General features: G+C 57.4%; 2 protein-coding genes across 3 annotated transcripts; both read left to right on the plus strand.

Annotated features, from left to right (window-relative positions):
- The first annotated feature begins 8,514 nt into the window (after positions 1–8,514).
- PER2 (period circadian regulator 2) lies at positions 8,515–52,375 on the plus strand. The gene is made up of 23 exons (XM_066280790.1): positions 8,515–8,628; positions 17,777–18,020; positions 18,458–18,520; positions 20,068–20,222; positions 23,737–23,858; positions 25,084–25,285; positions 27,092–27,143; positions 28,046–28,188; positions 29,686–29,764; positions 32,176–32,282; positions 33,057–33,210; positions 33,414–33,519; positions 35,355–35,480; positions 35,895–35,979; positions 38,467–38,623; positions 38,711–38,835; positions 39,569–39,733; positions 40,641–40,895; positions 43,725–44,581; positions 46,551–46,737; positions 47,694–47,886; positions 48,770–48,920; positions 49,814–52,375. The coding sequence occupies exons 2-23, from the start codon at positions 17,791–17,793 to the stop codon at positions 49,961–49,963; spliced, it is 3,864 nt and encodes a 1,287-aa protein (XP_066136887.1). The 5' UTR covers positions 8,515–8,628; positions 17,777–17,790; the 3' UTR covers positions 49,964–52,375.
- A 4,812-nt stretch (positions 52,376–57,187) lies between these two features.
- HES6 (hes family bHLH transcription factor 6) lies at positions 57,188–59,362 on the plus strand. Of its 2 annotated transcripts, none has more exons than XM_066279625.1 (4): positions 57,188–57,355; positions 57,430–57,516; positions 57,644–57,725; positions 57,974–59,362. In XM_066279625.1, exons 1-4 carry the CDS (start codon positions 57,275–57,277, stop codon positions 58,396–58,398), a joined length of 675 nt encoding a protein of 224 aa, XP_066135722.1. In that variant the 5' UTR covers positions 57,188–57,274; the 3' UTR covers positions 58,399–59,362. The 2 variants fall into 2 exon arrangements, with proteins under 2 accessions (XP_066135722.1, XP_066135723.1); XM_066279626.1 differs by having other exon boundaries at positions 57,644–57,685; positions 57,974–58,243.
- Positions 59,363–60,948: the final 1,586 nt, after the last annotated feature.

The raw sequence follows: 60,948 nt of genomic DNA on the forward strand, positions 1-60,948 counted from the left end.
CTCGGGCACTGGGGATGGCTCTGTGACCTCTGTCTCAGGCGCTAGAATGGCTCTGGTTGCAACAGAGCGATGCCCCAGATGGGCAGAGCATCGCCCCCTGGTGGGCATGTCAGGTGGATCCCCGTCGGGTGCATGCAGGAGTCTGTCGGTCAGCCTCCCCATTTCTCACTTCAGAAAAATACCAAAAAAAAAGAAAAAAGAAAAAGAAAAAAAAACCACTGAGTTCTAAAATCACAGGCGAGTGACTCATGCCCACGAACGCTTCCCTAGCCCCCAATCTGGCCTTACCATCACCACTGCCACACTCACAGGACAGGCGTGAGAACGAACGCTTTTTCTGGAGGTGCAGTCCCAGGGCTGCGAGCATGAAGGAAAAGGGGGAGAGAACGCCAGGTGAGGAGGCCTTTCCTCGCTGGCCACTGCCTCCCGATGAGCTGCAGGAATCAAGCCAGACATTCGGCTGGCCGGCCGATTCACATACTCAGCGCCTGGGACTTCTCTGGACGGGCTACTTGCAAAACCAGCCCTTGGACTTCGCCCACCAGATGGTAAACAGTGAGGTTTCTGTCAGCTGGCTGGCTGGCTCTCCCCTGTCACCTGCCTCCCACTGGTTAAGTAAAAGTCTGCCTGCTCCGTGCCAAGAGGGAGTAAGGGAAGAACCCAATGTGCATGACAGTTACAGCCACCTGGGCTCCCCAGTCCAGCCCGGGACTGTCTGGGATCCCTCCCTGTTCAGTCTATGTGAACTGGAGCACACCGTATCCCGGGGGCCGGCTGGCTTCATCTCCCGAGTCCTTCAGGGGGACAAGAAGCAGGGCAGGGTGGTCCACCGAGGTGACAGCGACAGGCTGTGATCTCTCAGGGAGCCCTGGTCCCAGCCTTCTGCTCGTCCCCCCTCGTTTTCACAGTCTTCTGTCCCGATCCAGAGCCATCCACTTTCGTTAGAGCCGGCCCCTACCTACTGTTGCCATGGGTCCTTGGCCACGCTTCTGGTCCACCAGCCCGCACGGCTTAGGTGACCTGTCCCCTTTTCCTTCTCGAAGCCCCTTGCTCCCAAGCCATGGCCACACAGTGTGGGAGGGACGCACGGTTTCCCTGTCCTTCTGCCCCTTCTCCTGTCTCAGGCAGAGGTTTGGGGGGACGGTGCCACCCTCAGGGGTGCCTCCAGCCTGGAGCCAAGCCAAGGACGTCGCCTCGCGGACGTGACATCAGTCGCCGTTTTCTGAGTTCAGAGCATGCTCAGGGGTCTCTCCGGGTTCCCACGAGCTCCTCTCAGGGCGCCCTGAGCCTCAGCGGGGTGTCCGGTTCCCACTCAAGGTCTCAGGGAACTCCCCCCAGGGAAGGTACGCCGAATTCCCTCGAGCACCCATCTCACGAAGCAGGTGGGAACAGCAACCAGTCCGGATCACTGAGCTTGCAGTCGGGGTCCTGGGTTGCCCCCCACCATTTGCTCTGCTCAGCAGGGCGGACGCTGACTTTCATGGTGCGGACAAACCATCAGGTTTTCTGGGGGCCTGGGGGCGGCAACACCAGGGGAAGCCCACCTCTCCTCCAAGCACTGCTTCTCTCCCGCTGACCAGCGGTCCCTCCTGTGACAGGGGCACCGGCAGCTTCCTAGCGCCCTGGGGTGCTCTCTCTCTTATGTTCCTTCCTCTTCCCCCGTGGGACTCGATCTGTGGAGGAGCTGGGGTGGGGGAAGATATGGGCATGCAGCAGCCTTTCTCCCCAAGTCTCTCTCACACGGGGACCCCCACGTGCCCCCAGGCCACGCAGGCCACGGTAACCTCGGCTCCTGACTTCACAACTCAGCCTGGTGACCGTTCCCCACTCCCCAGAGCGATTGCCTCCCACCCAACAAAGGATCAGTCAAACCCCTTTGCTGCTTCCAGAAAGCTTGGGTCTGGAGACAAGGGCGTTCCTCCCACTTTGGGCTCCCCGGAGAAGCCAGGGCAAGGACACGCGCGGCAGGTGACACGTGGTGAGGCGCAGTGCAGAGTATGCTGGAGGGAGAACACAGAGGGAGGGACTGAGCAGACCGCGGGAAGCCCTGCGCCCCGGGAGAGGCGCTGTGAGCCACAGGGGCTGTAGGCACGAGTGCTGGGTGGTCCACGGCCGCGACTGCACCCCAGCCGCCCTCACCCGTGAGCCCTTGTGAGTTAGGAGGGTGCAGGGAGCACCTGGCCGGCCCCTCATGTCACCGAGGGAGACTTTCGGTGTGGGAAGGGGAATGTTCTAGGAGCAAGGTGTACTTTGGAGTTCGGACGTTGGTCACCCATTCCCAGGCTCTGCAGGGGCGTGGCGGTGAGAGCGGTCATGAGATCACTCCGCAGACAAAGGTCGTCTCTCCTCAGTGGCGTAGGCACCGTCCCACATGATTCCTTACCGCACTGTGACATCAAGGGTGTCTTTTACAAAGGGGTGCGGGCCGTGCAGAGTGGTGAGGGGTGTATAAGAGAGCTCACGTCAAGTGCCGAGCTGGATGCCACGTATGCACGTGCTAAATCCTAGCTTGTCTGCAGGGCAAAGGGCACCCTGGGGTCCAGGCCCACTCATGAAGCCCGGCCTCCTGAAGGATCAGACACCCTGACCGGGAGGGGACTTGTGGGTCCCCAGTTCCTGAGACTGCCCCAGGACACTCAGGGGTTAGGGGTGCCTGCTGGACCACCCTCTAAGCACCAACCCCAGCAGTGCTGGCGAACAAAGCTGAGATGACAGCCTTGGGGACACTGGGGACACACACCAGGCAGAACGAGACAGGGCCTGCCAGACCTGGTCCCCGGCCTCAAAGACGAGCTAGGTGACACCAGCTGATGACCTCTGAAAAAAGAGTCACCCTGGATACGGGGGTCACCTTGGACATCGAGCGCCTCAAACATGAAATTTTACCTCAACATGAGGGTCTCCTTGAACACGGGTGCCACTTCAGATAGGGGACAGCACCTCAGAGGTACGTGGGTATTATCTCGGACCTGGAATATCACCTCAGACATGGAGTGTCGCCTTGGACATGCAGCATCACCTCGGACATGGGGCGGGGGTGGGCCTTGTTGGGAAGCTGCCCTTCCTCGGCCCATCAGGAAAAGTCAGGGGATGGTGGCCCCAGGAACTCGGGGAAGGGGCTGCAACCTCCAGAGGCCAGACAAGCTGACCCATTCATCGTCCCTCAAGTCCCGGGGCCAAGATCTGACCCTAACTCAACCTCCGACCACAGTCCCCCCTCCCTCACCAGGGGCACACTCTCTTCTCAGTTAAATCCTGGGTTTCTCATTTGATGGCCCCGTGACCAAGAAGTTTGAAGTTTAATCCTTTCTTAGGTGACACAATAGCAAATGGTCTTTGGCTCCAGTTAAAGTCATGCCTTTTATTTGGAAAACTGATAATAAGAGAAGTGAGTTGGTTACACATTAAATCACTGGACTCCCACAGCAGTAAAGAGGAAATGACAGCATATAAAATTCAGAGACTTGGTTACTAGCTGTTTCATTCCTTTTTTTTAAGATACAGTGACGAAGTAAGCAAGTCTATACACAGAGTGCTACATGGCATCATCAAAGCTATGTGATTCACATTATTGGCAGATCTGCCAAAAATAGATTAGATTTATTTGGGGGGAAATGTTTTAAAATAATGGTTGCCAAGGATTCAAAGCCTATTGCACAAATGTGTATGATTTGATTAAAGAGGCTCTCAGCAAACTGTCACAGAAAGAAACCCCTATATGACAGCCTGACCAGGTGGTGGCGCAGTGGACAGAGTGTCAAACTGGGACATGGAGGACCCAGGTTCGAGACCCCGAGGTTGCCAGCTTGAGCGCGGGCTCACTAGCTTGAGCATGGGGCCGCTGGTTTGAGCATGGGACCATAGACATGACCCCATGGTCACTGGTTTGAGCCCAAAGGTCACTGGCTTGAAGCCCAAGCTTGCTGGCTTGATCAAGGGGTTATTTTGCTTTGCTATGCCCCCCCTCCCCCAGTTAAGGCACATATGAGAAAGCAATCAATGAACAGCTAAGAAGCTGCAATGAAGGATTGATGCTTCTCATCTCTCTTCCTTCCTGTCTGTCTGTCCTTCTCTCTGTCTCTCTTTCTGTCTCTGTCTCTGTCTCTCTCTCTCTCTCTCTCTCTCTCACACACACACACACACACACCTCTTCCCAATAGGTGGCTCCCTTCCCAGCAGGTGGCTGGCACCCAGTAAAGATGCCTTCTCTACACTGGTCCACAGACCACCTCACTACAGACGCGCCAGGCCTCTGGGCATTGCCTGGGTTAGGGCCTTCCTGACCACAAGGGACAAGGTGGCCTATCTCACCAGTTCTTCAGTCCCTAGACATACATGCTTGTGCACCCACCCACCTGAAGGTGTCCCTGCCAAGAGCTGCCACCGTCCCCAGACTACAGCAGGTGAATTGAGCAGCTGTGCACCAGTACCAGGCGTGAGGGAGGCTGAGAGTGAGGATCAGGTCAGGGATTCTTATTGACAATGTCCCTGGACCAAGGAAGGGGGACTCTGGGGCTGCAGGACCAGAACAATGGACAGTGCCCCCTTAGCGAGGATAGGCTGGTCTGTCCCTGTTGAAAGGTGTAATTCTCTCCTCAGGCCCTGTCCTTTGCCTGCCCTGCCTGTGCCTCTGCTTGCTGACCCACAGACCACCTGATTGCAAGAAGAAAAAGTAGTGGCCAGCACCATGCCTGTCATACAGTAGATGCCCAGTAAAAGCTGGCTAACTGCATGAACGAAAGAGAGAGCCAGTGAGTGGCCTGGCAAGGGCATGGAGACCCAGCTGCTGAGGGGCCCTGCAGGCAGGCCTCAGGCCTAGGTGGGCAGGGCCGACGGAGGCCAGGCCCACTGGAGGAAATAGGGTGGCAGGAATGGACCGGGATTGGAGCACCGTGGCCTTTGCCCCGGAGGCAGGATGAAGGCTGAGATCAGACGCTGGCTCCTTCCAGGACAGCATTCCTCAGGCAGTTGGGGACTTGGCTTACCACCCCAAACCCAGGCTTTCTTCTTGCCAGCCTGCTTCCCCTGGTGCCAACAGCAATTTGTCTGGTCAAGAGCTCTGTGCTGGAGTAGACAGCTAATCCCAACACATTCCCAGGTCAGTGTAGGCAGGCAAGGGTTCACTGAACCCGCCAACCTGAATGCCCAAACACACTCAAACACTCACACACATACACACTCACACACTCACACTCACACTCTGACTCACACTCACACACACTCACACACACACACTCACACACACTCATACTCACACACACTCACACGCACACTCACACACACACTCACACTCACACTCACACACACTCATACTCACACACACACTCACACACACACTCACACACACTCATACTCACACACATGCTCACACACACTCACACGCACACTCACACACATTTGTGCGCACTCACACTCACACACACACTCATACACACTCACACACACTCACACTCACACACACACACACACACACTCACACACACACTCACAAAACCACCTTGCTTCAAAGGGGACAGTATCCATGGACTTGGCCTGGGCCTGGGGGTTGGCACCGCTTTGTGTTCTTCTGTTGGAGCTGGGTGGAGGCTTCTGCCAGGGTCTGTCCTGTTTTCCCAGGATTTACACCCATTCGAAATAAAACTACCTCTAAGCCAGCCTCATCACTCACTCCTGACAAGCAAAGGATCCAATCAGATGCCTGTTTGTATCATCCCCCCTCCTCAATGCCCAGGTACCAACAAATGTCTGTGCAGCGAACGAAAATTTCCAACAGCCTGACCTGTGCTGGTGCAGAGCACAAAGCATCGACCTGGAATGCTGAGGTCACTGTTTGAAACCCTGGGCTTATCTGGCTAAGGCACATATGGGAGTTGATGCTCCCTGCTCCTCTCCCCTTTTCTTCCTCCCTCTCTCCTCTCTAAAATGAATAAATAATTTAAAAAAAAAAAATGGGCCCTAGCTGGTTGGCTCAGTGTTAAAACGTCAGCCTGGCGTGTAGAAGTCCTGGGTTCGATTCCCCATCAGGACACACAGCAGAAATGACCATTTGCTCCCCCCCATGTTTCTCTCTCTCTTCTCCTCCTGCAGCCGTGGCTTGAATGGTGAAAGCAAAGTTAGCCCCAGGGGCAGAAGACGGCTTCGTGGCCTCTGCCTCAGGCACTAAAATGGCTCTGTTGCCAAGCAACAGAACTGTGGCCCAGGGGGGGCATAGCATTGCCTGGTAGGGGTTTGCTGGGTGGATCCTGGTCGGGCACAGGCAAGAGTCTGTCTTTATGCCTCCCTGCCTCTCACTTAATTAAAAAACAAAACAAACAAACAAAAAAAACACCTGACCTGTGGTGGCACATTGGATAAAGCACTGACCTGGAATGCTGTGGTCACCAGATCGAAACCCTGGGCTTGCCTGGTCAAGGCTTATATGGGAGTTGATGCTTCCTGCTCCTCCCCACCTTCTTTCTCTATCTATCTCTCTCTCTCTCTCTCCCCTTCCTCGTTAAAATGAATAAATTAAAAAATCTTAAAATCTAAAAAAATAAAAGAAAAATTTTCAGTAACAAGAATGAAGAAACTTGGCTGTGCAACACTGATCATAGATTAGGTCTGAAGAGTCCTAGAAGCCCATAACATTTAATTTCTAAAGTAGTTGATTTCAACATTTTTAATATCAAAATAGGAAAGGATAAATTTAGGGAAGAAATTTGACATTAAAACTGCAGGACAAATATGGAGCAAGACCAAGGAAAGTTGAGCAGCAGGAGAATCTCCCGCGTGGATGACCTGTCTGTTTACACTGGTTTCCAGAACAATGGAGCTCGCCTTTGACGTCAATGTACAGGAGGAAACAAAAGGGCCTGTGGGTGTGTCACTGTAGCTGGGCCTGGATTTGTTTGGGATGTGTGTGTGTGTGTGTGTGTGTGTTAGGGAGTGGGGCAGGGAGTGTGTCTAGGTGTCAATGTCGGGGAAATATGACAAGGGGACAGTCTCACAGTGGAGTGTGAGCCACAAAGCAGGCCTCCCAGGGCCTACGTGGAAGGTTTGTCCTGATGAACTTGGCGTCTGCCCTAGTTTGCCTCTGTGTCTGACCAAGTTGCACATGCACCTTTTCAAGGAGAGGGAAAGAAGTGGTAGGAATTACTGAATGTGGGTTTGGCTTCAGGCTACCCACCAGGATCTTCCTTCCGTTCCATCCCTGGTCCCCAGGAGAGCCCCCCCCCTCCCCGAAGGAGAATGGGACACATGGAGGGAGATGCTACAGGCCTCAGCTTTTTGGACAGCTTGTGTCCCCTCAGCCCTTAGAAGCCCTGACAGTGTCCCCTCTCCCACCCCACCCTGCATCTCAGAGCCTGCTGCAGCCCAGCTGCCTTGGAGTCTGCATGCTGTGTCCTGTCCTACAAGCACATCTCGGACCTCCACTGGGTCATTCTCCAGACACTAGACAGAAAGCTTCAGGTGCCTGAAACAGTGTTGACGGAAAGAGCAAACAGCCTCAGCTAAAGTGTCCCAGGGCCTAGCACCCGCAGTGTGTCTGTGGCTTTCGTCTTGTGAAAGTCTTCCTTTCCCTTCCTTTCTCACTCACTGCAGGTGCCGCCTCCATGGTGAAGCCTCTGGGGGTCATCCTGGCTCTGGTTCATTTAAGAACCACAACGCCCAATTCAGTATTTGATTAAGTTCCCTCTACATAAGACGGTCCTTTCTCCCTAATGACGTGGTTGGGGGCAGAGACCATATCATTCATTTTCCTTTGTACCTCTCATAGTAAAAATGATCCTATTTTCCTGAATCCAAAACTGAGAAAACATGGTCTAAAAAATAAGAAAGGCTTTTTTTTTTTTTTTTTCTTGGCAGCTGACGGACCTGGAAGATCTGGGGCAAATGTCACCACCCTTGGTGGCCTGGGTGGGCGTGCCCCGCAGTGTCGGTCCCTCGAGGCAGCTTCAGCGCCTAGCGGACGAATGAATGAGAGCGAGAGTAAATGAATGAGAAAATGTGAATGAAAGATGTGATCAGGGAGAATCCCACGGGCCGTGGCCCCCGCGGACGCGCCTCAGGCCTGTCCACGAAGGTGGCCGCCTCCCGGGGCCCGGGCTTCCGTGGGAGTCGGTCCGCCAGGACAGCGGGGCCGCGGGGCCCAGGAGCCAGTGCCCGTCCTCCGCTCCCCGCCCCGCGGTGGTACGCGCCACTCCGCGCTCTCCCGGAGCCGGCAGACGCCACTGTCTTGAATGGAAGGCGCCCAGGCCGGAAGTGGAAGGGACCACTCGGGAGGACGAGGAGGGGGGCACCCGCGCGCCGCGTCTTTCATTGAAGAACCGGGGACTAGGAACATGGAGTTCCATGTGAGTCTTATGTAAAGAGAGCGACGGGCATCTCAGCCAATGAACGCGCAGCACTGGATGGCCCGGCCCCCATGGTATGCAAACGAAGCTGCACGGCGACCAATGGAGGGCTCCGGGGGCGGGCGCAGCGGGCGCGGTCACGTTTTCCACTATGTGACAGCGGCTATTCCGTGGCGGCGGCGGCGGCGGAGGTGGGTTGCGCTCTGTGCGGACTACGCGCAGCTCTCCGCGGCGGTGACAGCTGGGCGCAAGGTCGGCGGACAGACCGGCGGACAGGCGAGGACGCGACTCCGCGGTGAGTGCGTGGCGGGGAGGACCGGAGTCCAGGCTGCGGCGCCGGCAGCCATCCGGCCGCCCGCCCGCCTGCCCGCCGGATCGCTGGTTACGTAACCGCCTCCCGGCCGGCGCGGCCACTCCGCCAGCTCGTGGAGGGGCCACCCCAGTGCTTCCTGGGGCCGTCTGACCCCTTCTCGGCTTTAAAACCTCCCTGGGGAGGGGGGGAGGAGTGGGGTGGTGCTCTGATCCCCGTTTTGCACTGATATCAGCACAGGGAGGTTCAGAGAGGTTAGGCAACTTGTCTAAGGTCACGGAGCTGCTGTGACCACCACGCTGCCCGGCCCTTCTCTCCCTGATTTGCTTTTATAGACCCTCCCTCCCGCGCACGGGGGAGGGCTGGGAAAGGCCAAGGCAACCCAAGGGTCAGTGCCACTGTCCCTAGGGAACAGGGAGTGAACCCTCCTTGGGGAACTGGCTTCTTGTTCTGAGACCGGAGAGAGCCAAGTCCCCAGCTGGGGAAGGACTAGCGGGGCTCTGGCCTGAGAACCCTGTCTGGACAGTCCATGGGTCCCCTGGCCTGGGTGAGCGGAGGGCAGGAAGGTCCCAGGACATGTGTGTCCCCCTCTTCCACCCTGGACGTTTCTGTTTTTATTCTCTCTCCCGGGTTGGATAGAAGGGGGGGGGGAGGTCTCACTTTGTGATAAAGCACTCACGTCATCTTTCCAGGGAGGGGGGTGTTCCTTGGCTGCTGAGTCCTGGATGTGGACCAGGGGGCAGGTGGCAGTCTGCTAAACTCTCCAGGAAAGCCAGGGGAAGGGACGACTACTCAGTTGCCATGGTTTCTGAAATCTACGCAAAGAAACCAGTTGGGGAAGCTGATTCATACTCAAAGAACAGTGGAGCCAGGAGGTACCCTGAAAATCATCCAGAGTCACCCCTTGGCTTGACAGATGACAGACACTGAGGCCCAGACACCTGCTGGGCACCCATCATGTGAGGGCCGTACTGGAGCTCGGGGTGTCTGCAGGGTCTTCCCATCATCATGAGGGTTTTGATCCAGGTCAGGATGAGCTTCTAAGGTTCTGTGAAAGCCTAAAGTTGGGTGCTGACTCCTGAGTGGGCTGGAATTTGGGGGAGGCGGGGCCTCATGTTCCCCAAATATTAAGAACTCTAGCAGCATGGCCGAAGTCCCCACAGGTATCTGCCACCTCTCCGTCAGACACAGAAGGGCCACTGACTTCTCCCTGGCTGCAAAGGGGAGATGCCCCTACTCTGCCACCCAGGGTTTCTGGTCCCCTGCTGGCTTTGACTGAAAAAGGAACAGGACTCCACTTGAGGCTTTAATTGGCCATCGAGTTTTTAAATATAAGGCTAATCACTCTGTATAAGGAGCTTGGGTAAAATGGGAAATGGAGTCCTTTTTAAGGTGGAAGCCCCGTGATCTGCCAACACAAGCCTGGCACCGTGGGCGTTTGCAGTTATCTGTGCCTGTCATCTTGGTGTGATTCACTGGTGCAGGGCTCATGCAGCCCCGACTTTCTCTGGAGGCTGGTTGCTGAGTGGGGGAGGGGGCACTGATGGGGGAGGGGAGCCCTGCCCGCTGGCCAGCAACTGCTGCTGGGCAACTCAGCTCCTCTGGGCCTCAGTTTCCCTCTCTGTCAGAGGGGCTCAAGTTATGCCATCTTTGAGGTCTGTTTCAATTCCTAGGTTTTTGGGTTCCTGTCCCAATAGGCATGACTTTCCCCAGGCACCTGCACAGATTTCTGACACGCTCTTGCCTTCAGGTCACATGAGGGTACTCTGTGGGGCACGTCCCCTGAGGGGCACGTCCCCTGTGGGGCACGTCTGCCCGCTCAGAAGGAAATAGGGGTGGTTCCTTTCATTTGTACAGTTTCTCACGGACACACTTGACTTGCAGAAAAATCCTGGCAGCAAAACTCTGTTTTTAAAAGATGATGTAACTTCAGTGGCCTCAGCAAACCACAGGCTGTGCCGTGCCATTAAGTGGCTGGCAGGACCTCTCAGCATTTAGTCAAAAGCAAGGGTGACGCTGAAAACTGCATCTTCGGCAAGACCCATTGGAAACGCATAACCACAGAGCTACGCAGCTGCTCTGTGCCCCTCCCTTGCGGGAAGCTGGTCCACCTGCAGACCCAGTGGGGGCCTCTGCCAACTCCATGCTTGTAGCATGTACATCTGTAACCGGTGCTACTGTATTCCCCAGTCGAGTGCAAATCAGAAGCAGCAAGTGAGCCCCTGAGCAGTCACCGGTCATGGGCTGGGGTCCAGGCCACTGGCAGTTCTGAAGGCTGGCGGGTTCCAGCCCTTGAAGGCAGGGGGGTTCCTAGCGCTCTTCCCAGGGTGTGCCCCTTGGGGTCTGAGGCGTCAGCAGAGCTGAGAGTGTGGGCGGGGCCCCAGGAGGCGGGGACCGCCTCTCCCCAGCCTCCTCCCCTTCGTGTTTGGAGGGCCTGGCTGCCGTCACATATTCCAGTTACCCAGCCGTTGCCATGGAGAGCGCCGTGTTTGTTTAGCAAGACAAACATTTTCTTCGGATTACAGCAGGCTGGCCTCAGGGACTTGGCTCCTACCAGGAAGAAGCGAGCGGGCTATAAATCTGGGCTGTAAAACACTGCCAGCTTGCGGACACCGTGTACATGCTGTAACGTCAGGTCCTGTTACATAAAGTGTGAGGAGAAGCAGGGCCAGGCCGGCTGTGAGAAGTCATCAGGCTGGTGGTGACCAGGGCTGGGCGGTGGCTCAGAGGGTCACCGGTGGCCTCTGGGGGACTAGGGGCTGGGGACATGGGCGCTCATTTTGTGGGCATGCCTCAAGCCATGACCTTATGGTTTGGGACCTTTCTGCATGTATTTATAGTTCCATTTCCAAAAGCTGCCCTAAGTGATTGAACCGATGTCCGATTTCCTCAGGGAAATGAACTTGCCCCGTAAGCTGAAGGCTATTGAACGAGAGTAGCCTTTACCTGTCCTGGGGTGGCCATGCTATGCTTTCGTTCCCAATCTGTTTTTAATCTGTTTATTATGGAAACTCTGAATACATGTGACAGTACAGCAAACAGTGTGATGAACCCGTAGGCTGGCTCTTAGGAATTTCAGCTCTTGGCTCCTCCCCCCCCCCTTATTATTGTGTGGCCCGTCCCCTACGATCTCAGCGGGAACTGCACTTCCTCAGCAGTCCTCTGAGCCCCAGGCAGCCTTGCTTGCTATCAGAGGTATGGTCGAGTGACCCAAGCCAGGGACCCAAGCTTAGCTCCTCTCCTTGCATCTGACTGTCCTGCAGGGACAGACCCAGTGTGTGGGTCTGCGAAGGGGCAGCAGAGGGACCTCGAGGGGCTGGCGTGCAGGCTTATGCCTAGAGGTGTCCCCAGCTTTCCTGGAAGGACCTTTCCGCCTGACCCTCCTTTCCTTCCCAGGCCCCTGGCACCCTGGACCCTGAGCTTCACCCCCCGGGGGGAGACCCGAGTTTCCCGGGGCTCCCTGGGGCCCAGGCATGTTGAAATGAGCAGGTGCTCCATAAACATTTGTGGAAGGCAGGAGACAAAGTCTGCTTGGATGGGCAAGTGGATTGTGCCAACTTGACATATGAGGTCGGTCCAATATTGCTGTCAATGCCGGGCACATGTTTTCTGGAATAATGAAGATTGGGGTGATTTGGTTTGGTTTGTTGTTTCACATTTCCGCCATGCCTGCTTGACTGTCCTTGCAAAAAGATCATCTTCCACCTGAGGTCACCCTGTTCTTCCTGCTCAGTGAGCCCTGCACTGCGAGGAGCTCGGCGAGGCCCAGGGTGTGAAGCAAAGTGTGTGGCACCTCCTTCCTGAGGATGCCTGTGCCTGGGGCAGGGCCAGTGGGCACGCAGTCCTCACACAAGCCAGAGACAGCTCTCTTGGCCGTGAAATATCCTTTCAGAAAAAAATTAACTTCCGCCTGGCCTGTGTTGGCGCAGTGGATAAAGCATTGACTGGCTCAGTGGAATGCAGAGCTCGCCGGTTCCCACCCCTGGGCTTCCCCGGTCAAGGCACATACCACAAGCAACCAACGAACAACTGAAGTGAAGCAACTATGAGCTCCTACTTCTTGCTCTCCCCTCCCGTCCTCCCTCTGTAAAGTCAATAAATAAAATCTTAAAAAACAAAACAATTAACTTCTGTCACCAGTGTGTACCTGTAGTGATTGGCAGTGATGATGAAAGCTAGCCTCTGGCACACTAACTGCGTCCCGGACACCTTGCACGGGCTGTGTCATTTCAGCCTCCCTGCGTCCCGGACACCTTGCACGGGCTGTGTCACTTCAGCCTCCCTGCGTCCCGGACACCTTGCACGGGCTGTGTCATTTCAGCCTCCCTGTGTCCCGGACACCTTGCACGGGCTGTGTCACTTCAGCCTCCCTGCAGCCGGTAGGAGGCCAGTGTGCTGTGCCCCATCTGACTGATGAGAAAACTGGCACGAGAGGTTCAGGAACTTGCTCAGGACCACACAGGTGGGAAGTGGGCACCCACCGAAGCCCCCGTCATCTAGGGGCTGCTCACATAACCACTCAGCCGTCATAGTTCACTCAGCAGAAATGACCGGTTGCTTGTCTGGGGAAGGTTGCAGGATGACATGGGAGGCGTCCAGGGCGTTGGGTGGGCAGCCCCTTGGCAACTCTGCTGAACCGTAGCAGGACCCCCAGAGAGGTCTTGCTTCCACCCTGCCCCCATGCTGCAGCCCCGCTACAGGGTGGGTCAGATCTTGCACAGAACTCTCCAGCAGTTCCCCCCTCTCACTCAGAATTGAGCCAGAGCCCTGGCTCTGACGGCACATCACCCTTCTCTTGCCTTGCCCTCTCTGCACCAGACTTGGCCACAGTCTCCATACTCCTTACCTCAGGACCTTTGCACATGCTGTCCCTGCCTAGAATAGTCTTCCCCCGGCATCCAGCTGTCACTCTTTCACTCCGTTCAGCCTGAGTTCAGGTTCTTTCAAAAGCAGCCTCTGGGAAGAGGGACATATTCTCCTGGGAGGTGCAGCCCCAGAGCAACTGGAGTGAGGGATGGGACCGTAGGAGAGAAGGAGAAGGCAGAGCACACACAAGGTGCCGTACCAAGGATGAGGCCCAGTGTCACAGACACCTGCAGGTCACTGGGTCCTTGGAGGTCTCATCGGCAGACTATCCAAAAGAGAAAGGAAAGAAGAGGAAGAAGGACAGAAGTAAAAGCTTCAAGGGAGGGATGGAGAAAATCATCCGCTGGCCCCTCCCCCTCGTCTGTCCCTCATGGTCAAGGTCCAGCCCAGGGGGTGCTGTCACCCTTGGGTCCAGTTGCCTCATCACGCCCTTTGGCAGCAGCTGGTGAAGCACGGGCCCACCCACAGCACAGCGCTTCCTCCGGGCCACACGTGGGGGCTGAGCCAGAGACTGCTGGTGGCCTGACTGCTGGTGGCCTGACTGCTGGTGGCCCAGAGGACCACGCGGGTGTGTGCGCAGCAGTGGCTGGGGGGAGGAGCAAGAGCTGCGGGCCTGGGGAGTGAGGCCAGGGGGTCAGAATCTACCACGAGCAGGCGCTCGCTCGGGGACGAGGTCAGATATCGCCTGTCCCCTAGACGTGGGCCTGGCCACCTCCTCAACACGTCACCCCGGCCACTCCCACCCCTTGCTACCCTCCTCTGCCTCTCCCTCCTTAGCACTGAGCGGATGGTCTGTTCTCCCCTCCAGAAGGTCACCTCTCTGCAGGCAGGACGGCTGTCTGTCCTGGGCTTCACCGTCACGCCGGCCCTCAGCTGCGTGCAGCCAAAGTGAATTTTCATCAGAGGAAGACAGTGTCTAGGCAAAGTGTCCCCAAACTACGGCCCATGAGCCACATGGGGCCCATGAGGCCATTTATCCAGCCCCCACCACACCTCCGGAAGGGGCACCTCTTTCATTGGTGGTCAGTGAGAGGAGCATAGTTCCCATTGAAATACTGGTCAGTTTGTTGATTTAAATTTACTTGTTCTTTATTTTAAATATTGTATTTGTTCCCCTTTTGTTTTTTTACTTTAAAATAAGATATGTGCAGTGTGCATAGGGATTTGTTCATAGTTTTTTTTATAGTCCGGCCCTCCAACGGTCTGAGAGTCAGTAAACTGGCCCCCTGTGTAAAAAGTTTGGGGACCGCTGGTCTAGGCTAGTGCCAGCCTGTTCTGGGGTGAGCCCTGCGAAGGGCCGCCTGCTCCGTACTGCCCTCTGACGTTCCTGCTCCGACCTGGAGCCCCACACCAGTGTATCTGTGCTCCCTCCTTTCAGGGGTGCCCAGTGTGCTCAGGGCAGCCCTCCAGGTTCACGTCTTCCACAGGGAGTGCCAGGCCCTGCGATATGGCCGGGAGCCGCTCAGCGCTCCAGCTGGGCAGGGCGGCGGGAGAGAGAACCCAGGTGGGACGTGGGCTAGGGAAGCAGGGCAAACTTTGTGGGGACCGGGAGGAGTGGCCGGACCCAGGTGTGAGCCACAGCAGAGGACAGGAGGCGGCCAGGAGGCCTTCCTCTGGGCCTGGGGGCGCAGGGGCCTCGCCCAGGGGCTTGTGGATGGTGTGGCCAGAGCCAGGGAGGCAGGGGCCGAGTTTGTGAGTCGAGGCTGGTGCCTGGTGGGGGCAGCATTGTGGACAAGGCGACCTGGTCAGGATGCTGACGGCCTCCCTCCGATTTCTGAGAAAGTTTACAGATCATAGGTCCTTCTCTTTATGGGAGTAGCTCGTAGCTCATTCTTAAGCTTTGTTCTCTCTCTCCCCCTAAATTAGAACTCCATTCTTTCCATGGAATTTGTTAGAACTTCCGCGAAATGTTTAAAAAGACTGAGTGGTAGGACTTGCCTGTTTGTTCCTGCCTTTCATCGGGACGCTGGCTTGGAGCTCCCCTGTGATTGGTGAGCGGCAGCTAGCACCACCGTGAGCAGGTGTCCCTGAGCTCTCCTCCTTGTGACGGTGACAGTCCTTGCCCAGAGCTCTGTCTTCTGAGATTGCAGGACAGCAGCGCTGTCCAAGACCAGCATGCCTGTCCACCCTTTGCGGGGCACCTGTTTGCCTTCCTGTGTGGGTGCAGGGAGGATTGATTTTTTTCCCTTGGAAACATCATTTTTAATCAGATAGGGAGGTCTGGACACTCTGCACGTCATTCTGCCTGCTCCTTGGGTAGCCCTCTGACGGGTGGATGCAAATCTGCCTTCTGTCCTGACTACTTTCTTCGCGTGTCTCTCAGTGGGGTGTCTGTTTCACTGTGTGTCTTTCCCAGGAAGAGGTATTTTCTGCGGTAAAAACGAGGCTCTCACATCAGCCTCCCTGTCACTAAAGCCATCGTCACTGCTGACTCTGAACTCCCCCTCCCCGTGTTCTGTCCCTGCACGGCCTGTTCTTCTCCGACTGTGGCTTCAGCTCGTCCCTCTCTGCCTGCGTGTCTGAGACCTGTGCCTGACTTTTCCGTAAGGTCCAGCGTGGGTGCCGTCCTAGAGCCACTCCTCTCCTCCTCCCGGAGCTTGTCTGGTCTCCTTGGCAGTCTTCTCAGAAGCCACATTGCTGTCTCTTGTCTGTTTGCTTGTTCTTGAATGAGATAAGGTCTAATTGGACCTGTGGTTCTCCAAAGAATGATGTTGCATTCTCCCTAGGTCCCTGTCTTCAGGGACCGGCCGGCCGATACCCAGTCCTGCCACCTGCTGTGTGGCCTCGGGAAAGACATCGACCTGTTTCTAGTCTGGGCGGTGGGACAGAGACGGACGTCTTATGTGTCTTATGAACACTGACCTTGAGGACCACTTGAAATGCAGTGTGTCAGGCCCTTAGCCCCTTAGCATAGCGTCTGTAGTCACCACCGCAAGGAGAGCCCGTGCCCAGCAGGCGGCTCGTCTGCTTCCTGAGCTCATGGAAGGTTCTGGGTGCTGCCCCTCCGTGAGGGCGGCGGCTGCCTGGGTCCCCCAGGTCTCCCCTCCCTGCTCAGTGCCCAAGGCTGGCCTTTGGGGGCTGTGTCAGTGAGTCCCCTCACCCTCTGACTTCCTGACCTCTGAACTCAGGAGGTGAGAGTCCCAGGTGACAGCAACTTCTGCCTCCCCCACCTGTGGCCCCAGGGCCGCACAGAACTTGTGGTTTTCCCTAACCCCAACCACCCCATTCCTGTGGTGCCTTCATCCCGTCCTGTCTGATCTGAGTGGATGCCTGCTTAACCAAGGGAGACACCTCCCCCCCCCCAAGCCTTCCTGCCACCAGGCTGTGTGCTCACTCTCTGCTCCTCAGTCTCTCTTCCCGGTTAGTGTGAGAGCCGCAGGCTGTTCCCTCTCATCTCAGCCCCCCACCCACCCCCAGGCTGCAGTCAGACCCCCAGCAGTGTGCTCACTCTCTGCTCCCCAGTCTCTCTTCCCGGGTTAGTGTGAGAGCCGCAGGCTGGTCCCTCTCATCTCAGCCCCCCCCACCCCCAGGCACCAAAGTTCAGGTTTCTGTTTGGAGCTGCTGCAGTGGGGCCTGTCCAAATGCAAACTCAGTTATGTCAGTCTGGCACTCACCACGCTTAATGCCTCCCAGTCATTTCCCAGATAAATGGTTAAAGTGTAAGCTCCTCAGTGACTCCCCCCTCTGCCCTCGGTGGACTGCCCGCAGGGCCTGGAGCCCGTGTGCTCCCCACACCCTCTGGCCGCTTCACAGGGTGACACCAGCTCCATAAGGCCTCGCCTTTCCCCAAAGTCCCCCCCACCCACCTCGTTTCAAGGGTCTCCTGGTCCACAGCCCGGTGTCAGAGTCTCCTGTGACTCGTGATGGCCGAGACTTCTGAACCCAGCTGCACCCCCACATCAGCTGGGGGGGCTGGGCACCTGCAGATCCCCAGCCCTGGCAGCCGTTCCGTGAGAGCCTGCAGTTTCCCCAGGTTCCCACGTGCTGGGCAGGGACCACCCACACTCTTGTCACCTTCTGGTGAGGCCATCAGCACCACGATGTCAGGGACTGTGCTGCCTAATTCAGCCACCCTCCAAATTCATGGCAGGCGGGAGCTCAGTGAATAAGAACAAGAAAGAGTACCTGTGTGACGTCCGTGAGGGACCGTGACCACTGCCCGCTCCCTGAGTGGAATGTGGAGAGTGTTCCTGACGAGCAGCCACATGGCGGCTGCTGTTACCTCCCGGGCTCTTTCTGGCTGATGACCTTTTCTCTCCTTCACCAGCTTCCCTCGGGAACATGAACGGATTTGCTGGCTTTGCCCCCGGCCCCAGTGGCCTCACCAAGGAGCCCCCGGAGCCCACGCCCTGCCCGGCCCCGCTCCAGGAGGACGTGGACATGAGCAGCGGCTGCAGCGGGAACGAGACCCACGAGAACTGCTCCATGGGGCGGGACTCGCAGGGCAGCGACGGCGAGGACAGCAGCAAGGAGCAGGGCATGCTGGTGGAGCCAGCCGACGCCCATGAGAGGTGGGCACGGGCTGTTTTCTCAGGGTCTCCTTTCTGTTGAATGTGACTGCTTTGCCATCGTTAAATCATAGTGATCAAGTTTTTTCAGATTTTTGAAAGTCTTGCTAACTTATAGTAACAAAAGTTACTAGGGTCTGTTCCTTATGTGAGGTCTCTGTCAGCTGTGTAGACCTGATGCCAGTATGTCCTTGGTAGTGGTTAACTGTAGTCTCGGGCACCCCGCCCGCAGCTGCGTGCTTCATAGGAAATGAACTTGCTCCGTTAGCCTTGGGGCTGCAGCTCTCCTGCTGTGTTCCTGGTCTGGGAAGGTTTCCTGTCCAGTTTCCCTCCACCCTGTGCTTCTCACTATGGGGTTGTCCAGCCCGTTACTGCTGGTGGGGTGGGGGGAGGGTGGAGGGGGGGGCAGCCTCTGAGCTCTGTGTTTCCTGTCCTCACAGTCCAGACGCCTTCACTCTGATGCTGGCGAAGTCGGAACACAACCGGTCCACAAGTGGCTGCAGGTAAGGCTGGTTAGAACTCCCGGACTGAGTCTTTGGAGAAATCAAAAGACTTGTCCTTGGAGGTTAGGTTTTGGGGGCAGTGTGACTTGTTTCAGGCTACTCCTAGAATTATTGATTAGCCTGCGCTGTGAACCCAGCGTGCCTGTCCAGACACAACTGTCCCTGGGGGCCGCCCAGAGCCCCCTGTCCTGCTCTGGGCCTGTCGCCCCTCCAGCCCTCTTCCGGTCGACCTGGTCTAGGTCTGAGACGCGCTCACCCCGTGTAGGTGTTTGTGACACACGCACCCTTAGTTCCCTGTGCACAACCCCCTGGAGCCCCAGCGGCTCTGTCCTGGGCCTGGGGGCACTTTGCTGTCACTGAGACACCCGGGTCAGTCATTGCCTCTGTGCCTTCAGCTCCACATCGCCTGTGTGCCTGTGTCCTCGGCAGGCGCCCGCCAGCCCTGCCTCCCCCGTCTCTGCTCCTTCCGGTTGAAGACCCTGCCGTGACTCCCCTGCCCTCTCGGGACCATCGTTCCCATTCTCGCCCCGGCCGCCCCTGCGTCCCCTGTAACCTCCCTCACTCCGTCCTCCTCACCGAGACCCACAGGGAAGTCTGATCAGCTGGACTGTGGGTCGACCAGCAGGCCTTGCTGGGCACAGCTGGGCCCTCTCATGTGGGAGAGGGACATCAAACCTCGTCACTTGCATGAAATCAGGGCTTCTCAGCCATGGCCGGTTCGCCTCCCCAGAGCCACGCGGTGTCTAGAGAAGCTTTTGGCAAGGGTGCTCTGGCCTCCGGTACGTGTTCATCCAAATGTAAAAGGCCACAGTGAGAGACAATGGACATTTATTTAAGATTAAAAAAAAAAAAGAACGCCCTGGCTGGATGGCTCGGTTGATTAGAACATCGTCCTGAAGAGCAGAGGTTGCTGGTTCGATCCCCGGTCAGGTCACACACAGGGACAGACTGATGTTCCTGTCTCTCTCTCTCTCTCTCTCTCTCTCTCCCCATTCCTCATGCTCTAAAATCAACAAACATTAAAAAACTGGAAAAAAAAGAACAGCTCTTCAGGATACACTGATTCAAGCAGAAAACCTAGTAATGTTCCAATTAAGAGTAAGAGGAAGGGGTATTCATGAGAAAGGGAAGGGAACAGTCACACCCGTAGATGGGAGACATTTCCACTGGCGCAGACAAGGTAACATAGTAACCATAATTCTAAACAATTTCTTTTCATTGTCAGTCTGGTATCCTGTCTGCTTTCTTGTAATGTTTGTAAACGGTTCTTTGGGACACAGTGTTGTCCTATTTCAACATCCAAAGGTGCCGGGGGTAAGACCACAAGGCGCTGCCTTGATGGCAGCTCCAACTCTGTTTGGAAGAGGGTTTTCCATTTGTGTTACTTTTCCCGTGGCTGAGGCCGGGAATGTCGCTGAGAGCCCTGCTGCGCACCACGGAGAACCGAGAAGTCCCGCCGTCTGGTTGAGAAGCTGGGTCAGACGCGCATGTCTTCGGAGAAGGGCCCGGCACTAACGTCTGGTTGCCTCTTTCCTGTAACTCCGCAGCAGCGAGCAGTCCGCCAAAGCCGCCACGCACAAAGAGCTGGTCAGAACACTCAGAGAGCTGAAGGCCCACCTCCCCGCAGAGGGGAAGGCCAAGGGGAAAGTCAGCACGCTGGCGACCTTGAAGTACGCCCTGAGGAGCGTGAAGCGGGTGAAAGGTAGGTCTGCCGCGTCTGTCTGTAGAGAGGAGCTTCAGTTCCTCCCTAATAACAGCGTGGGCTGTGTTGGCGTTTCAGACTCAGACCTGACACAGAAGAGAGAAATTTCGAAGTCTGGTGAAGCTGCCGTGATTGGAAGCCTCGATTCCCTGGGTTTTCTATTGCACTAGACTTTTAGAGGAGAAACAAATTGGGTTTTTTTGAGAGAAACCAAATTATAACAAAATCTTGGTGCTCTGGGCCAGAGTTGGGTTGTGGTGAGGAGGGCTCAGCGTCCTCCGGGCTCTGGCCAGAGCTGTGACCGCTGACCACCTGGTGCGGCCAGCTCCTCCGAACGGGACTGATGCGAGACCCCCACAGCGTGTAGCCAAGCACTTGCCCCGCCTTTGTTTTTTCTTTTCTTTTTATTTCGTTTTGAGAGCACGTGTGTTAAAGCTGGGGACAGTGCCACAGGAAGGGCCCGGGTTAGGAGCAGCGACAGGAGCGCCTGGGTGGGGTGCTGTCGGCTCCCTGGCGGTCAGAGAGAGGGGGCCTTGGAGACAGGCTCAGGTGGCGAGCCGGGAGAAGCGGCCACTGCCCGCTGCGCCCTGGGTGTGAGTTTTGTGGGGACTCTTAGTATTTGGGGAGATGCACACTTGCAAGGGAAGAAGAGGGGAAGGGAGGGGCTTGGGTGTGCTCCTGGGAGGGCAGCGCCATCTTGCCCCTCCTTTAAAAGATAACATGAAGGAATATCAGGGGTGGGGGACTGACAGGGCTCGTCCTTGAAAGACAGTATCTGAGAGCTTCTTCACTCAGGACCTGGGCTGTTTGTTTTTTTTTCTGTTTTAAGATTTTATTTAGGCCTGACCAGACGGGGCGCAATGGATAGAGCGTCTGATTAGGATGTGGAGGACCCAGGTTCGAGACCCCTGAGGTCACCAGCTTGAGCGCAGGCTCATCTGGTTTGAGCAGAGCTCACCAGCTTGGACCCAAGGTCGCTGGCTCAAGAAGGGGTTACTCGGTCTGCTGAAGCCTCGTGGTCAAGGCACATACGAGAAAGCAATCAATGAACAACTAAGGTGTCGCAACGAAAAACTGATGATTGATGCTTCTCATCTCTCTCTGTCTCTGTCTGTCCCTCTCTATGACTCTCTCTTTGTCTCTGTAAAAAAAAAAAGAAAAAAAAAAAAAAGATTTTATTTAGTGGTTTTACAGAGAGAGGAGGGATAGAGAGAGATGCAACAATTCACAGCTGCTTCACTTTAGTTCTTCATTGCTTGCTTGTCATAATGTGCCTTGACCAGGCAAGTCCAGGGTTTCAAACCAGTGGCCTCAGCATTCTAGGTCAGTGCTCTGTCCACTGTGCTACCACTAGCCAGGCTGTTCATTTCTTGTTTATCTAAAACCACGTGAGCCTCCGTGTTGGTGGTGGTCTTTGGACCAGGAAGGCCGGTGAGGTGGAGGGCCTCCTTCCGTCCACCTGTGGGCCTGTGTAGACTTTGTCATTGTGTGACAGCATGTGATAGCTCCTGGCACCACTCAGTGGACTAGACAAAGGCCTTTGTCTGAGGACACAGTGCAGAGACCTTCACAGATGCAGGAACCTATGAACCAACCCTGCAGGTTCCACTGTGTGCTTGTCGGGCTCAAACACCATGTTTCAGTCAGCGCCAAGCCCTCAGGAGTCTCCCCCCACTTGCTGCAGCCACGGGACCTTACCCTGGCAGACGCCCCGCGCTCCGGGACCTTACCCTGGCAGACGCCCCGCGCTCCGGGACCTTACCCTGGCAGACGCCCCACTCCGGGACCTTACCCTGACAGACGCCCCACTCCGGGGCCTTACCCTGGCAGACGCCCCGCGCTCCGGGACCTTACCCTGGCAGACGCCCCACTCCGGGACCTTACCCTGACAGACGCCCCACGCTCCGGGACCTTACCCTGGCAGACGCCCCACTCCGGGGCCTTACCCTGACAGACGACCCGCGCTCCGGGACCTTACCCTGACAGACGCCCCACTCCGGGACCTTACCCTGGCAGACGCCCCGCGCTCCGGGACCTTACCCTGGCAGACGCCCCACTCCGGGACCTTACCCTGGCAGACGCCCCACTCCGGGACCTTACCCTGACAGACGCCCCACTCCGGGGCCTTACCCTGACAGACGACCCACGCTCTGGGCTGCAGGTCCCCGCAGGGCCTCTGTTTCCAGGCCAGACCCCTGCACTCGGTCACCTGAGGACGGTTTGGCTGTAGAGTTGGCTGAGGGGTCCATGCAGCCTGGCCTTTCGCCTTTCAGTTTGCTGCTGGGACCAGGGAGGAGAGGTTCTTTTTTTCCTTTTTAATTTTTTCCTTTTTTATTGATTGGTTTTGGAGAGACAGAGAGAGGGAGGGAGAGAAAGGGAGGAAATCATTCATTTGATGTCCCATTTAGTGTGTGTTCACTGGTCACTTCCTGTGTGTGCCCTGATCTGGGATTGAACCCTCAACCTTGGGACAACGCTCTAACTGAGCTCCCTGGCCAGGGCAGAAGAGCTTTCAAACGTACTCAGTGCCTCAGAGAAGTAGCTGAAAGGCAAGTGTGCATGTTTGCAGTCCTGGTCTCACAGCCATGGACCCTCCTGGGCCCTCTCATCACCGTGGGAACCACCAGCTCCCACATGTGAGCGCCTTCTTACCTGCTTGCTCCATTGTGACGAGCAGCCCGCACCTCATGGGCACGTGTGTGAGCCCACTCTGCCTCCACTGAGACACCCCACTCGTGCACTGAGGTCCCAGTGGCCGCTGTGCATCAGAAACACACAGAAGGACAGAAAAGCCGCAAAGGCTGAGATAAATGAGAAATGGGCTTTATTCTGTTCCCGTCAGGCAGGGCCTACCATCAGGGCGAAGGCTGGCACTAATAACGACACTAAAAAGCACATTTCAAATGGCGCTCACGTGTTCTAGTGTTTGGACAACTTCTGTGAGAAGGGCGCGCATGTGTGGTCTGCCTGGGACAGTCTGTGCCAGGCCTGGAAGGTGCTGGTGCCCTGGTTTGGGTGGCCTTTCGGGGGCCTCTTCAGCCGCTCAGCCGTGGCTGAGTCACCCAAAGCCGTGCTGGATGTTCCGGGATGAGTGGTCCTTGTCAGCGTCTGTTCTGATGGTGTGTCCCACGTGTTGTTCCTTGTGCCTGACGTCCTGGGCAGTCGGTTCTGTGTGGAGGGGACATTTGGCCGAGGCCACCAGGGGAGACGGAGCCGGGCTGCCACTGCTGTCCTGCATGGAAACAGCAACGCGGCATCATGACTAACAGCCTGTGGGGAGTGAGCGCTTGGTGGACCTCTGTGGCCACGTTATTTAAGATAACGTGTATTTATCATTTAAAAAGTCCTGCAATCAAAGGCCTTCTGATTTTCAGGGGAAAACCCCGTAGTTCTATTTGTGTTGCTTCCCTTTTCTCTGTGCTCTGGTCTCTGGCGCCCGGGAAGATAGACCGACCCGTAGCCCCCTTTTCATGAGAAACGTGAGTCAGGAACTGTCCCTTGGTCTCTCCCGCAGCCAACGAGGAGTATTACCAGCTGCTCATGTCCCGCGAGAAGCACAGCTGTGGTGCAGACGTGCCCTCCTACTCTGTCGAGGAGATCCAGAGCGTCACCTCCGAGTTCATCATGAAGAACGCGGTGAGTGTCTCCCACAGGGCCTTCCTTGGGGGGAGCCTGCTGACTGCTGGGCTGGTGGCTTTATGGAGCTCTGGGAAGTGAGTTCAGACCTTGAAAAAAAGAATGTGGGCCATGGCTTGTGGCTCAGTGGATAGAGTACCGGCCCAACATATGGACATCCTGCGTTTAATTCCTGGTTAGGACACACAGGAGAAGCGACCATCTGCTTCTCTCACCTCCCTCTCCCCCTTCTCTCCCTCTTCCCCTCCCACAGCCAGCGGCTTGACTGGTTTGAGCATGGCCCTGGGCGCTGAGGATAGCTCTGTTGGAGCACATCAGTCTCAGGCACTAAAAATAGTACCCAAGCATTGGCCCAAGATGGGGTTGTCAGGTGGATCCTGTTCAGGGCACATGCGGGAGTCTGCCTGTCTCCCCTCCTCTCACCTAAAAAAGTGAGTGAAGTCTGCGGTTCAGGAGTAGCGTCTTGTTGCAGGTGTCTCTGAGACACTGTCCTCCCCTCACCATTCCACCCCACTCTCCTCACGTGGGGCCCCACCATGACCAGGAGCAGTGCCACTGCAGGGTGAGGACACATCAGGGGACAGTTGGCTCACTGTTCAGGGCTTTGTAGGGGTGCCCTGGGATTTGCACTTGGTTTCATGAGACTCCAAATCTCATACATTTTTAAGTGTCCCATAAAGATGGGCCCGTTGGAGGTCTGAGGAGGGGGGCGGGCTGGCCGTGCCCTGAGTCCTTGTTCTCAGTGAGCAGGGAGCAGGACAGGCAGAGCTGCCTGGAAAACTGGGCTCCTGCTCCTCCCCCCTCCTTCCTGCAGCACCCCTGAGCTCATAGGGCTGAGCCTGCAGCCCAGGCAGCTTCCCAGCACCCCAGGAAAGGGGCACACCAGCCCAGGCGACAGAGGGAGAGGGGTGCAGGCCCCTTCCACCTCCCAGGTCAGCCCAGCCCAGCTGCCAGGGGTCTCCGCCCCAGTGTGCTGAGCGGACCACACTGCAGGGCTCTGCACACAGCGTTCCTTTTGGCCGTGGAACCCTGATTGGACTCCAGACGATGCCTTGTCTGGGCCCCGGTGTCCGTGAGGGGAAGTGGAGTTACTCTTCCAGGCCTGAGGAAGGGGCCCAGGGCCCCCCGACCCTCCACACTCCCTTCCTGTCACCGGGCCTGTGCCCGTGCCCTCCCGTCTGCCGGTCGCCGCTGCCCGTTCTCATCGAGTGTGCTCTCCTTGCAGGACATGTTCGCTGTGGCCGTGTCCCTGGTCACCGGGAAGATCCTGTACATCTCCAACCAAGTCGCCTCCATCTTCTGCTGCAAGAGAGACGCCTTTCACGACGCCAAGTTCGTGGAGTTCCTGGCGCCTCACGACGTGAGCGTGTTCCACAGCGCCACCACGCCTTACAAGCTCCCGCCGTGGAGCGTCTGCAGTGGGGCAGGTGAGGGCCCCGCGCGGCAGCCCCGGAGGTGGGGCACCACCCCTCACCCACGGAGCCCAGCGCAGCCAGGCGGCCCTCTGTCCAAGGCGAGAGAGCAAGAGTGTCCCATCAGTTAGAGGGACGGCATCCCAGGGGCCTTGGAGACACGGGAGGCATTTCTGTGAAGTCGTTCTGAGAAGCTGCCGGCTGACACGGGTCTGCAGAGTGTGGGGAGGACCGGGGCGTCCCCGGGGGTGTCGGCAGCGGGGCTCCTGCAATAACTGCCCGTGGCCTCCGCCAGCGTGGCTGCAGGACGGAGTCTGGGGGGCCTGGGTGCGGCCCCAGGACTGGTGCAGGCCTTGCTCACAGCAGGTGCAGGAGGGGACTGGGCGGCCAGACAAGACCCGGCAGAAGCGTGGCTTGGGGTCCTGGGCGGAAGAGGAGGGTCGGCCCCACCCAGCCAGGCATTTCCTGCAGCCCGTCGTGCTGTCAGGGACCCAGGTGGCCAGCAGAGTCCCTTGTGAAGTGTGCATCCTGCAGCGTATGCCACCTGCACCCAGACAAGCCCCGCCCCTCGCTGGGCTCTGACCGCGCAGAGCTGAGGTTTAACCCGGGAGCAAATGAGCGAGGCCTTGGGTCCCCAGACAAGCTTGAGCTCTGTCCTAACCTTGACCGAAAGCCACCCTTGCTGCCACACCCACACCATCCCTCATTCCGTCCTCGGCTCATGGGCCAGCTTTTCTGCTCACAGCAGACACACCTCAGCCCCACTCTCAGCACTGCCACTGGGCAGCCGCCCTTCCTGACAGCAAACGGCCCAGAAATAGTTTGCCTTATGGTTGACTCAGGGACACACCTGCCTTTGGCTTCAGATGCAGAGCCGTCCACTTGCTCCCACAATGCCGCCTGAGGACTGTCCGGTCAGATGATCAAAGTTTGCAGGGCAGTGTAGGGTGTCTGCATGAAAGGGACTCGTGGCATGAACAGGCTGGCCCCACGTCCCCATGTTTGTGACCGAGTTTTGCCTGAATAAAAGAGAAAGACCTGGTGACTTCCCGGAGGCCCGTGATGTTCCTCCACCTGTCCTCACTTCTTTTATGTGCAGGACACTCGATGGGAAGGATCGAAATCTGAGGTTTCTATTTTTTTTAATTTTATTTATTGATTTGAGAGAGAGAGAAAGAGGGTATCGGAGCAGGAAGTATCAACTCGTAGTAGTTATTTTCCGTAGGCACCTTGACCGGCAAGCCCGGGGTTTCAAGCCAGCGAGCTCCGCACTCCAGGCTGAGGCTTGATGCCCTGAGCCACCGCAGGTCAGGCTGAGATTTCCGTTTCATAAACCCTTTATTATGGGAACACCGGTCCCTCATCTGTGATGAGGTCATCCAGTTGACGTCCGGTTTCTACTAGACACATTTTTAAATTTTGAAGAAGTTAGTGTTTTAGCAAAAGGATTGATGCGACCTTTGAAACGCTGAGTTGTTTCTTTTAGAACTGAACGTCCCCCAAAGTATGTCTCTGGCCGCACTCATGGCTTCATGTGCGGAACAGTCTGTCTCCAGAGTGAAATCATTGGTTTGCATGTTTTTAGCAGCGTTTGTGCCATTCCGGAAATGCCCGGCTCCTGGCTGTGAGCTCTGATGCGTGCCGCGCTCGTGAAGGGTGGCTTGTGTGAGTCCGGGCTGGGGCGGAAGCTCTACAGCCTTCTGTGGCACCCGGTCAGCTGCACCCCCCTGGGCTCCGGCTCTGCTGCCGTCTGTAGGAGAGCACAGCACTGTCTACACATTGTGTGGCAGCAGGTGTGTGACTCTGGGCTTTTTCTTTCAGATTCTTTCACTCAAGAATGTATGGAGGAGAAGTCTTTCTTCTGCCGTGTCAGGTAAGCCCAAGTACTGATTTTCCTAGACGTGGAATGGCACGGCCATTTCCTCCGAAGCACCTCGTGGGAGGTGCAGGGGGCCCCGCGTGTCCCCACCAAGCCCGCTGTGCTCGAGGCGGGAGGGCTGCCAGCCACCTGAGCCCTGGTCTCTGGGGCAGGGGCCACACAGCATGCATGGCCCCCTGAAAAGTGGGCACAAACACACGGTCAGAGCTGGATTTTCAGTGTGCAGAAGGGGTTAAGATAGCACGGTCAGCAGTGGACGATGAAACCCAGCCCTCGTGGGGGAGGCCAGCCTGAGGAGCCTGCACTTCCACTCGTGCCGGGAGGCTGCCAGGGAGCCTGGTGTGGGAAGGCACCCCCCAGGGGCCGTGAGGACCCGAAAGTGGGGCAGCCTTCAGTTCAAATGTGCATTGTGGTTGCTTTTTAAGTGAATTTTTCCGGGAGAGCTCCTAGCTTTCCCAACACGTTTTTGGCGTGAAATGGGATGACCAGCTGCAGTGTCAAGTGTGACCCCTGGCCAGACAGTGGTGCCCTCAGAAGCTGGGCCAGGAACCCACCGTTTGAGCCACATCCCTCTCCCCAACTAACATGCAAACTGCTCTAGAGAGGGGCTCAAAAGACCCTCACTGCTCAGGCCTGGTGACTTAGTGACTCACCCTCCAACATCACCAGGATCTGAGAGAGGGGACAGAGAAGCCAGGTGGTGGGCCAAGCACCTGGAGTGGGGAGGGGACACAGGCCACAGGCCAAGGACAGTCTGTCCAGCTCTACTCTGGGAGCATCTGTACAACAAACAAGGGGGTGCGGAGAGGTGACAGCCAGCCGTGGGGGCGGGGCCAGCAATAAGGGACGGTTCCTTCTCTCCTGACGGTATCCTCTAATGGCGCCCTGCCCTGCAGCGTCCCGAAGAACCACGAGAACGAGGTCTGCCACCACCCGTTCCGGATGACACCGTACCTGGTCAAGGTGCCGGAGCCGCCGGGCGCCGAGAGCCAGCTGTGCTGCCTGCTGCTGGCGGAGCGGGTGCACTCAGGCTACGAAGGTGACAGCTCGCCGGCCCCCCCATGGCCCCCCCGTGGCCCCCCCGCGGCCCCCCCGGGCCTCCGGTCCCTCCCGTGGTTCAGATGCCGTGTCTGTGAGGCGGACTCCAGCCCAGCCCCCTCCACCCTGCGCAGCGGCTCCATGTCTCTCGGGACTCAGCACGCCCACCTTTGTCACTGGGCCCTCCGGGGGCCCTGCCACACCGCGTCCCCACCCCACATGGTCTGTGTGCGGACAGCTCTCCGCCACGGCCAGGCCGTTACTGTGATCGTGGGTACCCTGCTGCCCTCCCCCGCCAGTGACGTCTGTCCATGTACTGAGAACAGCCCTGACGAGTCCGGGGGCCAAGTCCCTCTCACCCCTGTGCACCCCTCTCTCTGAAGTGCAGGGACACCAGCTCCTCTGATGTGTACTGGCTCCCCCAGAGAGCCGTCCCCTGTCCCCTGCCCATCCCTCATCTTCGCTCCTGCTGTTTCTGCTTCTAGCGCCCCTCCTCCACCCCCGCCAGCGGGGTCCCTGGCTACTTGGCAGGCTTGTCTCAGCAGGTGCCCCTTCCTGGTCCTGCCAGCTCCTCCTGCCGCCCCTCCCCCAGAAATGCAAATGTGGGCTCTTCCAGGCACTTTGCCATCCTGATCGTATCCTCCCAGTGACCCGTCCTATAAGCTGTGCCACTGTCTCTACCAGCCGCAGCCCGGCCAGCGGCCTTAGGTCCTCACTGTGGCAACTCGGCAGATCCCATGCCGTCAGGATTCTCTGCGATTCCATGGGGGCCGGCCTAACTGCCAGGCTTCGGGACCCGGTCTAGGCCTTGCTTGTGTTTATGACCTTCTCGGTGATTTACTGGGTCTGTCTTTAAAAAGGCATTTTTTAAGCGGTAGGAATGTTTTAATTATGTGACTTTCAAGTATTTGATGGATTCCTGCATATAGACTATGTTGTCTTCCAAATAGTCCATAAAGATTTAAAGGGTTACTTAGATTGCAGCAGGTTATTCCCCCCGAAGTGATTGGAGTCTCCTTCAAGAATGAAACATTTGGAATTTTGAATGTTTGGTCCAGGAATTTGGAAGTTGAGGAAAGTTTCAGATATATGCTTCTTTTATGCAAATTACTTTTGCCTACCTTAGAAACTAAAGTCCCAGTACAGTGACGTTTGCTGAGAATTTTGAATCCAGATGCTTAACTCATTATTTTAAAAAGAGTTTGTCCAGCGCATCTCTTTGGATCTTAGAAGTCTCGGTGGTGGCCCTCAGAGCAGGGCTTCCTGAGAAAAGCCGCACAGCAGCACGCGGCTCTGTGAGCTGGGGTGCCTGGCTGTCTAGACAGAACCGCCCCCCAGAGAGGCCCCCGAGGGCCGAGGACCCCTGCCTGAGCCCGCGCTCTCTCCTGCTGGGCCCCCATCCCTCTGAGGCCACTTGGATTTCTAGTACCTATGACGCAACTATGTTATCTATGCATTTCTCAGACTCAGACATTTGAGCAAAATTCTCTTCTTTCAGCCCCTAGAATTCCTCCGGAAAAGAGAATTTTTACGACCACACATACGCCCAATTGTCTGTTCCAGGATGTGGATGAAAGGTAAGCCCCGTGGCGCTGTCGCCATGGCCCACACGTAAGCCTCACACTCACACGCGTCTCGGAACGGGCCTGGGGCTGAGGCTCCCTCGGGACACCCAGTGCTCCGCTGCTACCGGCAGTGACCTCACGAGGAAGGAAAGCTCAGTGGGTGGTCACGGCTTTGACACAAGAGCTGCAGTGCAGCCCTGCCTGCACGTGGTGTGCGGTGAGCAGCAGAGACACACTAGTCAGGCCACCAGGTCCTTACGGAGTGACGCTGGAAACCTCTGAGATGGGCAGTGTGGACAGTGACCAGGGAGCAGCACTCATTCTAACCGAGCCTGTGTTGCACTCATTTCCAAACGGCATGAGCGGGCGCTGGTGCAGACGGGACCGGGTGCCGGGGCAGACGTGCACGCCGTGGGCGGAGTCCCAGCCCGCGCACCCCGCCAGCCCGCGTGGCGCCTGCACCCTCGCCCCGAGCCCCTCTGTGGGTGTAATAGCCAGGACGCGGCTGCTATTGGGAGCCCTGGGTCACTGGTGTGGGGCTGGGGCCCCGGGGGCTCCCCCAGCCCCTCCTGCACAGACCTGTGAAAACAGAACACCCCAGGCTGCTGGCTGGGGTTAGGGAGGGGTCCGCTCAGAAGACTCTCGGGAAGGGGCCGAGACATGTCCGCGTGCTGCGCCCTCTGAAGTGGCCACGGTCACCTCCACAGATGCTGCCCAGGGCCAGGTCCTCCCCCTGCCCACTCCAGGGTGAGGCCACGGGGCCTCCTAGGAAGGCTCTGCTCTCAGGCAGCCAGGGCCCAGTGGCTTCCAGGCCGCTCAGCTGCGTGCCCCTGACCACCTGTGGCAGAACGATTAGGTTCCTGGGCCCCCCAGCCCTGCTCAACCAGGACCTGGGGGGGAGGGCAGGGACTGGGAGCTGCATTGTGAGGCAACCCTGGGATAATTTTTCTTTTGGTGGGGGGTAATTTTTATTTCTCCAAAAATTTAAGAAATCCTGTCTGCAGCTCACCCCAGGAGTCTCCTCTCCCCTCGCAGGAGGGTTGGTGAGCAGGTGTACACGACACCACACAGTCTGCACAGTTCCCAGCAGAGCCTCCCTCCGGCCCTCATTCCACCTCCTTCTCCTCTTCCTCCTTTTCCTTCTCCTTGTCTTCCTCTTCCTCCTCCTCCTCTTCTTCTTGTCCTCCTCTTTCTCCTCCTTGTCTTCTTCCTCTTCCTCCTCCTCTTCCTCCTTTTTCTCTTCCTCCTCCTCCTCTTCTTGTCCTCCTCTTTCTCCTCCTTGTCTTCTTCCTCTTCCTCCTCTTCGTCTTCCTCCTTTTCCTCTTCCTCGTCTTCCTCTTCCTCCTCTTCCTCCTCCTCCTCTTCTTGTCCTCCTCTTTCTCCTCCTTGTCTTCTTCCTCTTCCTCCTCTTCCTCCTCTTTCTCCTCCTCCTCCTCCTCCTCTTTCTCCTCCTCCTCCTCCTCTTCCTCCCCTCCTCCCCGCCTTCCTCCCCTCCTCCCCGCCTTCCTCCTCCTCCTCCTCCTTCTTTCCCTCCTCCCTCCTCTTCCCCGTTCTCCTCCTCTGCCCCCACCCCCGCCCCCGCCAGTCCTTCAGCTGGAAGGGCACCAGGAACATTCTGTACATCCGGCCAGAGGAAAACACGAGGCCCGAGGGAGTTCCCACCACAGGGAACAGGGCGGCCTCGCTCTGCGTCTCAAAGGAGAACGTCCTTCCACATGAGCAGCAGAGTGGGTACGAGAACCCAGCCCAGGAAGAAGAAGGTGGAGACACAGCTCAGAAGATGGGAGAGCAGCTGAGCTGGCAGAGGGGACAGGACACCACCGAGGGGACAGGACACCACCGAGGGGACAGGACACAGAAGAGACAGAGGGCTCAGCAGAAATCTGACACAGAACATTTTCTCAGAAAACAAACTGACAGCTCCTACAAGACCGGGGGCACAGAGCGCAGGTCCCCAAGCAGCAACGGTCACACCCAGGGAGGCCTCAATAAACAGTGGACACGGTGGCCAAATTAGTAGGAACAGGACAGCCTCTTGAGCTGGAAGGCATGAGTGGACAGGGTTCCAGGTGCAGCAAACTTGGTAAATAAAAAAATAAAAATCCACTCCAGGCCACATCTGGCCAAACTTATAAAACACGAAGAAGAAAAAGAACATTTTCGTGAGTGATTCTGTCAGGACGTCAGCGAGTGACAAGTAGGACCGCAGGGCCTTATTTTGTACCACAGACCTTGGGGATGCTGTCACCTTTCACCGACCGACTGAGAGACTGTCTCTGTTAGCCTAACGCCCAAACTTTGATCCTCGGGGGCCCCATGAATGGCTGGCCTGTTCCGAGAGGGTCTGCCCCCCATGTGGAGGCTGCACTGTGGAAGGTCCCCAGGCACACCTGCGCGGGTGACACTGTGCGCTTGCCTTGCAGGGCGGTCCCGCTCCTGGGCTACCTACCTCAGGACCTGATTGAGAGCCCAGTGCTGCTGCAGCTCCACCCCAGTGACCGGCCCCTGATGCTCGCCATCCACAAAAAGAGTAGGTCCCCTCTCATGGCCAGTCCTGAGGGCTGTGACAAGCTGGTGGGCACCCCCTGAGGTCAGCACCCAGCAAGACGGGTCAGACTGGCTTGCAACACCTCCTGCCCAAGTCCTGGCACTGCCAGCGGGCTCCTTTGTGGCCTGAGTGACCTCTCCTTCTACTCCTGCCCTCCCTGGCAGGTGGAGGAGGGGGCACAGCTTCCACTGTGATGGGGGAGGTAGTGACCAGGCCGGGTGGTGGTCACCACACGCACCACCCAGCCCAGGGCTTGCAGACACAGGTGACCCCTGGGGAAGCTGGCAGACAGGTGCCTCCTGAAATATACTGACGCTGCCGGAAACAACCTTTGTTGCCACTGAGAGCAGAATGGGGCTGAGCCAGAGCAGGGGCTGGCCACTGTCAGGTTCACGTGCTGCCAATGCCATGCTCCGCCGTCTTTCCTCTTCCCACGAGCCTCGCTGCTCGCCCCTGAACGCTGTCTTCTCTCCCAGTCGTGCAGGCGGTGGGCAGCCCTTCCCACGAGCCTCGCTGCTCGCCCCTGAACGCTGTCTTCTCTCCCAGTCGTGCAGGCGGTGGGCAGCCCTTCCCACGAGCCTCGCTGCTCGCCCCTGAACGCTGTCTTCTCTCCCAGTCGTGCAGGTGGTGGGCAGCCCTTCCCACGAGCCTCGCTGCTCGCCCCTGAACGCTGTCTTCTCTCCCAGTCGTGCAGGCAGTGGGCAGCCCTTCCCATGAGCCTCGCTGCTCGCCCCTGAACGCTGTCTTCTCTCCCAGTCGTGCAGGCCGGTGGGCAGCCCTTCGACTACTCGCCCCTTCGGTTCCGCACACAGAACGGAGAGTACATCACGCTGGACACCAGCTGGTCCAGCTTCATCAACCCCTGGAGCAGGAAGATCTCCTTCATCATAGGGCGACACAGAGTTCGAGTGTGAGTGCTTCCATCCAGGGCTCGGGGCCCTAGGGAGTGGGGGCCTGCCCCAGGTGGGAGGGACCTCATTCCAGCAGAGCTGGGAGGGCGAGTAGGGAGGTGATGAACAGGCAGGTGGCAGCCCAGGGGGCTGCAGGGAAGAAGCAGGCCCCTGCATGGTGTGCAGTGCAGCCCCCAACTAACAGACCGTGGAAATCACGCAGGGGCCCTTTGAACGAGGACGTGTTTGCTCAGCCGGGCACAGAGGAGGCGGCCCAGCACCCCGGCATACAGGAACTCACCGAGCAGATCCACCGGCTGCTCATGCAGGTGGGCGCCCCCCTGCACGGTAGCCCCCACCGCATAGGCCGCCTGAGGGCTCTCCTGAACCCAGGGGTCCCATCCTTTTGTGGTCTTACTCCCCTGCACCCCTGCTCCACTGGCACCCTGGTGCCTGTTCTCTCCCCACCTCGTGGACAGGTGGGGGAAAGGCGGGCACATCTGCAGCTTGCCCAGTTTGGAGCAGACCCAGCCGTACACTTTTGGGGGGTCTGCCTCTGACCTGCAGCCCTGGGCTGGTGGCTAAAGGACGTACCAGACCCCTGCTCCCCAAGTCGTCCCCCACCTCCTGAGCACTGACCCCATGCCCGACCTCCCCCATATGGACGGTGGTTGGGGGGGCACACCAACACAGGATGCCGCCCTGGCGACAAAAGGGACTTGGGAGCACCTGTCCCCTGTCCCCAGGGCCTAGCGCTTAAGAGGAACAAGTGCAAGCACAGTGACCCCTGTCCTCAGGGCCTGGCACTTGAGAAGAACAAGTGCAAGCACAGTGTCCCCTGTCCTCAGGGCCTGGCGCTTGAGAAGAACAAGTGCAAGCACAGTGACCCCTGTCCTCAGGGCCTGGCGCTTGAGAAGAACAAGTGCAAGCACAGTGACCCCTGTCCTCAGGGCCTGGCGCTTGAGAAGAACAAGTGCAAGCACAGTGTCCCCTGTCCTCAGGGCCTGGCGCTTAAGAGGAACAAGTGCAAGCACAGTGTCCCCTGTCCTCAGGGCCTGGCGCTTGAGAGGAACAAGTGCAAGCACAGTGTCCCCTGTCCTCAGGGCCTGGCGCTTAAGAGGAACAAGTGCAAGCACAGTGTCCCCTGTCCTCAGGGCCTGGCGCTTGAGAAGAACAAGTGCAAGCACAGTGACCCCTGTCCTCAGGGCCTGGCGCTTGAGAAGAACAAGTGCAAGCACAGTGACCCCTGTCCTCAGGGCCTGGCGCTTGAGAAGAACAAGTGCAAGCACAGTGACCCCCGTCCTCAGGGCCTAGCGCTTAAGAGGAACAAGTGCAAGCACAGTGACCCCTGTCCTCAGGGCCTAGCGCTTAAGAACAAGTGCAAGCACAGTGACCCTGCCTGGGCAGCGTTCTGCTTCCCGGTCAGCAGACTGTGGTGCATTGAGTTTAATTTCTAAAACTTCCCCAAAGGACCAAGATTGGCCCACCCCCATGTGAGCAGAGGGGGCAGTTGAATAAAGTCCTTCTTAGCAGTCTCCCCAGGGACGGGGACCCAGGTACTGCAGGTGGAGGCTGAGAGCCCACCACAGCCTGACCCTGGGTTCCAACCCAGTGCCTCACCCTCGCCAGCATCCCTGGGCCGGTCACGGCCACTCTGGGAACCCAGCTTTGAGAGCACAGGCCCACACGCCAGCCCTGTCCTCTGCCCAGCCCCATGCCTGAGCCCCCTGTGTGCTCTCCCCCCAGCCCAGTGCCTGAGCCCCCTGTGTGCTCTCCCCCCAGCCCCGTGCCTGAGCCCCCTGTGTGCTCTCCCCCCAGCCCCGTGCCTGAGCCCCCTGTGTGCTCTCCCCCCAGCCCCGTGCCTGAGCCCCCTGTGTGCTCTCTCCCCAGCCCCGTGCCTGAGCCCCCTGTGTGCTCTCCCCCCAGCCCCGTGCCTGAGCCCCCTGTGTGCTCTCTCCCCAGCCCCGTGCCTGAGCCCCCTGTGTGCTCTCTCCCCAGCCCCGTGCCTGAGCCTCCTGTGCTCTCCCCCCAGCCCCGTGCCTGAGCCCCCTGTGTGCTCTCTCCCCAGCCCTGTGCCTGAGCCCCCTGTGTGCTCTCTCCCCAGCCCTGTGCCTGAGCCCCCTGTGTGCCCCGTGCCTGAGCCCCCTTTGTGCTCTCTCCCCAGCCCGTCCCCCACAGTGGCTCCAGTGGCTACGGGAGCTTGGGCAGCAATGGGTCCCACGAACACCTCATGAGCCAGACCTCCTCCAGCGACAGCAATGGCCATGAAGACGCCCACCGGCGAAGAGCCGTAGGTCCCTCTCTGTCCTCTCTGTCACAGAGCACGCGAAAGACCCCTTGCTGGTCCACTGGGCTGTCTGCTGCTCCCTAAACTCCATTCTGGGGGGGGTGGCTCACTTCACAACCTCTTCAGAGTCGCAGCAGCTGAAACTGTGGTTAAGGGTTTGGATGACAAGTTGTTTTACGGGCAAACCAAGCAAAAGGAGAGGTTCAGCTGCAAGACGGAAGAAAACATCACCTGCCACTCAGCTTGTTTTTTCATTGTTCTTCCGTCCTGGCATCCCTTGTCACTGGCTCTCCCGCCAGTGCCATTTGGAACCTCTCCTGGCGGGGTTCCCCGGGATGATCTCCCTCCTCGTGGGGAGGCTCAGGGACCAGCCGGCCTCTGGTGCTGAATAATGTGCTCCTTTTCTTTCTCTTCAAGGAAATTTCTAAAAATGGGAACAAGGTCAAAACTAAAAGTCGTTATTCTAATGAATCTGGAGAACAGAAGAGAAAGTCTGCAGCAGGTAAGAGTATTCAGGGTTTCCTAGGTAGAACTGTCGTGCAGCAGTTTCCTGGCTGTCACCTGAGCTCTGGGTGGCGGGGAACCTAAACGTGGGTGGTCCCCTGCGCTGTCCTGTGCAGGGCCTGGGCTCCTTCAGCACGCAGCCCCGCCCCGCTCTGTGGGCTCTGGCACCCTGCAGGCCCCGCTCGGCAGAGTGGCATGGGCCACGGGCTTCACCTCACGTGAGCACACGCACACGCTCACACAAGGACGCTGCCCAGCTGTTCTGCAAACACACAAATCAGACCCTGTCTGAAGTGGAAAGTGCCAGCTTTGCTCCGGGGCCACCACCTCACGGGGTCCCACAGGCGCGGGGAGGGATGGGCCATCAGCCTACCTCCACTGCAGCCTGCTCCCACCTGACCACGTCCCCGCCTCATGGCCTCGTGTGGGGCCCCTGCTCAGGCTTGTGCATGCATGCACACGTGTGCACTCGGGCTCTGCCCCTGCTGGGCTCCCACTCAGCCTTTGTGCTTGGGCTGTGCCTCCTCCAGGAAGCCTTCTGTGGAGAACCTTGAGGCCAGAGCTCACCTCTGCCAGGATTCTGGATTTGGGGATACGTACACTTCTGCCTTTGTGCTGGGTATTGGGGACACACTAATGAGGGGACACGGCTCTGTCCTTGAGGCCCCCAGGGCACAGCGTGCAGTGGACACGGCTCTGCCCTTGAGGCCCCAGGGAACAGCGTGCAGTGGACAGGGCTCTGCCCTTGAGGCCCCAGGGAACAGCGTGCAGTGGACACGGCTCTGCCCTTGTGGCCCCAGGGAACAGCGTGCAGTGGACACGACTCTGCCCTTGGGGCCCCAGGGAACAGCGTGCAGTGGACACGGCTCTGCCCTTGAGGCCCCAGGGCACAGCGTGCAGTGGACACGGCTCTGCCCTTGGGGCCCCAGGGAACAGCGTGCAGTGGACACGGCTCTGCCCTTGGGGCCCCAGGGAACAGCGTGCAGTGGACACGGCTCTGCCCTTGAGGCCTCCAGGGAACAGCGTGCAGTGGACACGGCTCTACCCTTGAGGCCCCAGGGCACAGCGTGCAGTGGACACGGCTCTGCCCTTGAGGCCCCAGGGCACAGCGTGCAGTGGACACGGCTCTGCCCTTGAGGCCCCAGGGAACAGCGTGCAGTGGACACGGCTCTGCCCTTGAGGCCCCAGGGAACAGCGTGCAGTGGACACGGCTCTGCCCTTGAGGCCCCAGGGCACAGCGTGCAGTGGACATGGCTCTGCCCTTGAGGCCCCAGGGAACAGCGTGCAGTGGACATGGCTCTGCCCTTGAGGCCTCCAGGGCACAGCGTGCAGTGGACATGAAGGGCAAGAGCAGAAGTGGCCACAGCAGGCCACCCTGGAGGCTGTTGTAATTGTCATCACCACTGGGGTCTGGTCATGTTTAAAAAGACGGACCCCCCTGTCCCCTGGTGGAGGCAGGGAATATCGATTGACTTTGGGGGTCAAGTACCAGAGATCTTACTGGCCCCCAAAGTGTCAGGAGTTCAAGGTAGAACTGGCCTCCCCCATTGCTGAGTCCCTGACCCTGGGGACAGCCCTGGGCTGGTCATCAGCATCCCCCAGGCTTCCTCCTTGGATGGTTCCGTGGCCCCCAGCCAACAGGGCTGCCCGGTATCGGGCTGACACTGGTTCTGTGTTTGTGACTCATGCTCAGCACCCCCAGCCTTGTCTTTAGGTAGAAATATATAGAGTGGCCTGACCAGGTGGTGGCGCAGTGGATAGAGCGTCCGACTGGGATGCTGGGGACCCAGGTTCGAGACCGGAGGTCGCCAGCTTGAGCGTGGGCTCATCTGGTTTGAGGAAAACCTCACCAGCTTGGACCCAAGGTCGCTGGCTCAAGCAAGGGGTTACGTAGTCTGCTGAAGGCCCGTGGTCAAGGCACATGTGAAAAAGCAATCAATGAACAACTAAGGTGTCGCAATGTGCAATGAAAAAACTAATGATTGATGATTCTCATCTCTCTGTCCCTGTCTATCCCTCTCTCTGACTCTCTGTCTCTGTAAATAAATTAATTAATTAAAAAAAAGTGCAGCCTGACCAGGCGGTGGCTCAGTGGATGGAGCATCGGACTGGGATGCAGAGGACCCAGGTTCGAGACTCCGAGGTCGCCAGCTTGAGCGCGGGCTCATCTGGTTTGAGCAAAAGCCCACCAGCTTGGACCCAAGGTCACTGGCTTGAGCAAGGGGTTACGCGGTCTGCTGAAGGCCTGTGGTCAAGGCACATGCGAGAGGGCAATCAATGAGCAACTAAGGTGTTGCAACATGCAATGAAAAACTGACAATTGATCCTTCTCATCTCTCTCCATTCCTGCCTGTCTGTCCCTGTCTGTCCCTCTCTCTGACTCACTCTCTATCTCTGTAAAAAAAAAAAAAAAGAAAGAAATATATAGAGTGTACTCTTTGGGGAAAACAAGTATTAACTGAAAGCAATTCTGCCGTTCTTTCAGAAACGCACAGTTCTGCTGCTCAGATGACAGCCGTCCAGGCCGCAGAGGACAGCTCAGGAGCCAGTCCGCCCAAGGCCACCTTTCCAGAGGAGCTGGCCAGCAAGAACCACCTGGCCGGCTCCTACCAGCAGATCAGCTGCCTGGACAGTGTCCTCAGGTGCGGCATCCCCCAGCCCCAGCCCACTCAGGGGTCACCAGTGTCTGGCGGGCCTGTCCCAGGAAGCTGTCTGTGACCTCCCTTCAGGTACCTGGAGAGCTGCAGCGAGGCCACCACCCTGAAGAGGAAGTGTGAGTTCCCCGTGAGCGCCCCCACGCAGAGGGCCAGCGACAAGAGAAAGGCCACGGGCAGCCCCAGGCCGCCTGCTGCAGGTATGGCGCCTGGGCTGAGGAACGTGTGAGAACTTACACAGCTTCCCCTCCGTGAGGTCAGGTTCCCTAGAAGGCCTGGAGGCCCCTCCTCCCCTCCCTATACTGAGTGCTCAGTGGCTTCAGGGACACAGAATATGGGTGTAGGCTTTTTAAAAAATGACCAAAGTACTTAAGTGTCAGCAGTCTCCTTGTGAGCTGGAAGTCAAGGTGGTTCTGGACTCTGAGGACGCAGAGGGCCTCTCAGCTGTCATTCTAGGCAGGCCCTGTTTCCATGGTGTCTGCATATTAACTCGGGTCAGGTTATTTCAGGTTAAACCTTGGGCTGCTCGAATACCATACGTGTCCCTGGCGGTCATTACTAGGATCAGAATCGGGTATCCGTGATTGGGTGGTCACGTGGTGATGGGACAGTCTGTGCCCTGTCCCAGGGAGAGCCAGGTGCCTGCTTGGGCAGCCCCTCCTCACAGGCCTTCTAGGGGCTGAGCTCCCAGCAGAGGCCCCTGACCAGAGCCCCTTGAGCTGCCCGGCTGCCTGCCCCACCCAGAGGACCCAGGATGTGAGTCGAATTGTTCCCATTCCAACTCCCTGTTCTCGACGTTTCCGCATAAACCTAACACCTGAGGACAGCTTGTCAGGTGCCAGGGTGTGTGCAGTCACCGGGGTGTGGACCCGGCGAGAGAGTCGCGTTTCTTATCCAAACGGTTTGTGTCTTCTTCCGTGTTCTCTTACAAAGCGGCGGCGCTGCCCTCCAGGGTGAACAGGCACGCGGACGTGGGCGCACACCTGACCTCGCTGGCGCTGCCGGGCAAGGCGGAGAGCGTGGTGTCTATAACCAGCCAGTGCAGCTACAGCAGCACCATCGTGCACGTGGGCGACAAGAAGCCGCAGCCCGAGCTCGGTATGCTGTGGGCTCTTGGACGGAGTTGGGAGCGATCCCATTGTGACAGTAACAATGAGAAGTTGTGACTGTCATCTTAAATTGTTATATAAGTTGATGCAAGTGCAGCAGAACCGACCACCGCCAGCGAAAGGGTCCCGGCATCCGGAAGCGGGCGGGCGGGGGCGGGGTGGGGGGCGCGGCAGCTGCCTGGTCCCCGCTGCGCTCTGGCGCCGCCTGCTGGCAGTCACCTGCTCAGGCGCCAATGCAACGGGCCTGGCGGTGCGGAGCCCCCCAGACCTGAGCAGGGATCCCCGGCACCTCCCTGGTTGGGTGGAGAGAACCCTGCGGCTTGGGTCGTCCTCCCTGCCAGGGCCCCCGCGTCCCTGTCTAAGGGCAGGAAGGAGCCAATACCGGTCGGAACAGCAGCATAGCCATGGGCAGCGTCTTCCCCTTGTTCTCTGGAGCACCCCTGAGAAAACTGAGCTGGCTTTGCCTGGAAGAGGGAGATGATGAGGGAGAACACAGATCAGAGTCAGTGTCCAGGTGCCCGTCCAGGACGGCCCTCGGCCCCTTCCTGTCTGGACCCCCAGTTGCACGTGGTCCCTGCGCTCACGCCCCCTGGGCCTGAACGCAGTGGGAGGGCAGCGTTAGTCTGTTGTGCTCTAAAAGCTGATACAGCCAGGGAGGGTATTCCCCATCACAGGCGGAGACCCGGGTACTCCGAACATCAACAGGGCCCCGGGGAATGGTTCTCTGCCATTGCTGCTTGCCTTCATTGTGAACTTGCTCGGAAGGCTATACAAATAAGCACAGACTTCACCCCCACGTGGGGGTGTCGTGCAGCATCCCACATGTCCGTGGTCCCAGGGTGGGGCTTGCTGCACAGGGGCGCTTGCCAATGAGAGGTCCGCGTTTTCTCTTACAGAGATGGTGGAAGACCCTGCGAGTGGGCCCGAGTCCCTGGACTGCCTGGTGGGCACTGCCCTGCCCTGCGGCCTCGGCCCAGAGCAGGAGCCCTTCAGGAAGCGGGGCCTCACCAAAGAGGTGCTGGCCGCCCACACCCAGAAGGAGGAGCAGAGCTTCCTGCTCAGGTTCAAGGAGACCAGGAAGCTCCACATTCTCCAGTCTCGCTGCCGTTACTACTTACAGGACAGGTCCAAGGGGCAGTCGAGTGAGAGAGGTAGGCAGCGATACCAGAGTTCAAGGTGGATTTAAAAAAACGACAACGAAAACTCTCTTCTTAACAGCACTGAGTTCAGTGCAGGTTTCCTAATGTGAAATGTCCCCAGTGTAGGACGCCTGAGGTTGTAAGACAGCCACTGGGACGTGACTGGTGATGCTGTCAGTTTCCATGGACCACCTTCCAGGATGTCATTTTGTGTTCCCCCCGGGAACAGGGCTTTAAATGATGGTGACATTCACAGGCGAGCCCTGTGGAATGCAGGGCGGGGCAGTGACAATGCCTGGGTGAGTGTGAGGGGCAGGGGACCCCAGCCCACCTGCCCATACAGACGGGCTCTCGGGAAACCAGGCAGGCCACAGCCAACTTACCCCAAAAAGAAGGAACAGGGTACTACTGATGGGGCGTTTGCTGTTGGCTCCTGAGGAAGGAGGGAGCCCAGGCTGACACCAGAAGGTAGACCCTCCTGGCTGGGCTAACTTGGGGCTGGGCTACAGCCTCCAAAGCCAGAGCCCGTGCGTGCATGAAGCTGCCCTTCAGGCTGCATCACCAGGTGGTTGAAGGGCAAGGGATGAGAGAGAGCAGATGAGATTCTTCACCCCTTTTCTGGTCCAGAAGCCTGGCTCCTGACCCCGGCCGCCTCCCCAGGGCCCACGGACCCAGGTCAGAGCCAGGGAGCCTGGGAGAGACACAGCACGGGCCCCAGCTCGCCTGGCTCAGGGCGACACAGTGAAGTGAGCGTCCACCAAGTGAGAGAGGTCAGCGCCCTCCAGAAAGACCATGTCTTTTCCTTTTTGTCTTCCCCAGACTCAGGGTTACTGCAAGGCCTTTGGGAACTCCTGGGAAATGACAGAAAGGTGTCCTCCCCCAACCGGGCCGACTCATGGACCTGGCTTGGTACAGCGTTCCATCAGCTTGTCCCCGGCCCAGCAGTTTGTCACAGACTGCATAGCTGTGCACAGCGCCTGCCCAGACCCTGATGTGGACCCAGGAGCAGTGCTGTGGCCACTGGTCCCTCCAAGGGACAGATTTCTTGCAGCAGGAACACCCACCAGGCAGTCTGAACCGCAGTTTGCCTCTGGCTGGCCCCTTACTTTTAGCATGCAGCAAAGGGGAGCAGCTGCCTCCCTTGGCACAGGTGACAGGTGTCTCTACACAGCTGGGCAAGACCCCCAGGTCACCCTACGTGCTGGGAGAGGAGGGGCTGAGTTTCCTGGGCCCTTTCCCATGGCCCGCCCCCCCAGGCTTGGCAGGACCCTCCCCCCAGCCCATACTGCTCCAGTGTTGGCCCTGCTCGGGGAAGGCCTGGGGACATGCCCAGAGTTTCCTGTTACCAGTTGAGTCTCTCCAGGCCCCTGAGGAAGGCTTCCTCGGCCGCCTGTCCCAGGAGAGCAGGACTCTGGCTCTGAGGGAGGTGCGCCCTCCCACCCTGACTTGTGCTCCAGCAGATTCGCAAGCTTCCTCTGACAGGTGACACAGGAAGTGTCTCTTTTTAAGAACCAGTCAGCTCAGATGACCTCAGGTTACACAAGTCAATATTGGGGAACATTATAGAATTGCCAGATTTGTAATTTTTTTTTAACAAATAAGACCTTTTTTTTCTTTTTAAGTTAAGTGAGAGCAGGGATGGCAGAGAGACAGACTCCTGCATGTGCCCCGACTGGGGTCCACCTGGCAAGTTTCCTATGGGGCGGTGCTGTGCCTATCTGAGGTTATTGCTCCATTGCTCTGCAACCGTTCTATTTTTAGTGCTTGAGGCCATGGGGCCCATCCTCAGCACCAGGGGCCAACTCCCAACTCACTCGAGCCAATCAAGCCATGGCTGCAAGAGGGGAAGAGAGAGGGAGGGGGGGGTTGGAGAAGCAGATGAGCGCTTCTGTGTGCTCTGACCAGCAATTGAACCCAGGACATCCACACACTGGGCCAGCGCTCTACCATGGAGCCAACCAGCCAGGGCCAATTAAGACCTTTATATAGCTCTTATCACCACTGCTATTTCATGAAAGAAAGGGCATTTTAATACCAGAAGAAAATAAATGTGATCTTACAATTAAGAATGGTCCTTTAAGTTGATTGAATCTAGTTTTATAAAAGTTTAACATTTTGGTCTGATTTTCCTCACTGCACTAAAAACTAGGGAAAATATATAGTGTACCAGTGGTCCCCAGGCTGACATGTAGGGACATGGGATTGAGGAACTAGGAGGTGCCTTCAAGTTATTTTTTGTAATTGATTTAAGAGAGAGAAAGGAAGGAGAGAGAAAGAGAAACATCAGTTTATTGTTCCACTTATTTATGCATTCACTAGTTGAGTCTTGTGTGTGCCCTGAGGTTCGAACCCATAACCTTGGCATATCAGGATGATGCTCTACCCAACTGAGCTACCCGACTATGGCTTAAGTGTCTGAGATTTTACAACTCTCTGAGACAGGGGTCCCCAAACTACGGCCCGCGGGCCACATGTGACCCCCTGAGGCCATTTATCTGGCCCCCGCTGCACTTCAGGAAGGGTACCTCTTTCATTGGTGGTCAGTGAGAGGAGCATAGTTCCCATTGAAATACTGGTCAGTGTGTTGATTTAAATTTACTTGTTCTTTATTTTAAATGTTATATTTGTTCCCGTTTTGTTTTTTTACTTTAAAATAAGATATGTGCAGTGTGCATAGGGATTTGTTCATAGTTTTTTTTATAGTCCGGCCCTCCAGCGGTCTGAGGGACAGTGAACTGGCCCCCTGTGTAAAAAGTTTGGGGACCCCTGCTCTGAGAACTGATGTAACAGGAGTCATGTAAAATTACATGTTCAGCTGTGGCTGTTCTTCCATTATCGCAGCCGTTCCGGGACTAAGAAACACCTCTGGGATAGAGTTGTCTTGGAAAAAAACTGGGAAGAACAGAAAACTGAAGTCCAAACGGCCCAAGCCGCAAGACTCATCCGGCAGCACTGGGTCGGGGGGCCCAGTGCCTCACCGGCTTCCGCTGCTGGGCCTCAACGCCACAGCCTGGTCACCGTCGGACACGTCCCAGTCCAGCTGCCCCGCGGTGCCCTTCCCCACCCCAGTGCCAGCGTACTCCCTGCCCGTGCTCCCGGCCCCAGGAATCGTGCCAGCTCCAGGGACCGTGGCGGCAGCACCGCTGGAGCCTCACCCCAGCCTCATGATGCCCACCGTGCCCATGGGCGCCCAGCACGAGTTTGCGCTCCAGCCTCCGCCATTTGCTGCCCCACTGGCCCCAGTCATGGCCTTGGTGGTACCCAGCTACCCCTTCCCGCCGGTGACCCCGGGCCTGGCCCCAGCCTTCTTCCCCAGCCCAGTGCTGCCCGCCTCACAGCCCGTGTTCCCGGGTCGGACCTCACCCCCCAAGCCAGCGTGCACTTGTCCTCGGGCAGAGCGTGGGCCGCCAGCGTCCCGTGTGGCCACCCCAGCCACCCTGCCGTCGGCTACCGGGCCTTCGGGCCAGGCCTCCCCACCGCTGTTCCAGTCCCGCGGCAGCTCGCCGTTGCAGCTCAACCTGCTGCAGCTGGAGGAGGCCCCCGAGGGCAGCGCCGCGGTCGCAGGGACTGCCGGGAGAGGGGGCGCAGCGCTGGACTGCAAGCCCGGCCCAGCCTGGGACTGGTCGCCCAAGGCCCCGCCCACCGCCACGGCCTCCCTCCGCTCCCTTTCTGCTGCGGCCGGCCCTGCAGCCCCCACGGTAGGTCCTCATCTTGGACTCGGGTGTTCTGTGCCCCTGACGGTTCCAGCAGGCATTTCACTGACATACCGTATTTCCCCATGGATAAGACGCACGTTAACTTTGGGGCTCAAAGTTTGGAAAAAAAATGTATTACATAAAGTTATTAAATTCAAGTTTTATCATAAAATTCATACAACTTCTCATCACTGTCTAAATTCCCATCCATTGTCTTGTCCTCGTCTGTGTCTGGTGACGAATCACTGTCTTCAACTATGAGCGCAAAAGCAAGCACAAAAAAGCAGGAAATGCGCCTGACCAGGCGGTGGCGCAGTGGATGGAGCGTTGCACTGGGATGCGGAGGACCCAGGTTCGAGACCCCAAGGTCGCCAGCTTGAGCCCAAGCTCTCTGGCTTGAGCAGGGGATTACTTGATCTGCTGAAGGCCCATGGTCAAGGCACATATGAGAAAGCAATCAATGAACAACTAAGGTGTCGCAACGAAACACTAATGATTGATGCTTCTCATCTCCGTGTCTGTCCCTCTCTCTGACTCTCTCTGTCTCTGTAAAAAAAAATAAAAAAAAAAAAGGACAGGAAATGCAAGTAAAAAAATCTACAACCTCTGTATAAGACGCACTCAGTTTTTAGACCCCAAGGTTTTTTTTGTTTTTTTTTACAGAGGCAGAGATAGACAGGGACAGACAGAGAGGAACAGAGAGAGATGAGAAGCATCAATCATCAGTTTCTCATTGCACGTTGCGACTTCTTAGTTGTTCATTGATTGCTTTCTCACATGTGCCTTGACCGTGGGCCTTCAGCAGACAGAGTAACCCCTTGCTGGAGCCAGCGACCTTGTGTCTAAGCTGGTGAGCTCTTTGCTCAAGCCAGATGAGCCCGCGCTCAAGCTGGCGACCTCGGGGTCTCGAACCTGGGTCCTTCCGCATCCCAGTCCAACGCTCTATCCACTGCGCCACCAGCTGGTCAGGCTGACCCCAAGTTTTTCAAAATAATCTTATACATGGGGAAATACGGTAAATACATGTGCTAGAAATTAATGTTTTCTAGAAAATGGCCCTATCAGAGTAGACTGGGGGGTGGGGGCGTTACTGTCGGGATCTGAACAAAAGAAGATTATCTGATGGCTCATGCAGGGTCCAAATGACCCAGGAGACGTTGTGACTTGTCATGGGCCTTGACATACTGAAGCGAGAACTGAGGACAGCACACCTGGTGATGGGGACAGAGGTTCTCACCTGGTGGGGGGCAGATGAGGGCTCTGGAACCGGAGCCAGCCGTCCTTCTGCATCCACAGGGCCGCTGGCGTGGGCTTTGACTCCATTGATGACATTCTAGTGTCCCGTGGGCTTTGTGTGCTGACCAGCTCAGTTGTGCAGTAGTCTGAGCTGTGGCAGTGCGACCCGTAGGCGTGCCGTGGAGGGTGTGGGTACAGCCCCGCTGCCCATACTCCAAGGATGAACAGTGGGACCCAGTGAGCACAGACTAGCCTCCCTGTGGGGCCGCCGCCCACCCCGCTCCGGTTTCTGAGGTCCAGCCTACAGTCCCCGTTCCGAGGGTTAGAGGGTCAGGGCACGCCCAGGGCTGCCCCCACTTGGGAGTACAGGAGCAGGAAGCCAGAGCCCCACCACTGAGGAGCAGCCTTGGGGTACGGGTGGCATCTTCCCGCCACCATGTCTGCTGTGGTAGAGGAACAGCCATAGGCTTTTCCCCCAAGATCCAAGAACCGCTGTCTCCCATGGGACTCTCCCAAAACCCAGGGAAGGACGTGGCACTTGTGGGCCAGCTCTGCGATTCTTGCTCAGTCCCGGTACCCACGGGTCTGTTTATCTCACTCGGGAAGGAAGGGCCTCAGGATGAACGTGCTCCCTTTGTCCTTGGGTGACCTTGTGACCTTGGGCAGAGGGTTGCTCTGCAGTCCCGCCCCCAGCTCGGGGAGCTGTGTCCTGACCGTCTTCTCCCTGTTCCTAAAGCGCGACGATCCCTCAGACACCCAGAACAGTGACGCTTTCTCCACGTCCAGCGACCTGCTCGACCTCCTACTGCGTGAGGACCTCTGCTCAGCTGAGGGGTCGGCCCTGTCTGGAAGTGGGGCGTCTGCCACCTCCGACTCCCTGGGCTCCAGCTCGCTGGGCTGCGATGCGTCCCGAAGTGGGGCAGGTACATCAGTGGCCCCTGCGTCCTGGGGGCGGGGGGGGGGGGGGCGTGTTCAGGCTGCAGGTTTCTGGAGCATTTAGAAGATTCTCCCATGAGATACCCGGGCATCCTCCTCTTCCCCTGCACTGCAGGGACCTAGCTGCACCAGGGCCCTGGGCCACGTGTGCTCAGGGCCCAGCACCAGGTGCAGACTGGGCGCAGCAGCTGTCCGGCCAGTGCTCAGAGCCCACAGCAGTTCAGACAGGCAGGAAGGTGCTCTGCCCAGGTGGCAGGCCCTGCTCAGTCAGAACCCTCGCCCTCACCTGCTCACTTCCATGTCGGGGTCACAGCATGTCTCATACCCCACTGGCCCTTGTTGGACCTTCCCTATGGCTCCCAGACGTACCAGGAGGGCTGGTCAGGGTTCAGGAGCTCCCTGGGTCGGTTCCCCTCAGGTGAAGCTAACGTATGGATCAGGAGCTTTACCCACTATATTGCTAGTGTGTGATCTGGACCCGCTTTAACGGGACGTGCAGCCTCCCCACACACCGAGAGACCCCCGCTACCGTGCAGCGAGCTTTCTCTTCTCTCCCTTGGCTGGCCTCGCCCCCTCTGGGAGGCTCGCTGGGACGCACTTGGGCCAGCTGCCTCCCGCTTACGAAGCTAGAACGGGCTTCTTGGTGGCCTGGCGTGGCAGAGAGGTGCTGAGCCCTGGGAAAGGGAGCGTGATTTTTAAGACAGGCTCTACCTGAGCGGCTCAGGCTTCCCCAAGAGAGTCACCTCCATGGTACTAGCTGGTATCCCCTTTTAATTATCCAGGTAACCCGAGAATTGGTAAGAGAAGGGACAGCCCACCGACACAGGTGCATGTTACCAAGCGAGACTGTCGTCCTCCTGACCTGGCATGCATCTACAGGCCCGCTCTGCACGGTTGACCATGGCATGAGTGGTCTGACCCACCGCTTTTTGTGTGTTTAAAGGCAGTAGCAACACGAGCCACACCAGCAAATACTTTGGAAGCATCGACTCTTTGGAGAATAATCACAAAGCAAAAGCAAAGGCGGACGTGGAAGAGAATGAGCGCTTCATCAAGTATGTCCTGCAGGACCCCGTCTGGCTGCTGATGGCCGACACGGACGACAGTGTCATGATGACATACCAGATGCCTTCCCGGTAACCACCGCGCGGCCTTTTCCTAGGGACATGGCGGGGGGGGGGGTAGGTAAGGATTCCCCAAACAAGGCCACCATCGGGCACTTCCTCCAAAAGCTGTCTCTCAGGCCCCGTTGGGTACAGCAGGTAGAGAGGCAGGTCCCCCTGGGTGGCTCCCTGCCTGCTGCAGGCTCGGGCAAGATGGGCAGCGGGACCCCCAGGGTGTCCCACTTGACATTTACGAAGCTTTTGTGCCAGCTTCATCTCTTGCTCAGTTGCCCAGTAACCTGGGGGGTAAATGGGTGTCTGTGTCTTAGAGATGCAGAAACTGAGGGTAGGTCAATGTAGGTGACCTGCCCGTGGCCACCCGCTGCTCTGCGGTGAATCTGTGTCTGTGCCCCTGCTGTGACCCCTTGTCAGGCTGCTCCAAGGACATTCATGGTCCCTGCCCCTGCCGAGATCCCTCATGGGGCAGTGGGGAGGAAGGGAGGGAGGACAGGCCCCCGGGGCAGGGGGGACCAGGGCCCCAGCTCCAGGGCTGCCTCCAGCCAGCACAGACAGGCAGCAAGGGGGAAGGTATTCTACCCACTGCCTTCCGGTCGGAACCTTCCAGACTCATCACCCTGTGCAGAACCCAGCGTCTGCTGACACCCAGCTCCTGGGTATAATCTAAAGTAAAAATAAAATCGTGATTTGGATCATCATTTTAATAGGAAAACTACAGATCATTTACTAGGGATGTTAAGCTACCTTAAATGGGGTAATCTGTTTTAAATGAAAAGGAAATTTGATTGAAGAAAATCATCTAAAATTCCTTTATTAACACTGAAAAAAAAAATGGCGTGTGTTCTTTAAGAAAAAGACAAACACTGTGAGACATTCTAAAGCCCCCCTGTCTGTGCAGAGATGTGGCCGCGGTGCTGGAGCAGGACCGGGAGCGGCTGCGGAGGATGCGGAGGCTGCAGCCCCAGTTCAGCGCAGAGCAGCTGCAGGAGCTGCAGGAGGTGCACCCCTGGGTGCGGGCGGGCGGCCTGCCCACCGCCCTCGACCTGGCGGTAAGCCGGCGGAGCGGTTTCTCCCTGTATAGCGCTGTGAAAGGGCGCGGCGGGGGCGCCCCGGGCCCTGCGGCCGCTGTTATGTGGGTGCAGAACTCCCACACCTCCAGTTCACTGGGAAAGAGACCGGACCTGCAGCTCAGCCAGTCCAGAGGGCTCTGTCCAGGGGCTGCCGGCCTGTCTGCTCCCGGCCGTGTGCTCACTGACAGTTGAGCTATTTTTTCTTTGAATCCTATTTTCTATTAAAAACAAAGCAAAAAAAAAAGAAATCTGTCATAAATCCTCAGCGTCCACATAGACTGTTCAGTGACGGAAGGAACACTAGTTTTCCTCTCTTCACGCTGTGCTTCTCCAGCTGCCCCTCAGTCCCTGTTCTTTCCGGAGAGTTCCAAAGACCCGCCTGGACCCCAGCCCCTGTCCCCCTCTCCCCTGAGGCCCACCCCCTGGAGGCTGCCCCTGTCCTGTCTCAGTGTCCTCTGCCATTTCTGTCCCCCGCACTCCTCCTGGACCTGCCTCCCTGGGTACAGGGTCGGTCTCCCATTTTACAGCTGAGAAAACAGAGGTTAGGTAACAGTTCCAGGTTCTGCAGCTGGGAATGGAGCCTGAGCCCACGCAATGCTGCCTCTCTGATCAGGGCTCAGACTCTCCCGGCCTTGAGGGCGTTGGGAGCCTTGGGGGCGTTGCGGTGGGGGCTCTGGGGACAGGGCTGGCCCCTTCCTGGGACAGGTTGGGCTCCCGCAGCTGAGCAGCACCCTCAGGGGCTGCTGGTCCTGCTCCTGCAGCCCCCTAACTGCTGACACCCAGCCAGGACCACCCATACTCACTCAGGCTGAACTGCATTTTTGTAATGAAGATCTCACTTTTGTTATTAATTTTGTGTTTTTTGTCTTAAGGAATGTGTTTACTGTGAAAACAAGGGAAAAGACAACTTTTGTATACCATATGAGGAAGACAGCCCTCCTCTGGGACTCAGTGAAGCCACACACACCAAAGAAAAGGAAAACGGACCCCCCCTGAGCCAGGAAAGCGAAGGGCATAGGTAACTGCCCGCCCGGCCCGCCCACCCGCAGCAGAGATGGACATTAGATGGTGGTGAAGAGGCCAGAACCCACCTTTGTTTCTAACGAAATGGACAGATACACTTGTATTGTTTTCTGTTTGTTTGTTTGTTTGTTTTAGAGAAAAACAACAGTTGGAGGGTGGGAAGTGTTTGGGAAGAAATACATTTTTATATTTAAAATGTAAATACGGACTTTGGGGGACGGGAAAGAGATTTCGCTGTGATATAACATAAAGACGAAATTCCTCCTTTCAGTGTCAGGGAGGTTGCCCGGTGCTGAGCTGGGGGGGGCTCTCTGCCGTGGGGGGGGGCACCAGGCTGGAACCAGGAGGGCCCCCCTTCCGGAGCATCCCGGGGTGGGTGTGTGCAGATCCGATCAGATTCCATTCTCTCAAGGCTGCTTTTTATCTAAATAACCATCTAGTCAAACTAGATGTTTTTAAAGCATACCAAGTGGAAATGACTGCCTTTTTGATTTTCCTTCAAAATTTTTCACATTGAATGGTGTGAAGCAAGAGGCAGCCCTGGCTTCGGGTGCTGTAGCGGCAGGCGTGTGTACCTGACGTCGCCTGTGTTTGCAGCGAACACAGTTGAAATGCCCGCTCCGGACAAAAGCCTAGTGGTTTGTGTGACCAGCTCTACCCAGACCCTCTGTGTGTCCTGCACCATTCTTGGCTCCTTTCCAGGCCATGACCCAGAGGCGGATTTAATGGTGGGCGCACTGGGCACTCGCCCTGGGCCCCAACCTCTGAAGGGCCCCGCAAAACCCCAGCTTGACACTTTTTTCTAATGACACCAAGTTTGGTTTCATATGTGCACTTTTAACATTAATAGTACATAATATTTTTTATTTATTTAAAAGTATAGTTAATATGTATTTTTATTTTTCCTGTCTCTTTTTTTTAAGGGGCGCAATATTTTCTTCCGTGCCTGGGGCCTCGACCAACCTTAATCTGCCTCTGCCATGACCAGTATGTACATAAAAATGTGTAGTTGGTCGTGGCTCTATGGTGGCTTCCCTTTCCAAACCAGGCTCTGAGCGCTGCATTTGGGACCCATCTGTGTTCTTCATTTGACATGTCCCAGACATTGGCTCTGGCCCTGGGCAGACGTAGTGAGCCTGTGGGGACAGTGCCTGTGTTGCCCGGGGGTGCTGCGCGCTCACCTCTCCCTCCACACCCTGCGCTGGGATGCGGCCTCGGCCTCTTCGTGAGCCTGCCTTCACCTGGCGTGGCTTCCAGCCTTTGCAGCGCTGTCCCCCCAGGGTCTTGGGCATTTGCAGGTCACAGGGACACTTGGAAAGAGTGAGGCCAGTCTGCCCAACTTTTTGCAGAATCTTATGTTGCATCATACATCCCAAAGATTGGGGAAAAGTTGTGTTGGTCCCTGGAGTTAAGAAGTTCCCAGCGATGAAACAGATGACTTCACATTGCGTGGAGTCGATAGAAACTGAGGAGGCGGGTCTCCCCTCGTCCTCTGATGGAGAAGTGGCTGCTGAGGAGGCGGGTCTCCCCTCGTCCTTCGATGGAGAAGTGGCTGCTGAGGAGGCGGGTCTCCCCTCGTCCTCTGATGGAGAAGTGGCTGCGGAGGAGGCGGGTCTCCCCTCGTCCTCTGATGGAGAAGTGGCTGCGGAGGAGGCGGGTCTCCCCTCGTCCTCTGATGGAGAAGTGGCTGCGGAGGAGGCGGGTCTCCCCTCGTCCTTCGATGGAGAAGTGGCTACCGGAACAGTGAAGTGCTTTTCATCAGCTGGGCTTCACCATAGAAACCGTCCTGTTCCCGACTCTTAATATTCTTCTTTATAAACTCAAACAGAAAACACTAATTTTGTTTTAATTGAAAAAGTAATCTTGCCTTCAGGTACCCACGTTGAGGGTGTCGTCTGGTCCTGCATGTGGGAATTAAATGCTACAAACTGCTTCCTGCCTCTGAAGTCAGGTCGTGAAGGGATTCCGCGTGTTACCTGAACACAAACTGCCAAACCGTTGTGTCTACTGTTACGAATGTTTACCGTCAGCGTTATTTCCGTGTTCTGTGTGCACTTACTGAGCGTGACTGTAGCTTCAGCGTGCCGAGAAGCTGACACTAGGAGCATTTTGTGCACTTGTTTACACGGTGCCGTGCACCGAGTCGTGTTTTTTTCAGATATGTGCTTACACGGGTGTCATGAAAACGTCTCGATTTTTAAACTGAGCCTTCTTTTTAATATATTCCTAAAAAAGAGATGTAAATAAGCTCTCAGAGCCTGTGTGATGCCTTGTTAGCCTTTCCGGACAAGTGATCCGTTTGTGCGCAAACCCAGCTTTCTCCGCCCTGTGCAATACGTTTTTTGACTGCTTGTGTCTTTTTATGACTTCTGCCTTTTAGAAAATTGGTAAATAAAGTAAGTATATTTTTATTTTTACTTCTGTGTATTTTCCTTTTTCTCGTATGTACGTTTAATGTAACACAGAGGAAGAACTGAGTAGAGGTCAAAGATTATCAAGAGATTTTTTTTAAAAAAATAACTAGAAATTCTGCGTTGGGGACTCGTCTTCCACACAGGCCTCCTTCACCTCGTCCCCACGCTGCGTGCTTCGCAAGGCCGCTTCCTGCCTAGTGTGTCTGACACGCCCTATTTCAACCCCTGACCCGTGCACTTTCTAGGATATAAACATAACCCTGTGATGGAGTTCTCCCAGTCTTATTATTACTATTTAGTGAGAGGAGGGGAGGCAGAGGCAGACTCCCGCATGCGCCCGACCGGGATCCACCTGGCATGCCCACCAGGGGGCGATGCTCTGTCCATCTGGGGCGTCGCTCTGTTGCAACTGGAGCCATTCTAGTGCCTGAGGCGGAGGCCATGGAGCCATCCTCAGAGCCCGGGGCCAATTCGCTCCAATTGAGCCTTGGCTGCAAGAGGAGAAAAGAGAGAGAGAAGCGAGAGGGGGAGGGGTGGAGAAGCAGATGGGCGCCTCTCCTGTGTGCCCTGGCCAGGACATCCACCCGCCAGGACAATGCTCTACCACTGAGCCAACCGGCCAGGGCCCTCCCAGTCTTTTCACCTGTGGACAGGATGGGGTTGGGGTACTCTGCTCAGCCCCTGAACCACTTCCCTGTGGGACCACAGCCCCTCTTTGTCCCCACCCAGGGTTGTCTGTCCTGCCTGGGCTGGCTGCTTCGGCGCTGACCACGGGGCTGACGACAGGGCCAAGAAGGCCTCCTGTCTCCCTCAGCCGGTGATGCAGGCAGCACAGCCCCATCGCCCCGCCCACCTGCCCAGGCCTTCCTTCCTTCCACAACAGTGAGGCCGTGCAGGGCCTGGTCCGGACGGCAGCGGACCACGGGGGTCAGAGTTGGGAGATGGATGCACTGGACCCAGCGCCCAGCCTTGCAGGAGCCCCCTGCAGGGAAGGGTTGACTCTGCCTCCTGGCCTGGCCGCCTGAATCCAAGTGGAGATGAGCCTGAGGAACAAAAGGCTTACTAAGTCTGCCCAGTGAGCACAGTGTCCTCGGCCAACAGGCCTTAAGTGGCCAGATAGGGCCGTTTCCCTGAACTTCTGAGTGCCTTTGGAGACTCTTAATTGCATTTTTATTTACCATATAACCCCAAGTGCACACCACCACCCCCTATTTACAAACTAAAAGGAGCTTCTCAGAGCGCCCTGGGCTGATGGCCCACAAGGGGCCTAGACATCCACAGACTGCCCGCTGCCTTTGTTCCCTGGGGATTTATGGCTTGCCACCCCGACCGCTATCTGGCCTCGCTGTGGCCGCCACCGCCCTGCCCGGCCTCTGCGGGCCTCTGTTCCCGGGTCTGAGGGGATCAAAGGGCCCAGATGCTCGGGAAGTCTGTGTTCAGGCAACCTTTGAAGGTGGGGTCAGTCCAAGGGACAAATGGCAGGAAATGGGTCCGCTCAGGGAGGCCATGTGAAGGAGTGAGTAAGGGCTTGGTGACTCCAAGACGGAGTAGCCAGACTTCTGTAAGGAAAAGGCCAAGCCAGCTAACCAGTTGACCCACTAAGGGTGACTTCAAAGGTGAGACCTTGGGCAACCTCCAGTCTAATCCTTATGTTTATGGGTCATCCCCCTCCCCCCAGGGCCCTTGGTCACACTGAGGCATATCCCAACACTCAATTTCTCCCTCCTTCAACTCTAGACAGCATTCCTCCATCTTCCCACCCCGTGTAAGACAAGGCTGTCAGGTCCCAGCCCCCCTCTCACTGCCTCCCTTCTCCTGACTGTTGTCACCTGTACTTTGTTTTGACAGCTAACTTTATACCATGTCCTGTAACCATAATTAAGCTTTCCTTCCCTTCTCTATAGATTGATTCTAAATGTTGAAACCCTATGAATGGAGTCGGGACTGCGCAAGAATTGGCTACTGAGCCAAAGAATATGCTACGACTACATTTCTCTTCTGGGGCTGCTCTTTGCTTTCCCTGGAGCTCCTTGCTGCATTTCTTTTTCTTTTCTTTTCTTTTTTTGCTTACACCACTTGCATTTACCATGTTCTCCTTTGACCCCCACACTCAATACCCCCATCCAATCAGGTGTTCTATTGATCTTTTCCCCTGAGCCCCCCCCCCCCGGGCCCTGATCATCCTGTTCCCAGATGAACTGTCTTTCACAGAAAACATTCTGTAACACGTGTCTGGTTTTGTTCAAATAATATAATGGCTAGTGAGAGGAGTATGGATCAGAGTATGAGAGATATTAGGGAGTTTATTTTTCTATATCTCAGTTTTTCTAGTGAAAACTTAACTGTAGTTTCTGGCGTGTGTGCACATGTATATGCGTGCATGTGTATGTGTGTGCACGTGTGTGTGCGTGCATGTGTATGTGCATGCATGTGTGTACTCATGTGCATGCATGAGTGGAGGGGCTGTGTCTCCTTCCCTAGGATGTCTAAATGGCAAAGAAGAATACAGTTACAGCCTGACCTGTGGTGGCGCAGTGGATAAAGCATCGACCTGGAAATGCTGAGGTCGCTGGTTCGAAACCCTGGGCTTGCCTGGTCAAGGCACATATGGGAGTTGATGCTTCCAGCTCCTCCCCACCTTCTCTCTCTGTCTCTCCTCTCTTTCTCCCTCTCTGTCTCTCTCTCCTCTCTAAAATTTTTAAAATAATAATAATAATAAAAAGAATACAGTTACAGGCCAGCTTGGGGCCTACCCCCACACACACACACACACATACACTGTCTGCACCCCCAGTAGGCCTGGGAGATGAAAGGGCTGTTGGGTTTCTGAGCAACCATGGGAGGGTGTTATGGAGAGAGCTGAGTTCACTGACTTTGTGGGGGAGACTGAGTACAACAGGGGTGATTAAAGTAAAGGAGTAGATTTGTACCTGGGTGAGCAGTGCTGGGCTGGTGAATTCTCAGGGGCCTGCTCACCCAGGGGACAACCAAGAGACAGCTCAGAGACAGGTGAGAATGAGCAGATGAGGCTCCCAGGTTGTTACAGAAGTCAGCGAGGTGACTTTGGGAACTTTCAAAGGTTTCACTGAATTTGCCCTGTGGGTGGAGATCCCTTGGGTGGGGAACCAGAAGTGAAAGAACTACCTGGCTGGGGGTGGGGTGGGGTGGGGGGGTAGTGTCTACCGCCTAGTCAATCCACAGTCCCTAGAAGTTCCCTAACCCCAGTGCTCCTGCAAGACCAGGTAGACAGGGGGTCCTAGGGCGGACTGTACCCTTGACCAGGGATGGAGAAAGCCATCCAGGAATGAAAGACAGCCGACCAGACCATGGCAACCCTAATCCTGAGTGAGTAGTGGAGCACTGGGTAAGGGTGCAGGGTTACTGCGGCACAGGTGAGCTCCCACCAGGTAAAATGGATAGGGAAGCGGAGACCTGAACACTGAGGAAACAGCTACGGAAGAGGGAGGAGGCGGGGAGAGTTCCAGGCATAAGGCGAAGGCCAGAAGGCATCTTAGCACTGTGGCTCTGCCTGGCGGGCGGGCGAGGACAAGGCTCCTAAGAGCAGGGGCCAGACCGGGACCCCCCGGGGCGCTGCCCAAGGGCGCGGCTCCACTGCCCACACACCCCACCCGCCGGGGAGGCCGAGCAGGCAGATGGGCGGCCCGCGGTGGGGGTGGCGATCGTCTGGCGAACACAGGCGCGCCCGCCGCCCGCTCGAGGAACAAAGCCGGCAGAGACAAAAGAGCGGCCAACACCTGTCTCTCTTGGCGCGGCCGCCGCTTTTCTCCGCCGAAGCGGCTGCAGCTGCCAACTGTCACGGGCATCAAGTTACGGGGTCCAGACGGCGGCCTCTGCGAGCCTGGCAGGGCGGGAGGAGGGCTCGGGGGTAAAAGGAGCCGGAGGGGGACGCGGCGGGGGGACGGAGGGGACCGGGGAAAGGCTGGCGGTGAGGGTGAGCCGGGGGGCGGGGCGGGGTGCGACCAGGGAAGGGTGGGCGTGGAGCTCAGGAGGTAAAAGGGGGGGGAAGGGGCGAAGGGCATTAGGGGGACATGGAGGCTCAGGGAGTGACAGGGATGATGACCAGGAAAGAACGGGCAGCTGTGGGGGGTGAGGGGAGGACGGGGGAGGCCAGGCGGGGATGGGGACACCGATTCGGGAAGGAGGGCCTGGAGGACCAGCGGAGCCGGCGTGTCCGCAGCTGCGCCCCGCTGGGATCCTCGCGCAGGCGGGGGGAGGCCGAGGGGCGCAGTGTCCCGACACACAAGGCCACGGGCCACCTCCCATCCCCGTTGTCCCAGGGACCCCCACCGCCCCCGGGGCTCTGCAGCCACCCCAGTCAAGTCTGGAGACCGCGGGCTTGACAGGCCTCCCCCCGCCCCCGCGACAGGACCCGGCGCGCCCACACACCGCGCTCCTCCGGGGAGGCGTCGGGCGCACACACACGTAGCTGGACGGGCGGTGGGGTGGATGGATGAGCTCCTGCCGGCAGGTCCTGTGACCCGGGGGCGTTGCCCGGGCTGTGGAGCGAAACAAGAGCACCCCAATCTGCAGCTCCCCGGGTCACTGCCCCCTAGGGTGCTAACCTGCGGGGGTCGCGCAGAGGCCGAGCTGGGGTCCGCTCCAGCTGGTCACGCCCCGCCAGCTGCCGAGTGACCCCGGCGGCGGGGCTGGACAAAGCGCGCCGCTCCAATTGGCTGCGGTCCGCCTGCGGTCCGCGGGCCCCAGGAGTACGTGGCCAATCGGCGCATTGAGATGCAAATGAGGCGCTATAAAAGGGGCGGGGCCCGGTGCGGGCGGAAGACGCGGAGGAGTCGTCAGGTCGGCGGCGGACCGGACCCAGCGCAGCGAGGGCCGCAGGGGCTGGGCGCGTTCGCGGCGCTGCGGGCGGTGCAGACCATGGCTCCGCCCCGGGCTTCTGGCCGCGACTGTCCCGGCCGGGAGAGTGAGGGCGGCTGGGAGGCGCGAGGGGACCGCAAGGTGCGGGCCGGGGCTGCGGGCGTGCGGGGGGCGGCGCGGCGCGGCGCCGGGGCTCAGTCTCCCGCTTCCCGCAGGCCCGGAAGCCCCTGGTGGAGAAGAAGCGGCGCGCACGGATCAACGAGAGCCTACAGGAGCTGCGGCTGCTGCTGGCCGGCGCCGAGGTGAGGCCGGCGGGCGGGCGGGCGGGCCGGGGTCGCGGCGCCGGGGCTGCGGGGCGGGCGGGCGGGCCGGGGTCGCGGCGCCGCCCGGCCTCACCGCCCCTCCCCACCGGCGGCCTCGCCGGCGCAGGTGCAGGCCAAGCTGGAGAACGCCGAGGTGCTGGAGCTGACGGTGCGCCGCGTGCAGGGTGCGCTGCGGGGCCGGGCGCGCGGTGAGTGGCGGCGGGGCGTGCGGGCTGGGGTGCGGGGCGCCTTCCCCCGCCCGCCCGCCCCTGCCCGGGACGGAAGATTTCTCCGTCGGGGGCTCCGGTGCTGTCGGCGGCGAGAGCTCACCCCGGAGCAGGGCGCGCCCTGTCCTCTTCTGGGTGAGCCCCGTCCCCGCGGGCCGGGTGGGTCGGGACACGGCAGTTCGGGCTCACCGGGCCGGGCGCGGCTCTCTCCCTCCCGTCCCCGGGCGCAGGGCGCGAGCAGCTGCAGGCGGAAGCCAGCGAGCGCTTCGCCGCCGGCTACATCCAGTGCATGCATGAGGTGCACACGTTCGTGTCCACGTGCCAGGCCATCGACGCCACCGTCGCCGCCGAGCTCCTGAATCACCTGCTTGAGTCCATGCCGCTACGCGAGGGCAGCAGCTTCCGAGATCTGCTCGGGGATGCTCTGGCAGGGGCCCCGGGAGCCCCTAGGCAAAGCAGCTGGCTTACAGGAGGGGCCCTGGGGTCCCCGCTGCCTACCTCCCCAGCCCCTGTGGATGACCTGTGCTCCGACCTAGAGGAGGCCTCCGAGGTTGAACTGAGCCGTGCACCTGCTGAGGGGCCAGACTTGGTACCCGCGGCCCTGGACAGCCTGACCACTGCCCGCATAGCCCAGAGCATCTGGAGGCCTTGGTGACTAACGCCTGCCCAGGGCCTGCGGGGGTGGGCTCAGCCTTTCCACCTGTAGTCCCTTCTCCTTGGGGTCCAGATGTGGTGGGACAGGGTCCTGGATGTCTCCCAGGTTTGCCCGTCCTCTTCTAGTGGGTGGCTTATAGGGCAGTTCCGGATGACCAGCCCAGTCAGGCCCCTAGCCCTTTCCTTTTATGGACCCCACCACACCACCTCGCTGGGTGGGTAGAGGGAGGGAGCTACAGGCACGAGAAAGAAAGTTGTAGAGCTAGGGCTCGCCAGCATTCACCAGTTCCAGCCTTCTCAGGCACTGCGTGGATCTGGGGGCAGAGGTCACCAGAATGGTGCTGATTTCTTGTTGGTGCAGGGCACTAGTGTGGGGGCAGAGGGACACTGGCACCCCTGGCCTGAGCAGGAACTTGAACTTGCCACTTCAGCGAGGACATAGGAGTGACAGGTGCAGAACTGCCCGTAGCTGCCAGAGAGAAGCAAGGCTTCCTGTATGTCTTGCATTTAGGACACTTGAGTTTGTGTATTAGGTTGCCATCGAATGTTCTGGTTCTATTAAATAAAGGATTTTGGAGAGTTAATTACCCTTCTGAAATGTTACTGGATGATATGGTGTCATTAATGTGTCAAATATATAAATACTGTGCTAAGCACGTTCCTGTATCTGATGCTCACTCTTTGTCAGCCCTGTGTGCTGGGTGAGGGCAGTGGAGATGGAGACTCCGTCTCACAGTGGATAGTGCTGCCCCATTCCTATTGCCGGGCAGCTCCAGGCGGGTTCCCGCTACAGATCCTCAGGCCTGGCCTGCTGTCCCTGGGGTTGTGTGCAGCCTGGAGATGTATTTCATTGGCATGGGGTTTGTCTCCAGGGTAACCAATTGATAGGGAAACAGCCTATCCCGGGACCATTCTCTGTTTCATGAGCTCTCAGAAATAAACAAATGCTGATGACTAATGGCTAAGCCACATGGTTTGGAAGTTTCTTTCAAAAGCCTGTGTTAGGATCCATAATGTCAGTCCACATGTATTAAGATGTCACTTGACTGAGAGCTTCAACCACTGCCAGTGACTTCACTGACCCATTTCATGGCTTGAAAGGAAAGCACTATGGCTGTAGGCAGCGTGCACTGGAGGGTCAGCAAGGCCCAGGAGATCAGAAACCGTGGGTGATGGGCAGCTGGGTGTGGGGAGACCCCTCCTGGACAGGCTCAGGGCCCACAGGTAGCATATAGTAAATTAACAGTGGTTACTGTCATTGCCACAGGTAGCCCAGCCCCTCACCTGCTTCAGGACCCCAGAGCAGCTGGTTCTCACTTTGGGTCGGCAGTGCTAAGGCCTGGGATGAGGTGTGACAATCCAGGATTGACACCTGAGTCTCCTCTCTAGTTGTGTACCTCTGCATTCCCAAGCCCTCTTACAAAAGATCCCCAGCAGGTCCTGACCACCGAGGACCTGACACACGGCCTTCCCTGTGATTCAGCCCATGGCCTCAGCCATCAGACTTCCCGATGCAGCTTTAGCTCCTGGGGATGAGTTGGTGGGGTGGGGTGGGGTGGAGTGAGGGAGGCAGGTCCATAAGACAGCTTGAGAGGATGGAAATACCATTCCTGGGATTGCCGTATTTCCCCAGGTATAAGATGCACTTTATTTGGGGGGCCTGGAATTTGAAAAAGAATGTATTATATACATAAAGTTATTGAACTCAAGTTTTATTCATCATAAAATTCATACAACTCCTCATCACTGTCCAAACTCCCATCCATTAGCTTGTCCTCATCTGTGTCTGATGACGAATCACTGTCTTCAACAACGAGCACAAAAGCAAGCGTGAAAGAGCGGGAAATGCAAGTAAAAAAAATCTACCACTGTATAAGATGCACCCAGTTTTTAGACCCTAAAGTTTTTGGGAAAAGGTGCATCTTACACATAGGAAAATACAGATAATTTTTATTAAGAATTAAAAAAAAATTATTGATTGATTTTTAGAGAGAGGAGAGAGAAAGGGAAGGTGGAGAAGCAGGAAGCATCAACTCATAGTGGCTTCTTGCATATACCTTGACTGGGCAAGCCTGGGGTTTTGAACCGGAGACCTCAGCGTTCCAAGTTGACACTTTACCCACTGCGCCACCACAGGCCAGGCCAGGGGTTATTTTAATTGTCTGAGCCAGATGGATGTAGGATGTGTCCACAGGGACACCCAAGGCCACCATACTGAGCTCTGATGCCATTGGAGAACATCAACCAGGGACTGTTTTGAAGGAACAACTCTTCCCTCTCATCCCCGCACTTGTCACATCCTTCACTGTGTTCGTCTCTGGCTGCCATAAACCTCCACAGACTCGGTGGTTTGAAGCACCACAGATGTATTGCCTTGCAGTTCTGGGAGAAGTCTGAGGCAGGATTCACTACGATAAAATCAAGGCAGGGCTGCACTCCTTTCTGGAGGATTGAGGGTACCTTTACTTTCTTTTTCCTGCCTCAGAGGCCGCCCACATTCTTTGGCTGGTGGCCGCTTTCTCCATCTTCAAAGCTAACAGTGTTGCACCCA

This window comes from Saccopteryx bilineata, chromosome 5 (genome assembly GCF_036850765.1).
Source record: "Saccopteryx bilineata isolate mSacBil1 chromosome 5, mSacBil1_pri_phased_curated, whole genome shotgun sequence".
NCBI lineage: Eukaryota > Metazoa > Chordata > Mammalia > Chiroptera > Emballonuridae > Saccopteryx > Saccopteryx bilineata.

Bases quoted from the DNA above. Each gene is read 5' to 3' on its own strand.
- PER2 (XM_066280790.1), top strand. From the start codon at position 17,791: ATGAACGGATTTGCTGGCTTTGCCCCCGGCCCCAGTGGCCTCACCAAG. The intron at 28,189-29,685 runs GTGACAGCTCGC...CTCTTCTTTCAG, and splicing joins GGTGCACTCAGGCTACGAAG to CCCCTAGAATTCCTCCGGAA. The intron at 46,738-47,693 runs GTACATCAGTGG...GTGTGTTTAAAG, and splicing joins TGCGTCCCGAAGTGGGGCAG to GCAGTAGCAACACGAGCCAC.
- HES6 (XM_066279625.1), top strand. From the start codon at position 57,275: ATGGCTCCGCCCCGGGCTTCTGGCCGCGACTGTCCCGGCCGGGAGAGT. The intron at 57,356-57,429 runs GTGCGGGCCGGG...CGCTTCCCGCAG, and splicing joins AGGCGCGAGGGGACCGCAAG to GCCCGGAAGCCCCTGGTGGA. The intron at 57,726-57,973 runs GTGAGTGGCGGC...CCCCGGGCGCAG, and splicing joins GCTGCGGGGCCGGGCGCGCG to GGCGCGAGCAGCTGCAGGCG.